General features: G+C 38.0%; 4 protein-coding genes and 1 long non-coding RNA gene across 5 annotated transcripts; 2 read left to right on the forward strand and 3 right to left on the reverse strand.

Moving 5' to 3' along the window:
* Window positions 1-14219: 14219 nt before the first annotated feature.
* LOC147277009 (squamosa promoter-binding-like protein 7) lies at window positions 14220-16273 on the forward strand. Its single transcript, XM_086255591.1, has 6 exons — window positions 14220-14341; window positions 15124-15296; window positions 15405-15631; window positions 15732-15806; window positions 15912-16019; window positions 16148-16273. Exons 1-6 carry the CDS (start codon window positions 14220-14222, stop codon window positions 16271-16273), a joined length of 831 nt encoding a protein of 276 aa, XP_086111717.1.
* Window positions 16274-19699: 3426 nt separating this feature from the next.
* Window positions 19700-22757, reverse strand: LOC147277010 (disease resistance protein Roq1-like; the record flags this gene model as incomplete). Its single annotated transcript, XM_086255592.1, has 4 exons — window positions 22107-22757; window positions 20817-21918; window positions 20380-20655; window positions 19700-20254 (listed from the first exon to the last, which is right to left on the reverse strand). Coding segments are annotated over exons 1-4 (2445 nt in total), but the record flags the coding sequence as incomplete, so codon positions are not given.
* Window positions 22758-38207: 15450 nt separating this feature from the next.
* On the reverse strand, window positions 38208-38889 carry LOC147277011 (uncharacterized). Its single transcript, XR_015123752.1, has 3 exons — window positions 38772-38889; window positions 38363-38458; window positions 38208-38280 (listed from the first exon to the last, which is right to left on the reverse strand). It is a non-coding gene; the product is annotated as an uncharacterized LOC147277011 (long non-coding RNA).
* An 8639-nt stretch (window positions 38890-47528) lies between these two features.
* On the forward strand, window positions 47529-50434 carry LOC147277012 (AAA-ATPase At3g50940-like). Its single transcript, XM_086253518.1, has 2 exons — window positions 47529-48824; window positions 49743-50434. Exons 1-2 carry the CDS (start codon window positions 47772-47774, stop codon window positions 50148-50150), a joined length of 1461 nt encoding a protein of 486 aa, XP_086109644.1. The 5' UTR covers window positions 47529-47771; the 3' UTR covers window positions 50151-50434.
* Window positions 50435-51026: 592 nt separating this feature from the next.
* Window positions 51027-56034, reverse strand: LOC147277013 (TMV resistance protein N-like). Its single transcript, XM_086255102.1, has 5 exons — window positions 55235-56034; window positions 53344-54445; window positions 52907-53182; window positions 51823-52779; window positions 51027-51745 (listed from the first exon to the last, which is right to left on the reverse strand). The coding sequence occupies exons 1-5, from the start codon at window positions 55744-55746 to the stop codon at window positions 51041-51043; spliced, it is 3552 nt and encodes a 1183-aa protein (XP_086111228.1). The 5' UTR covers window positions 55747-56034; the 3' UTR covers window positions 51027-51040.
* Window positions 56035-72089: the final 16055 nt, after the last annotated feature.

The raw sequence follows: 72089 nt of genomic DNA on the forward strand, positions 1-72089 counted from the left end.
TCTTTGTAAAAAATTAGTCAAATCGGAAATCATTTGCCTATCTAACTTTGATCAAATAAATGGACGAACCAAATATTTTCGATGAAACCGTCCATTTGTTTTATCAAAGTTAGATAGGCAAATGATTTCCGATTTGACTAATTTTTTGCAAGAATAATCTATCAATGGAGATGTAAAAAATGAACGGTTCGAATTAACACAAAACGACTCGTGTGGGCCCCAACAAGGTCATATCTCAACATAAATAAGTTGAGGTCATACCAGCCAGGTGGAACCCGCAGCTTTTAAAGAACCACCCACTACCCCTTGGGTAGGCAAAGGTAACTCGACAGACATAAGGCACAGATGGAGTCTCTGTCTCTCCATCCATTATAAGAAAAACATATTTGGGCGATGAACATATATTCGTCGCCCAAAGTAGTTTTGGGCGACGAACAAAAAAATTTGTCGCTCAATATCATGCAAATTTGGGCGACAAACACGTCCGTCGCCCAAAGGGACTTTGGGCGACGAATACCATGTTCCTCGCCTAAATTTACTTTGGGTGACGAAATGATGTTGTCGCCTAAACTGAAGCGCCAAAAAATTAATTGACAAATACATTGGGCGACGAAATTGCATGTTCCTCGCCCAAACTAACTTTGGGCGAGGAACATAGAATTTCGTCGCCCAAATTACTTGGGGCGAGGAACATGTTCGTTGCCCAAAGTATTTTGGGCGACAAAATTCTATGTTCCTCGCCCCAAGGCTCATTCCTTTTTTTTTTGGTACAATTATATGTATGCTATTCATACAATGCGATTGTGTTTCCAACGATCCGAACCGTTCAACTTTTAATTCCTCATTGAAAGATCAACATTGCAAAAAATTAGGATTATTGGAGATGTAAAAGTTATGTAACGGTGCTTGAATGTATGAACGATTAAGAATTTGCTAATACTAATCGATGGGGTAGATGAATTCCGATTTGGGCGATTTTTTGTATGAATGATCTTTGAGTATAAACGAATAAAATGAACGGCTCCGATCATTGAAATTACATTGTAGTCTTCACAATTGTTGAATCGACAAAGTTTCAACAAAAAAGCTATAGAATTATACTCTTCAAGTGTATTTGTATGTAGAATATCACTTTTCTATTGTGTTTTTAACGATCCGAACCGATCTTTCTTAGTGCCCCACTCAAAGATCATCTTTGCAAAAAATTATCTCAATTGGAGATGTAGAAGTTAGATTTGGCATTTAGGGTGTATGAACGATCTTGATTCTTATAATAATAATCGAACGTGTAGATGAACTCCGATTAAGCCGATTTTTTGCAGGGTTGATCTTTGAGTATGAACATATATGATGAATGGCTCTGATCGTGATAATCACGTTGTGGTATTCACAATTATTGAAGCTACAAGGTTTTAACGAAAAAGTTAATAGAATTTTATTCTTCAAGTGTAAAAATCGTTCATTTATATGTACAACCTTATATGTCGATCGTGTTTTCAATGATCCGAACCATTCATTTTTTAATTCCCCACTCAAGGATCATCCCTGCAAAAAATTAGCTCAATCAGAGATGTAGAAGTTAGGTAACAGTGGTTGACTTATGAATGATCGTGAATTTTCTAATACTAATCGAAGGAGGAGATGAATTCCGATTTAGCCGATTTTTTGCAGGGATGATCTTCTAGTATAAACGAATAAAATGAATGGTTCTGATCTTAGAAATTACATTGTATTCTTCACAAATTGTTGAATCGCCAAAATTTCTACGAAAAAGTTAATATAATTATACTCTTCAAGTGTATTTATATGTAGAAGCTCAGATTTCTGTTATGTTTTTAACGATCCGAACCGATCATTGGCTAGTCCCCCACTCAAAGATCACCCATACAAAAAATTATCTCAATCGGAGAAGTAGAAGTTAGGTTTAGCATTTAATGTGTACGAAAGATCATGGTTTTTATAATCATAATCGAACGGCTAGATGAACTCTGATTGAGCCGATTTTTTGCAGGAATGAACTTTGCGTATGAACATAGATGATGAACGATTATAATTGTTGTAATGACATTATTGTCTTCACAATTATTGAATCGACAAGGTTTGAACGAAATAGTTAATAAAATTTTATTATTCAAGTGTAAAATCCACTGATTTATATGTAGAACTTTATATGTCGATTGTGTTTTTAATGATCCGAACCGTTCATTTATTAGTTTCCTACTCAAAGATCATTCCTCCAAAAAATTAAGTCAATTGGAGATCTAGAAGTTTGGTATTGAAGCTCGAACGTATGAACGATCATGGTTCATACCAAAAATTAACTTTGGGTGACGAACTATTCGTCGCCCAAAGTCTGAAATTATGGCTTGATAAAACGGTGCCCTAAAGTCAAGGACTTTGGGCGACGAAGATGGTTCCGTCGCCCAAAGTTTCTTTGGGCGACGAAATCATGAATTCCTCGCTTAAAGATGCTTTGGGCGACGGAATCATGTTCGTCGCCCAAAGTCGTTCAATTTAACCCATTTATGGGTTCAATTCAGCATTTCACTCACTCACTCTCACTCCCTCTCAGCTCGCACCTCCTCATCCCTCTCAGCTGCGCCTCCTCCTTGCTCTCGGCTGTCGCCTCCTCCCTGCTCTCGGCTGCCGCCTCCTCCCTCCTCCTCCTCCTCCTCCCTCCTCCTTCCCCCGAAACCCAAAACCCCCCCTCCTCCTCCCTGCTCTCGAAACCCACCCCCCCATCGGCAACTCCCACCCCCCCGAAACCCACCCCCTCCACCCGAAAACACACCCCTCCTCCCTCCTCCCGAAAACCCACCCCCCCCCCCACCGAAACCCACCCCCCCATCGGAGACCCACCCCCTCGAAACCCACCCCCGAAACCCATAACCCACCCCTCCCGAAATCCACCTTCCCCCGAAAACCACCCTCCCACCGAAACCCACCCCTCCCCCCCGAAACCCACCCTCCCCCGAAAACCCACCCCCACCGAAACCCAATCCCCCCCCACCCGAAACCAGCTCACTGAAACACAAGGTAATTTTTTTTTTTTTCAATTTCTGTTATTTTAATTAAGTTTTGTTATTTTCTGTTTTTTATGTTTTCTAATATTGTGGATTTTGCATTTGTAGGATTGGACAATTTGCACTTGTTGTGAATTTTGCATAAATTGGTTGTGAAATTTCTGATTTTAGTGGTAATTAGTTAATGTTGTGGTTTTTTTTAATTTAGTGGTTTGGTTGTGAAATCTGAATTTAGATTGATGTTGGGTTAATATTTGACAATGATTTATTTTTTTTTTGTGAAAGAAGGATAATGTTGCATTTGTTGTGAAGGATAATTGCATTTTTGGTGAGGTATGTGTTTAATTTATCTTTTAGTTAAGTTTTTGTATGATTTAGTATTTAATGTTTCATATATAATTGTATTAAACTTTTTTAGTGAATTAGTTTGTATGTTAAAATTAATTATAAAATTGATTAGTTAGTTTGTATGTTCTTAAATGCTAAAATTTAATAGTTTGTTTGTATGTATGTATATTGTTAGATTAATTATAGTTTAGTTTGTATGTTATATTTAATTTAGTTGTAATTGCAAAATTCTTGATGACATAGTCCAGCACTCCTCGAGTACTGGGTTAGGTCATGTGGCACGAAGCGCCTGTGCGAAGTTATCAGTCGATAACTTTGTACATTCAACTCGTCGTGCGAAGTTATCAGAGGATAACTTTGTACACTAAACTTAAATTCACCTTAGACCCGTTCGAGAGTCTGTTGGATGCGCGTATGGACGCTGGGCGTGACTGCGCTCCAATATGATTCTTGAATTGTCCAAATTACCAATAGACAGTTTGGGAGTGCACAATTATGTGTTGTGGTTAGCGGTTCATGTAACGTGGTTTTGATCTGAGAAAATTTCGGCAACATCTCCCTATGTGTTCTTCGAGTGCATACTAGATATTTGTTTTAAATATCTACGTCGTGCACTTGGAGAACCATAGGGAGATGCTGTCGAAATTTTCCCAGATCGAAACTACGTCATGTGAGCCAACAACCACGACACATATGTGCATTCTCGAATGGGATAGGGCCTTTACCGGAGGCATAAGGAGACACAGAAGGGTGACGAATCTTTTTCTAATTGTCGTGTAATATGGAAACAGGCATCATGGACTGACAGTGGATACGTAATACGAATCGTGTTAGTGATGAATATTTATATGGGATCGAGTCATTTATCCAAGTTGCATAGGAACATGTCAATGCTCAAAATAATATAAGATGTCCGTGCCAGAATTATAATAACAGTTTATGGAAGACAGTGCGTGAAGTCAAAATTCATTTTGTGAAATATGGGATGTCACACAACTATACGACCCTTATCATGGTGAATCGAGAGTTTATGCTTCGACTTCCTCGGATGCTCGAACAATTCTGAAAACAACTAAATCTGTTGGTGATAATAATGACCAAGTGATGAGCATAATAAACGATGCTTATCCATATCCATCGCTTGATCACGAAGTCAATCAGGATGATACAGAGAACGATAATATGGATGAAAATGATGGGTTACCCGAAGTCCAAAGAGAAGAGTATGATTAGTATGAGAGATTGTTGAAACAAGCTCAGCGGGAATTGTACTCTGATTGTGAAGAGTTCTCAGTGCTAACTGCTGTTGTGGAGTTAATGCATTGGAAAGTACTTAATCAATATTCGAATCGAAGTTATGATCAGTTGATGAGGATTTTGAAACGAATGCTTCCAAAGAACAATCATATACCTGAAACCCATTATCTTGCGAATAAGGTGTTGAAAGATTTCGGTTTGGGATATGAAAAGATTCATGCATGCAAGAATGATTGTGTATTATTTTACAAAGAACACCAAGGGAAGGATAAATGCCCTGTGTGCAATGAGCCGAGATATAAGAACAAGTCTGTAGAGAGAAAGAAGCAGATTCCTCAAAAGATGTTGCGTTATTTCCCACTTAAGCCAAGATTGCAACGATTGTACATGTCGACACATACTGTAAGTGACATGAGATGACACAAAGATAAGCGGGTTGAGGATGATGTGATGAGACATCCTGCAGACGGAAGCGCATGGAAAGAATTTGACAATATATATTCGGATTTTGCAGCAGATCCACGAAATGTCAGATTAGGACTTGCTACTGATGGATTTAATCCATTCGGAAATATGAGCACATCTCACAGCACTTGGCCAGTGGTCGTGGTTCCTTATAATTTGCCTCCCTGGAAATGCATGAAAAAAGAATTCACAATTATGACGCTATTAAATCCGGGACCGCAATCCCCTGGCAAGGAGATCGATGTATATTTGCGGCCGTTGATTGATGAGCTGAAAGAATTGTGGCAAAATGGTGTGCTGACATATGATAAGTCCACCGGAACAATGTTTTCCTTGTGTACGGCAGTCATGTGGACAATAAATGATTTCCCAGCTTATGAGAATCTATCAGGCTGGAGCACCAAGGGTTATATGGCATGTCCTACTTGTAATAAGGATATAACTTCCGCTTGGCACAGTGGTAAAGTATGTTATATGGGCCACCGAAGATGGTTGCCGAGGGATCATAAATGGCATCACAGTAAGGAGGCCTTTGACGGAAAAAAAGAGATGGGCGTGAAACCTAAAGAATTATCTAGTGATGACATCTTGAGGCAGTTGAATAACTTAGAATTTAGCCGGATTGGTAAATATCCCTCTAACAAAGAACGAAATATGTCAAGGTCACCTGCACATCTAAATTGGACGAACAAGTCGATATTCTTCGAGTTGGAGTATTGGTCCAAGTTGAAAATCAGGCACAATCTCAATATAATGCATATTGAGAAAAACGTGTGCGAAAGTTTGGTGGGGACAATTTTGGTCATTGAGGGAAAATTAAAGGACACAATTAAGGCTCGATAAGATTTGCAAGAAATGGGCATCAGGAAACATTTGTGGTTAACAAAGAAGGGTGATAAAATGATAAAGAAACATCCATTTTATACCGTGAAGTCTGGGGATAAGAAAGAATTTTTAAAGTTTCTTGCATTGGTCAAATTTCCAGATGGATAAGCGGCCAATATCTCACGAAATGTGAAAATCGACTCTGGAAAAATTTTGGGCTTGAAAAGTCATGATTGTCATGTTTGTCATGTTTTATTGCAACGTCTATTTCTGATGGGTATTTGAAAATTTTTGCCCGAAGATGCGGTTGAACCGATTGTTGGGTTGTCGAGGTTCTTTCAGCATATATGCGCTAAGACGTTGCGTGTGTCAGACATGTCAAAATTGAAAGATGAGATTGTGTACATCCTATGCAAATTTGAACAAATATTTCCACCGGCCTTTTTTGATATAATGATTCACTTGATGATACATTTACCGCAAGAGGCAAGTCTTGCTGGGACGGTTAGTTATCGGTGGATGTACCTAATAGAAAGGTAACAATTCCTAAACTTTTTTGTTACTATTCTTCAAGTTTAGCTCTATGTTACTCATAAAAGTTTTCTCACTATGTACTTACATTTGCAGAATGTTGGGTAATTACAAAAGGTACGTTCGAAATAGGGCACGCCCCGAAGGCTCCATAGCGGAGGCATACATTGCAAATGAATCCATCACCTATTGTGCAATGTATCTCAGCAGTGTTGAGACGTCATTCAATCGGCCCCAACGCAACGACGACGGTGGTGAAAAAAATGAGACACTTTCTGTCTTTTCTCAAATTACACGACCATTTGGCGAAGCCCCTAAACCAGCTGTTGAATTCTCGAAACACGATATGAGGTGGCTCATTGGTTCACACTCAATAATTGTGAAGAAGTTGACTCCTTACGCATTGAGCATGAGGAACTAATGAATTGCAACTATCCAAGATGGGACAGGGAACGTGTACAGAAAAAGCATCGGGAATTGTTTCCTAAATGGTTTAAGGAACATGTAAGTGATTACTGGCAATAATGATCAGTTCGTTCATGTGTTTGTATGTTTTTTGTAATATATTAATTCCATTGTCTTTTAACAGATGGAAAAGCTGACTGATGATAATTCGCCGTTATACAAGGAGTTAATGAGTTTGGCGAGTAGCATTCAATGGGTTGAAACGTTTTCCGGATGTAATGTGAATGGAGTTAAGTTTTTAACTGTAAAACGAGATGCCATCTTGAGCACTCAAAATAGCGGGGTTTGTGTAGAGAACTTGGAGACTGGCACGGTAGATTTCTACGGCAAGCTGACGAGTGTACATCAAGTCTTGTACTCGCATCGCTTTCAAGTTGTGTTATTTAAGTGTCATTGGTTTAATACAGACCTGAATAGGAACAACAGTATTAAACTCGATTATGAATTAATATTTGTGAACACAAACACTCGATGGTATGAGAATGATCCATTTATTCTTGCCACAATGGCAAAACCAGTATGTTATCTGGGTGATCCTAAGGCGGGTGTGGGTTGGAAAGTAGCTCAGATGATTCAGAATCGAAATATATGGGATATTCCGAAAAAAGAAAATCAGGATGACGTGGCCTATCAAGAGGATTCATCTTCGACCATACCCAATCCATACAACAATGATGTTATCATACAACAAGTCGAGATACATGACGTTCCTCCAATTGAGATCGATGCCTTATCAATTGATCTTGGGCCACTTCCTCGAATTGATGTTAATGATTTCATCGACGATGATGATGATGAAGATGATGAAGATAAAGATGAAGATGAAGATGAAGATGAAGATGAAGATGATGATGTTGATGGTATCGATGATGATGATGATGATGATGATGATGATGAAATGAGTATTTCTAGTGGTGATTCAGATTAGTAATTGATAATGGTGATTCATATTAGTAAGTGATAATGATGATTCAGATTAATAAGTCATTACTTTAGTTTTCTTTTTGACTAACATAAATATTTATTGAATTGTGCAGATGCGTTTGATCTCGAACATGGGTGGATCTCGGAAGTCCAGTTCAGCATCCATGTCCGCCCCTGCAGCCCAGCCCGCCCCTGCAACACAGCCCGCCCCTGCAGTACAGCCCGACCTTATAGTCCAGGGCGAATCAACCCTGGCGATAGCCCCAGATCTCTCATCTAGTATTGGGTCTGCGATTCAGTCGGCACGGAGGGCCCGACGTGGTCACCGTTATGGCGCATATGATAATGTTGCATCATCCACTCGTACTGCCTCATCATCAGAGAGTAAGAAAAATGTTTTCACAGCACTTGTGTTTATGTTTAATTTTATTTAGATGTTATAAGATTACTGTGAAATTAATATGTTATATTAATTTGCTTTTCTAGGTACCAAAACCACGAGGGGGATAAGTAAATGGTTGAAGGCGTCTCGACTCACGCGCACGACGAACGAGAGGATTCGCATCGTTGTTCAGCAAGATCACCTACGACCGAGTAAGAAGGTGCATAGTACTTTCGCTTCCTTTGTCGGGGCGATTATTCGTGCCGACTGCCCCATGCTTTTCCCTAGTTAGGAAAAGGTTGATGATGCCATCAAGAGGAGCATTATGGGCTCCATTTCTGTGAGTATATTTCGATTAATACAAAATGATTAATTTGATCATTCATAACAATTTGATAATTGCATTTTTTTCAGATAAACTATGACATTCGGATGGAGGATCCGGATGTAGCTAGGTATATGGAGAAGTTATTGAGAACAGTTTACACACAATGGAAGCACGAGCTGCACAGGGAATATAACATTTTTGGATTGGCAGCTGAGGCATTGGCCAGCCCTCCTCCGGAGATGGCATCTCAGGTTGATCAGTGGCAGTGGTTGTGCACTCATTTTTCAGAGTCCGAAATTTTTGGTATGTTATATCATTTTAAGACTTCAAAAATCTTTTTTCTTATGTTATTCCTTTATTGTGTATGCACTAATGCATTTATAATTTGCTTAATATTTAACAAAGGAAGTCGAATGCCAATCTTAAGAACCGGAAAACGCCTGCAAGGATTGATCATCATGGTGGTTCCATGCCCTTCTCATGCCGGGTGGAGTCGTATCGTCAGGTGCGCCATTATTTAATTTAATATATATATTCCTTAGTATTGTTTGAGTTTTTGTCAACATTACATTCTTTTTCAGGCTGGTTCGCAATTTCCGGAGCTCGACAACTACGGGGATGTTTATGGCCGACTCGGCAACGACAAGGGCAAGGCGAAGCACGATAGTTTTTTATATTTTAGTTTTATTTCACAATTTTTAATATTTGTATTTGATTTCCTAATTTCAAACTTGTGTATAACATTTTGAAGGCTGAGATGCTCGCCAAGAAGGCGAGTTATTTGGAGGAGGTGGCCAGCCAGTATCCTCCGGACATTCCATTGGAGTCGATCCCAGTCCCCGATCGCGATGCCGGTCTTCGTATTATGACGGAGACACTGAGTGTTAGGCGTGGTAGAGAGATACGCGGGATGGGAGCGGGTCGGGTTCGTGATCTCAGCACCGGGTTTTCGTCTCAGCCATCTGCAGAATTAGTCAACCTGTCCACTGAAGTGCAGCTGTTGAAGGGTCAGCTAGAAAAATCGAGAGCGGCATATGCGGAGCAGACGAGTAAGGTGCAACAGATGCAGCATGTTTGACCAGTTGGCCAGGATTGTACCTGGATTTGTGCTGCCACCGAACATTGACCAGTGCATGCCAGACTCCTTCACCGATGCTGATGATGCTACTGACCTAGGGGCCATTAGTGATGTACCGATTATATTTGCATACAGTATTAAATTGTTTCTACTTTGTATGAATATTTGGATATATAAAATTTCTTAATTTTGTTTTATATAGTTTTTGAATAAAGATTTTTTTTTATATTAAATTCAAATATATAATTTAAATTAAAATTTTAAAATTTTTTTAAAAAAAAAAATATGTTTAGGCGACGAATTTAATCATTCCTCGCCCAAATTATACTTGGGCCACGAACAATTTCGTCGCTTAAAGTAGGTTCGGGTGAGGAAATCAATTTTTCCTCTCCCAAAACGTGTTTAGGCGCGGATAATTTCGTCGCCCAAGAACAATTTGGGCGACAAACATCCTTATTCCTCGCCCAAAACGGCTTTGGGCGACGGACAATTTCGTCGCCCAAACATCCTTTGAGCGACGAAACTGCTTATTCCTCGCCTAAAAGATGATTTGGGCGACGAACAATTTCGTCGCCCAAAGCCGTTTTGGGCGAGGAATCGTGTGCTTTAGGAGACAAAAAAAACCGTTGCCCCAGGTGTCTTTGGGCGACGAAATTTACTGGTTCGTCGCCCAAACTCTTGGGTGTCATCGATTGGGCGGCCAAATTGTCGACGAACTCAGTTCGTCGCCCAAACTTTTGGGCGACGAAATCTGACTTTGGGAGAGGAACTATGTTCGTCGCCCAAAGCTTTTTTTCTTGTAGTGATCCAGCTTCGACTTGAAGTCAATAGGTAATGGAATATACTTTAGCAACACATGAGGTGTAGACTCATCCGACCGAAAACAAAAAGGCACATAAGAATATTTCACTCGACCTATGGAAAGTGTATTGATCGTAATATCGTACCAAAATCTAGGAAGACCATCAAACTCTTGTGTCATTTCAAAAACAACACATAAAGAAAATCCAGTGTTCTCCCAGTAATTGAAATTTTGAGGGATTTCCATAACTACTTCCTAAAACTTATCCTTGACTTCCTTATTAATATATAAATCTTTCTCAATGTGTTCATCCACTTCACAGAACTCATAGTCATAGTCGGCTTCATTAATTAGCACACATACATCTTCACGGCGATTGAACCACTTGGGCACTTCATTTCCTGGAAATAAAACTTCAAAGCAAGAGTCCTTTTCCGCTACCTGTGAATTTACACAGTAATTAATCATGTTATTAGCTTATTATCTCTCTCTCTCTCTGTGTATATATATATATACACACACAGAGAGAGAGAGAGAGAGAGAGAGAGAGAGAGAGAGTGACCTGATTCAGTAATATGTTTGCCATCTTTGCCACGTCCAAGCTCAGATTATCACATAGTCTATGGCAATTAGACAAGTCCATATGTTCAATGCCCTGTGTGTCATTATCTTCCAACATGTTGGACAATGCTGGAAATATATGTTTTCAAAGATATGCAATCAACCAATGATATTATTCCTATATTTGGTGGAAGAAGTTCAGGAATTGCCCAATTATTATGTTTTCAAACATTTTCCAAAAACAACTACCATCAAACTTCAATTAAATTAAAAACTGCTTTAGCAATTGTTATCTTGGCTATGCCAGAAGTTCCCCATATCCCAACTATGCGACGATCATTTTTCCCAACACCTAAAAGTTTATTCATATCTTGTAGACGAGACTTTATTCCAACTGGGTACTTGGCCACCTCCAGATTTGTGTAGTTTAGTAGTTGGACTGAGATCCATTCAACGATTTTGTTGATAAATTTAAATTCATACCTACAAGTTTAAAAGCATATGTAACATTTAAGGAATAATCAACATTGTTATCTGCTAAAGGAATAATCAAAATTGGCATTCTAGACATGATTTAGGTCTATGGTTACATACCCTGCAACTGCAATGAATATCTTTTGCTAAAACGAATTGAGTAATGTGTTTATTCTTGGCAAGCAATGTGTTGTCTATGGGTAGATACTAAAATCAATCAATTCCTTCTAGATTGCCAACTCTTTTGGTGAGGAATAATTTTGTGGTACGTACACATCTAAGACAAATACCACCTACTCAATCCAAATGATGAGAAACCCAACAAGCTACCCTTCCATCACTGAAACATATAAGTTTGAGCATTATGGTTGTTTTTAATGTATTTCATCCCGGGATGAATAGAAAGATCCAGGAATTGTGGCCGTAAGGAAAAGGCAGAGATTTAAGAATTTAGAGCAAAAGGGAAGGTATACATCTGAGACACTAGCAAATCCACATAGGCTTCCACATATTGAATTTTTTTCAATATTTTCTAGTTTCTTTCTAAATTCTTTGTATAAATAAACAAGGTTTTCTTTCATTTTATAAATTCTAAAGAAATATAGATGCAAAATAAAATGAAGTTAGACAATTGACAAATGAAGGCACTACAAGAATATTGTCAATAGATATCACCCATTTTATATCAGATTTGAATGTGACTGATATTATAAAAATTATAATATCAGATAATTTTTTAACTGATTTCTAAACTTTATTAGATATCACATGGTTTTTTTCAACTGATATATAATATTGTCATTTTTCTAAGAACTTATAAAGACATCAGTATAAATTGTTAACTGATATCTTAAAACAACACTTATAATTTTTTATCCTAACACTGATATGTAATGTGTTTTTTCTGACTTAAATTTTTTTGTCCTACTCCCAAGTCCCAACACTTAGACATATACAGATATACTAAAAATTAAAAACCTAGGTCGATCTATCTCTCAGCTCACTTCGATCTCTGTCTCTCGATCTCTCTCTTCACTGATTTTAAACTCGTCTCATTGTCTCTCCTCTTCGACCCCCTGATTCTATCTTCTCTCTCATCTCTCTCCCTTACGTCGTGAGTTTTCTCCGACCACTCTTTCTCCGTCCGACGACTGATGATCATCTTCATCCTCCTTTCCCCATACCCGTGAATCACCCAGAAATCCGCCGCACTCAAAAACCCAACCCAGAACCCGATTGGAGATTTGCAGGGGCGAATCGTCATTCCCAACCGCAACGAGGTGCGGGACCTGCCAAGTTATGCTCGCCATTTCTTTCTGAGCGCAGGGGTGCCATCGGATTTCTCATCCGATAAACGGCGGAGGAAAATCAAGGTTTTGCCGATTTTCCCTCGCCGAAGTTGCCTTTGATTCCGGCGGCGTTTGGATCATCCACCACCCCACTCAGCTTCCTCTTGACTTCATGAACTCGATGGTGGTCTCCAATTGTTCATCGGACCACCACAACGGCCGAATCGAAACCCTAAAGGCCGGCGGCTCCTCCTCTTCTGTCCGGCGAATCCAGTGGTGATTTTGGGCAATTAAGGGTATAAATTTCAATCCTCTTAACCTCCTCTTGCTTTTGGGTGGATTGAATTTGGTTAATTTTGCAGGAATTGAAAATCACCTCGAACCCAAATATTTCGTCTTCTGTTTAATTCTCTGATTGCATGTTGTCCGATTTCTGAGTTAATCCATCTCAGACCTATACAACACAGTCACTCGGCCTCAGGTTAAGAAAAATAATTTATTTTCCTTTGTTTTGTTTAGGTTTGATTTTTGTTTGATATTTTACTGGTGTTTTGTCATTGTCTACATCTTGGGTTTTCTCTTTGTTTGCAAGTTGTATTTGGATTTTTCTTTGGGTCGGCATCCTTCTCTACAAAAGATAGTGATTTGTTTTAATTCTTCATGTCATTTAAGTGTTCTCTGTTTTGGTTAATTTGTAGTTTAATTTATTCTTGCTTTCAATTTTTGTTTCTGATTTTCACCTTATGGACTCCTCTCTCTGTAGAAAAGCCTCGTTCTCTTTTCTGGTAGTAGTTGTGGTAATGTGAATTGGGTATTATTGCTACAATTTGGGTGTTGATTTCCTAGTAGTGTTGTGATAATGGGTATCATTACAACCATGTGTAAATAGGTTTGGCAGAAACTTTAGCATTGTATAGATATATATACTCTTGAGAAATGGGTGAATAAGGAGGAAGAATTGTTTAATTTGTTCTTTACTTTGCAACCTGTCTAAGTAGCTACGTTGAGTGTATCTTGATTATCTAAGTTTAAGTGGATTTACAGATGAGACAATTCTTTTCATTTTCTCTATATATAAAAAAAACAATGGAAAAGGTGGTATCATGCTCTTTGCATTGTGTTAGGGAATTCTCCTCTCTCAATGTTGTGGCTTTACCTTTTTTTGTTAAGTCAATGAATCTATGAAGATCTATGAAAAAAATCTAAACCTTGAGAGTGCTTTTAAAAAGTATAAAATAAGTTAATTATTGATGATCACAAATAAGTTAACTATATTGTTCTTGTTTCAGACATGTGGGTGGTGATTGGTGAATTAGATTATACAATTGGAATACTCTGAAGTTTCTTTGTGTTCATGAACTAACACAGTAGAGAGATTTTGTCTCTTAACTGGGATGTAATTGTAAATTTTTGGGTAGAATTGGTCATGAGAAATGTTTCCATAGCTTAATTGCTTTTGGGTGATGGATGGCAGAGGAGTTTCCCTACGACTGTGACAAGTGTCAGAAGGGGTTATGCCATCTAAGGTTTCTTAAGAAATACTGGCAGCATCGTGGAACTTTCACTAGATTGCTATTCAGATGTTGGAGGTTAGGATATAAATAAAAAAATAGATAAAAAAAAAACGGTTAGGAGACGCTCTAATATCAAGTTGGGGGGCAGAAAGTAACGGGATAGACACACGTAACCTTCTTTGTGTGGATGACACATTTATTTTCTTGTGGTCAGAGGTTACTTAACTTAGATATTAATCATTAAGGCATCAGCTGCTTTGTTTTGAGACTTTTTTATGCATAAAGAATTAAAGATAAATGTTGAGAAAAGTGAGACAACCCCTATTAGCACATTGGGGATGTTGAAGGGCTCTGAGCTGTGTTTGGTTGTGGAGTAAGTTCATTGCCTATGTTGGCACTTCTTTAAGTTCTTCATAAGCCATAGGTATTTTGGATTCCATACTGCTTGTTTTTGTCAGAAGACTGGCAGGTTAAAAAGCAATACTTTCGAGGGGCTGTTTAGATTGGCAATAATTATTCATGTTTTGAGTCATATTTTAGAGTTGTAATACTGTCACATTTCTGCATTATTTGTTGAAATGTACCGAAATAGTTTTATTTTTTATTTTTTTTATATTGCTTTTGTAATTTCATTTCATGTGTGCCTATTCTTTGGCCAGTTCCATGTCTTATTTAAAAAGCAATATTTACGAGAGGCGGTTTAGATTGGCAATAATTATTTATGTTTTGAGTAATTTTATTATCAGAGTTGTAATACTGTAGGAACTGCATGCATTATTCTTGTTGAAATGTACGGGAATATATATATTTTTAATTGCTTTTGTAATTTCATTTCTTGTGTGCCTATTCTTTGCCAGGTTCCATGTCTTACCAGATTTCGATGAAGGTAAGCGGAGCTGTCGAAGAAAATTAGAGCGTCATAATAACAGACGGCGAAGAAAACCTATTGATTCTAAAGGATCGAGTGGAAAGGAATCTCAAAGGGAAATTCAAACTGAAGATGCCAGTTGTGATGGTGAAGCAGGAGAAGGTATTTAGTGTTTGTTTTGATGCAACCAGCTTGTAAAAGGAGCAGTAAAGTTGTTTTTCCTTACTGTAAGAGATGTCTACTAGTCTAATTTATATATATAACGTACAGACAATATACAGTTAAGCAGTCAGATAAACGAGAAGGAAGAATTGCCAGAGTCTGAAGGTGGACGTATTCCTACCCTCTGTTCAGAGCCAGATTCCCAGAATGTCCATAGTGATGGTGTTGTATCTTTTTTGGCTTCTGGTGAAACGCAAATGGATGGAAGAAAACATGATTCCAAGAACTCTCTTTCTCCGCCACAATGCGACAACAAAAGCGTCTACTCATCTATGGTGGGTCTTTGCTGAATGCTGTGTTTGCTGCATGACTATAACATTGATGTTTATATGAGGAGATATTATTGAGATATACTGATTTGATACAACCTTGTAGTGTCCGACAGGTCGTATCTCATTCAAGCTCTATGATTGGAATCCAGCTGAATTCCCAAGAAGACTTCGGCACCAAGTATTATTAAAAGATTGTTGTTACAGTTTAGTATATACAAAGAAAAATTTATTTTTGTGGCATGTTATCAGGAATTGATTAACATGTGGGTAGATGTATTAACAGATATTCCAGTGGTTGGCCAGTATGCCGGTTGAGTTGGAAGGGTATATCCGCCCTGGATGTACTATCTTGACTGTTTTTATTGCAATGCCAAAGTTTATGTGGATGAAGGTAATGATGTTGGTAGTCTTAGTTTACAAGATTGATATTGAGTTTTTTTGTCACAGTTTTCCTCTCACCTTGACCTCATAAATTTTGTTCAACAACTTTGGTTTTGATCATTTGATGATATTGTTCAGTTACTTGAAGATCCAGTATCATATGTACACGACTTTGTTGTTCTACCTGGTAGGATGCTATCCGGGAGAGGCAATATACTTGTTTATCTGAATGACATGATTTTCCCTGTAGTTGTCTGCAATTGAATAATCTGATCTGCCTTTTATCCTTTAAGTGGTTCAATAAACAATGTAGAAACTGCATGCATGCATACCCAAATTTTTGACTAAGTTCAACTTGGAGAAACTGCATCTTTGATGTTTGAGAGAGAGGTATTTGAAATTAATGTGAAAGTTAGAGTGGAGAACCTCTGAGAACCTCTGCTGCTTTGTGTCATATTGTTACTATATATTATTAATTTGAAACAGGGTTGCAACTACAGGGAGAAGGAATATTTGGTGCTTTTCTTATAGTGTGGTCTCTTTTCAAGGATAAGCAATTTTCTTAAAAGCACACATATGCATGAAGCAAGGAAATGGGAGGGTTGTTAGGCAGCAACTCATTTTCTAGTGCTGCTATTGTCCATTCAACTACTCTGACTTAATTGCTTTTATTCTTTATGCATATGCATGTTTAGTTGAAAATTGAGATTAATAAGGCATGCATGTATTCAGTATATAGAACTTATGAGATCAATGAATTTGTGATTAAATTAAAGAATATATGTTCCTTTGATGTTTTCAGTGGTCCAATATGAAGACCAAGCGAAGCGGATACACACAAGATCAAATAGATGAGTTGCGTGTGGAATGGGGAGATTTTCTGAACAATTATCTTTAGACCGACAAGTTAATTGGTAGGTGGTGTGCATTTTGCCTTTTTTGTGGATAGAAGAAAGCTGTCGTGCATGCTCATTTTTTGTAAAGCATGGAAGAAGATTGAAGATTTGGTGCTTTTAATTAGATCATACATGCTGCCATGACTATTTTGTAAAGGATGGCAGAATTGAAGATAGAACTAGCTAGCTAGCTAGACATAGTGCTGATTTGCAGATTAATTAGGCTAGGTGCTGTCATGTTATTTTGTACATGTGGGCAGCGTTTGGTACATTGTTTTGGTTTTGTAAAGGTCTTAACAAGCAGGGTTTAGGCAATATTGCCTTAGTTATTAGGCTGGTGGCATGGTATGTTTAGACCTCTACAAAACAAAAAATATAGTGATTAATACCATTTTGCTCCCCAGACTATTACACTTGTATCAGTTTGCTCCTCAGACTTCTAATTTGGAAAATTAAGGACTCTGACTTTTTCAATTTTGCCAATTGAGGTTCTTTTGTCAATTTACACATTTTTTATCCAAATCTTTGAGGGCAAAATGGTCCCTTCCAATTAGATCTTATCATTTTTTCCTCATGCATCATTTTTCCTCTTTTATTTCTTGCTAAATTTTGCTTGATCATCTCGAAATTTTAGATGAAAAATGTATAAATTGACGGAATAACCTTAATTGGCAAAATTGAAAAAGTCAGGGTCCTTAATTTTCCAAATTAGAAGTCTGGGGAGCAAACTGATACATGTGTAATAGTCTGGGGAGCAAAATGACATTAATCCCAAAAATATATATATGGTTATCTTGTTGGATATTTGTATTGTTATCGGTGATTATGTACATGTAGGCAGCTTTGAATATTGTTATTGGTGATTATTGAAATATATGGAATGAGAATGCATGGAAGATTTTATGGCTGCACAAATTTATGTACAGGCTCAAATTTATGTATTCATATCATTTTTTAGGTGAAAAAAAACTGATATAGCAAGTTGTATTCCAATTTTCTTTTGTGAAATCGACATACTAAACGATATCAGTTTTAGACTAATAATTGATATTTTATAACGCTTTGATATCAGGTTCTTTCTCAGATCTGATATAAAAACAATATTTAGATATCAGAACCTATTCCATACCTGATATTGATATCAAGATTATATATATCAGATTCTACTATAGACCTGATATTGATACTATAGTTTTATATCATATTCTACCTCAAACCTGATATTGATATCGAGTTATATGTCAGTATTAGTATCCAATACGATATCTATTGACCAATCCTGTTGGTACTTGGATTTTATAGATATCAGAAATAATATCAAATTGGATATCCATTTTGTATTTAGGATATCAGGTTGAAAAAGAAAAATGATATAATAAACAATGTTTACATATCAGTTTAAAACTGATATCTAAAATACCATACATTAGATATCACGACGCGCTATATCAGACGGCTACCCAAATAGATATCAGTCCACGACTGATATCTATCGACATTTTTCTTGTAGTGAGGGTGCATTCAAAAATTTCATGGAAAGTCCAAAACACAAATAAAGCCCAGCAACAACAACAACAACAACAACAGAGAACGGAACACGAACCGAATCAGGGCAGGCCCATGAAATTATAGAAGGAGGTTCTTTGCTTCTTTAGACAAGGTTGTTCATCACCATCATCATCGCTTTCATGCTCACCATCTTCATCTTCCTGATGATGGTGATCATCATCATCATCTCCGTCATCTCCGCCGTCTCCGTCATCACCCAGGAAATTATGAGAGACCGAGGTTCTTTGCTTCTTAAGACAAGGTGGCCAAAAAAAACGACAATGTTGTTCATGGCCTCCATCATCACCTTCATTATCGTTTTCATGATCATCATCATCTCCGTCGTCTTTGTTTTCATCTTCATTACCATCCTGTGGCATACCAGCCAGGTGGACCCCGCAGCTTTTAAAGAACCACCCACTACCGCCTGGGTAGCCAAAGGTAACTCGACAGAGATAAGGCACAGATGGAGTCTCTGTTTCTGTCTCTGTTTTTCCATCCAACTCCGACTTGAAGTCAATAGGTAATGGAATATACATTAGCCACACATGCATGATCATGAGGTGTCAACTCATTCGAACAAAAAACAAAAGGCTCCTGAGAATATTTCCTTCGATGTATGGAAAGTCCATTGATCGAAAAATCGTACCAAAAACCAGGACGACCAACAAACTCTTCCGTCATTTCAAAAACAACACATACAGCCACTCCTGTGTTCTCCCAGTATTTGAAATTTTGAGGGATTTCCATAACTACTTCAAAGAACTTATCCTTGACTTCCTTATTAATATATATATCTTCCCACTTGACTTCATGCCATTCCCCCACTTCACCAGACTCATGGTCGACACCATTAATTTGCACACATACATCTTCACGGCACTTGAACCACTTTGGCACTTCATTTCCTGGAAATACAACTTCAAAGTAAGAGTTCTCTACCTGTGAATTTACACAGTAATTAATCTTGTTATTAACTTATTAACATTCATATATATATATACAGAGAGAGAGAGAGATAGAGATAGAGAAAGAGAAAGAGAAAGAGAGTGACCTGATTCAGTAATATGTTTGTCATCTTTGCCACGTCCAAGCCCAGATTATCACATAGTCTATGGCAATTAGACAAGTCCATCTTTTCAATGCCCTGTGTGTCATTATGTTCCAACATGTTGGACAATGCTGGAAATGTTTCCAAAGATATGCAATCAACCACTGATATATGTTTTATATTTGGTGGAAGTTCAGGAACTGCTCGAAGCCTCTTGCAATAATTCAAATAAAGCCCCGACAAGTTCACAAATTTGTCAATGCATGGTGGAAGACTAACACAACTGCTTTCTGATAAATTGAGAATTTCTAATGTGGACAGCCGATCAAGATTCTCAAGGAAATCAAAGTCTGATAAATTGCATCCATTGAAAATAAATACCCGAATCCCAGTAAGATTTCCAATCGATGATGGCAATTCTTTTATGCCACTATTCAATAACCACAAATCACATGACGATTCCATCTTGTCCACAATTTCTGGAAAACTCTCAAGCCTTTTGCATCCATTAAGATTAAACATTTTTAGAGATTTCAAGCAAACTCTTGTTGGAAACATTGTGAGGTTATAGCATCCCCTAAGATCCAATGCAACAAGTCTTTCAAGGAAGCCAACAGAAGGATGAACCTCCTCTAAACTAGTACAGTCACGTAACAACAACCTCTCTATGTTTGACATTCCGGATAAGTCTGGGATTCTTTGTAAGAATTTACAGCCGTGAAAATTTAGAGATTTCAGGTTTGTCGAGTGCTATGAGAAGAAAAAAATAAAAATAAAAATAAAAATAAGATCAAATGATATGCTTTGAAAAATTTACAACATAATTAAAATAAAAAATCTTCAAAATAATAATGGATGAAAATAATTTAAAGTACCTTAAATCTCTCTCCCAGTTGTGTGATGGGACTATGAGGCATATTGAGCACAAGAAGTTCTTTTAGATGAAAATTGGCTGGAAAATATTTTAACTCACATCTATCCCAATCAATCAACTTCAAGCTGTTGGGGAGATAATCGACGCATCCAGAAAGGCGTGCATTACAATTTATAAAATATCTAAGATTTGTCATTCCTGAGAAGCTTTTAGCATTCAACCGTATCTCATCTGGTTCAGGAAGCTTTAACTTAATACCTTTAATTTTATCTGTTCCCTAATATGAAAAAATATATGCTATTAGTAAAGCAAGTCCTTTATAAAAAAATTTAAATTCTTTAAAATTCTAGTTAAATTTCTAATATTTTAATAAGACAATAATATATTAGATATAATCTTTCTTTTCTAATTGAATAAAACAATATATATTCTACTTACTTTATTTTTCATTAGAACATTGCACACATCTTCGTGAAACCACAATCTACTTCGTTCTTGCTTACGAGGTGATTCCTGCCGAACTATATCTTTACCCATTTGTTCTAGCAAACCATGCATAGAAATCCTTTTGTCTCCATCAAGAGTTATGATGGCATTTTGTATGAGTGCTTCAAAATAATCTCCATGAAAATCGAGGTCATCATCTTCTAGTATTTTTCTCAAATAGTCTTTTTCTTCACCGTTGAAAAAACATGCAATGTCAAGGAAAACTTCTCTCTCAATATCTGTCAATGATTCATAACTTATTCGGAGTGTATTTTGAATAGAACTAGGAGCAATTTTGTAGGTATCTAATGTAGCTTCCCAACAATCTTTGCCTTCAGCATAACGCAAATGAGAGCCTAGAAGTTTTAGAGCCAATGGAAGGCATTCAGCATTCCATATTGCACGTTGTGCAAGTTCAACAAACCCTTCTGGAGGTTCATTTCTTTCAAAGGCATGCCAACTAAAAAGCTCAAGAGCTTGTTGTTCATCTAATTTCTTGACCTCGTATATTTTCTTGATTCCATGATGAATTAGCAAACTCTTATTTTTTGTGGTTATAATAATTCTACTGCCCTCACCAAACAAACCTGTATGATGAGCTAAATTGCTTAACCAATCCAATTCATTCACGTCATCAAGAATTAAGAGAAGCCTTTTATGGCTCAACCTTTCCTTTATAACTTTGATTCCTTTACTAAAACTGATCTCCTTCAAGTTTGGGTCTCCTAGAATCTCATAAAGAAGAGTCCTTTGTAGTTGGGCGATCCCTTCATGTGACTTTGACTTTTCTCCAACATTTTCCAAAATACATCTACCTTCAAACTTATGGCCAATTAAATTAAAAACAGCTTTAGCAATTGTTGTCTTGCCTATTCCAGGAGTTCCCCATATCCCAACTATGCGACGATCATTTTTCCCAACACCTAAAAGTTTATCCATATCTTGTAGACGAGACTCTATTCCAACCGGGTACTTGGCCACCTCCAGGTTTGTGTAGTTTAGTAGTTGGACCCAGATCCATTCAACGATTTTGTTGATAAAGTTAAATTCATACCTACAAGTTTAAAAGCATATGGTCTAACATTTAGGGAATCAACATTGTTCTATATCTGCTAAAAAAGAAAAGAATCTTATACTAGGAAAAAAAAAGCTTAAAAAGGAAGATATATATATATATATAGCCCTCAAATATAGAATAAAACAGCAGTAAGTCAATACTATATTTAGTGGTTAGAAATATACTCCCCCTCCTTGAAAGGCCATCCAGACAACTTTGATGCTTGTTGAAGAGCTTCTGTCCATCCACGCACCTTCTCTTCGTTATCCTTGAATTTGATTTTATGGTCAGCAAGTGCTTTTCCGAAACTACCTCTGTGATGTCCTATATCTGATGGTTCCAACTTGTAGAAAATTGGTACAACTATTTGTTGCTTTGATTCTCTACAACGAAGAATCTCAACGAGTTCATCCAAGCACCACTTTGAGGACGCATAGTTTTTGGAGAATATGATAATGGAAATTCTGGACTCTTGAATTGCTTTTGGGAGCGTCCTAGATATTTCTTTTCCTCTTGGAAGGTCAATATCTATGAAGGTTTTAATTCCTTTCTTATCCAAAGCATCGTAAAGATATCCCGTAAAGCCATAGCGAGTATCCTCACCTCGAAAACTTAGAAAAACATCGTATGTGCATGAATGTTGGACTTGGAGGGAAGCAGAAGAAGAGGAGGCTCCTTGATTGTTGATGGAAGCCATGTATAGTTTGTGTTCAAAGAGTTTGGAATATTGGTAGTGATTGCGTCAAATTAAGAGTTTTCATTGTTAATATATGAAATTATGAAGGCTGCTTATGCCTTCAGCCTTTTCCTACTACCTACAATGTGAATGTGAGGAACTTTCGGTGCAACTCATGCAAGTCTTGTAAGATGATATTTTTTAATTAATTTGTTCTTCTTTTTCTCATATATATTGTTATCTCATGGAGGAACTTTCGGTGCAACTCTCTCACCTCCGGTCCCCTATCTCTTGGTTTAATATTTTAAATTATGATAGGTTTGGTATTAATAACTTATTTCTATTAGAGGTGAAGGGTTATGATGGGTTATGGTCCCACTTGACTTGCAATGAATCCATGAAGCACGATCGGTCGGTGGGTCTTGGCATCTTGCTATATTTCTAAATCTTGAGCAGCCCATTCTGACTACTCTTTTGTTTGTTTATGCATTTTGATTTTGCAGTGGGTAGTTAGTTGTTTGGTTGTAAAATGACTCAATTTTTTAAATTTTAAAAAGTAAGTCAGTCTTCTAATGAACTCATGAAAACTTGTTAATTTATGACCATCCTCGAAAAAGCAGTGAACTCCATTTGCAGGAAATCAAATTAACAACCATATATGCCAAGAATGGTTCACAAAAGTGTACAACCATATATGTAACTAAAAACCATTTGCAGTGAACGTCGAGTTGGCTTTCTCCATTTGCAGGAAATCAAATTAACAACCATATATGTCAAGTTTTCCTCTCATATGCTTTTCACTCCAAAGTGCACAGCACACTCGATCACACTAACACTTTGTAACTAAAAACATATGGTCAAGAATGGATTTGTGTGCCTTTGTGCACAAAGAGTTCGTGCCTAAGTCATCACTCAAAGTAACACCACCTGTCGTATCAATAGCATACATCACCCAACCTAACCATGGTGGCAAGTGTTTCTGTAAGCCTTCCCTCTTCTTCATTACTTTGGCTAATAAAGTGGTAAGCACCTAATACTATTACTACTTGAAGCCCATATATTCCTCCATTTGAAAGCAACACCCCCTCCCCCCCTCAGCCCCACCCAACAAAAGGAGGGATGGTGAATATAAGAAGAAGGCAATTAAACTTGTATGAGAACTTGAGCAAAAACTTGAGGAAAATAATCCACCAAACCACGCCAAGAGAAATCATGTGATCCAACTCCGTTTTCTTATGACAAACAGTACACTACATATGGTATTTGTGGTCATTTAAAAATAGTAAAGTGCTGGGGCCTGTGCCCATATGACAAAGTGCAACAAAAAGCAGGAAAGAGAAAATACCAAGTATCCTAAATCACCTTAGAACCACCAACCATATGTGGAACTAAAGGATTCCCAATTACTACAAATGCTAAATTTGAAGTATATCCAACTAGCAGTCTTTCATTTGTATTGAACTCTACATCATCATGAACCTCCAAATCATGCGCCTGAAACACGACAATAAAGCTTCAGTCACACACTAATTTGAGGAATAAAAAAATTTAACTTGTACAAATTAAGTTAGTTCCAACTTTGCTGATCATTTAATTAGCACTCCTTTTTATCAATCATGTTACACAGATGGCTCAATAGAGATTATTGTTTATTTACCTTCATATTTGTCACCTTCATTATTTTCATAGTTATCCATTTCATCTTTTATGATAATCTAGGTATTTATCTAGAATTTTAGTGTACATCTTAGGTTAAGTTTTATAATTATCACATAGTTTTTGCCTCTATAAATTGGGCCCTTCGTAATTTGTTTGAGGTAGACTTGATTATTGATTATAAATTGGAATTTCTCTTTAAATCCCTTCCCAGTATTCTTCCCTCTTTTTACTGTTTCTCTCTTATCTCCTTAATCTAATCTCTTCTCTGTCAAAACCCTACTGGTACTACATCAGGGCTACCCTTTTCTACTTCCCATTTTTCGGTTTGTTTATGAAACTAGAATTGGGTTTTGACAAAATTGATGGATGTTAGCACCGCATCCGCTGTAGCTCTCGCTGCAATTGCCCAACTTTGACACGGACTTCATTCAAGAATTGGGCTTCGTGTATGACCAAACCACCAAGCCTTTCCAGAAGAAAACAGACAACGTTCTCAGCCATTTCACTTCGCTCAAAGGATAGTACCTAGTGTCTCACTGTTTAACAATTTTTAAAAGGCTAGGAGCGGTGTAAATATTGTTTAAAGGACACAAGTCAATTTTGTTAAACCATGAGTACCTAGAACTCATAATTTCTCTAGTACAAGCTGGTGGTGTAGGACTCATGCACGTTGATTGACTTTTCTTTAATTCATTCATCTTCTTTTTATATTTTTGTTTTGGCACCACCAGTTGTATAGAAAGCTGAGGTAACTTTTTTTGTGGACTGAATGATCAAACAAAGTCTTTGTGGACATTCTTTCCACAAAGACTTTACTCACGTTGATTGGACTTCTCTTTGAGAACAAACAAATTGGCTGTGGGAGCTTTCTATACAACTGGTGGTGCCAGTTGGGTTTCATTATATTATCAACCAAAACATACATAAACAGAGAAAAAAACTTAGCTATCCCGGGGACGGACACAGAGAGAGAGAGAGAGAGAGAGAGAGAGGGGGGGGAGGATGGGGACATGCAAGTCCTTCTCATAAACAGAAGATGTTCGTACACCAATGGGATCCATCTAAAATCCCAACCTCCATGGCTTGCAAATCATACAACCCACTCTATAACATGTATGAAAATTTTAAATTTTTCGTACTTGGAAAAAGAGAGACCCAAAAAGAAGATGGAGAAACAGCAGAGAATAATGGGAAACAAAATTTTTTTAGAAATATAAAAACTTGAAAAAAGTCTGAAACTGGGCTTTGTTTCACTGATGATATAAGTGGCTTTCACAACCTAATTCTCAAATTGTTTTTTTTTTCTATGATTATCAGATCGAGTTGGATGTTGCCATGTTGGTGGGCGGCCCACTTCCTTTGTCGGTAGGAGGAAACCAAGCAATTATAAGTGATGAAGATCAGCCCACGATTTCCCATTTAAACCCAATTTAAATGATGAAAAAAAAAAAAATTTATAAACAATTCTCTCCACTTTGTTCACTCCTCTTATGCTCTTATGTGGATCTCTGAGGTTGATCATGGTATTGCTTTTTCTAGTAGTGTACATGAATATTAGTACTTATGGCTCATTTGGTTTGAGAAAATTTGTGCAGAATCCAAAAGGTTTAGTAACAAAATCAGGAGAGGGAGTGAACAAAGGGAACATGCATATAGCCAAGACTAACCCCCCTGTTGTGTATAAGGAATACTTTGAGCAATTCAAAAGAGACTTCACAGTGTTTTTGAACTTTTCGGATTGAAACTCAAAGATATGGTTTTAGAGGTAAGTGTACGTATGATATTAGAATATTCAAGTAGTAACAAAATTATTTGTATCACATATTCTTGTTTTTTTTTTAAGACCGCGTACGTTTATAAATCACATGACAGACTACATTTCACATAAAAGTATGAGAATCACAAAACAACTTTTAATTTGGAGAAGCTAAGCACATATAAACCAGCTTAATCAAAAAAAAAAAAAAAAAGCACATATAAACCAGTACGTACAACTGTACTCTATCTTGCAATTGGGATTCTGTGCAGTTGGTGAGTGTTGATGCAAATTTCCGTAAGATAGATGCAACAACTTAAGAAGGATGATTTGGCTGATTGGAAGCCCTGCTGGATGATGAAGTGGATGTTGACTCGAGATCTTCCTGCACGAACACAAGATCAAAGGAGAAGGAGAAGGACCGGTGTGGTACCAGCCAAATAAGCTCCGATGATGAAGTCAGTGATGTGTATTTGGAGATTTTTGTGTAAGAACAAGGAAGAACAGGTGATGAACTTGGGAGAATGAGGAAGAACAAGGTAAGATCTTCTGGGTTTATTCTCAACAAGTGGTGTATATTTTGATAGGCTTTTTGTGAATGAAGTTATGTATCTGTTTTGTGCATATAAGGCAGCTTATATAGACAAGGGAAACGGTGAAGGGTAACTTACCTGCATGATGGTGAATGGTTGAGAAGAGGCCACGCGTTCGGCCATGAATAGTAGCATGCACAGCTACCCACCTCCTTTACATTCAATGCAAGGATGGAAGATCAAGTGGGATGCCTTAATAGTCATGGCTGTAAGCTAGGATGTCCCATCTGTCAGAGAGCCATGTCAGAGATATTCGAGTAAGGCGATTCGTCCTGACTCCGATCTTCTAGAATGAGAGTGGGATCCGAGCTGAGCCGATCAGAGACATCGTATACGCAGGTATGAAACATATCCACGTTCGGATCGGACATGCATGGATGAACTGGTCCAGACGGGTCCGACGTATGACGTGACAGTCGTTACTTGATGGTAGTCCGTTGTCTGAGAAGATGATCACCAAGAGCCGAACCGAACCGAACTGGGATAACCAAGAAAAGATGAACACTTAATTTCTTGGAGGATCCTCAGATCGGGTCGGATCGGATGTGGGGGTCCGCTGAGATGGGCTGATCCGAAGTGGCAATGAAAGTGTTACCGAGCTGATATGTTGACGTGGAGGTCCAAGTTTGACCGTTGAAAAGTCAAAGCCTGAAGTTGGATCTGACTAGTCACATGTCGATTTATGATTGGTTGTTAAATCCATGTGGATTTATATACAAACAATGAGGCGGCATTCTCCTGCTCGAATCTCTACTCCAACAAATTTTCATTGCTTTTGTGTTTTTATTTTCACCATTGCAAATGTGATGGGCTGGGCCTAATAATTTAAACTCAGGCCATTTTAAAAGTTAGACGAGCCTAGTAGATATGAACTCAGGTCACTTTTAATATGGGCCCTACATATATAAGTTTTTTGAATTTTTTATATTCTGATTAGATTTTATTTTATATTCTAATTAACATGAACATGAATGTGAATTGTAATAACTTGAATGAATATATATATATATTTTTTATATTCTGATTAATGAGGGCAGCTTTTATGTGTTTTTTTTAAATTTTTTGATGATTCATTTTTGTTGTAAATTAAATTATGTGTTTACAAAAGGGGATCATTTTAAATTTTAGCCCCAAGCCTCTAAAACTTAGTGCCGGCCCTACAGACTACCCATCGAATAGAGACATGACATGCATCTGGAGACCCACTTGTAGATCGAATATTATGTAAACATGTAGTCAAAATTTTATTCTTAGTAATAAATGATGTTTAGAGCAAGAAATAAAATTTCGGGTTTCGAGGAAATTTCGATGGAAATTTCGACGGAAATTTCGAAGATTTTTAAATTTCGACAGAAATTAGACAGAAACGACAGAAATTGCTATCAAAATACAGAAATTTTGAATGAAACTTTACTATATGTTTATTTAACATATTATCTACTACATTGATAAAAAACATTGAAAAAACCAAATTATATAGTAGGTTTCATGTGATATAAGATGAATATAATGCGTGCTGGAGGCAAATACTGTTAAAAAAATAGTTCACTAATTAATAATTACATAAATTTGATTGAACAAACACCTCAGAGTTTGTGTAATTTATTTTCCAGTTTTTCATAAATGAAAAGAACTTTTCAGAGCTTTAGATTGTTGTTGTTTGTGCTTATTTGAAGTTGTTCCATTATTACTTTCATTGGAAATTTCAAAGACGAAATTCTTTGAAGGGGGATAGATTGTGAGACCCAGTATTTTTCCAAGTTTTATTTTGAAAAATATTTGAAATATTTTAAAAATTTATTTGAGAAATATAATATTTTAGATTAATTTTATAATTTTTGTTTTAAATTAGTTTAACCCGTTTTTTAACTTTTTGAACTATTGGGCTTTTGACTTCAATTTGTGGCTTGTTGGAAAAGTCTCGAACACACAAACATGTGAGCGCAAACTGTGCATCAATTGGAACTACAATTTGAGAGATATGAGCATTTAAAATGATGGACATTTTTGTAAATTTATAAACATAAATTTTAAAAACCCAAAATCAAATTTTTTATGTTAGTTTCTCTCTCCACATTATTATTCACGCACACTACCCACCGTATTGACAATTAAAGGGAAAGTCCCAACTTTTACAACAAATGAACAGATAAGTAAGAAAAATCGGATGCAGCCTACCCACTACCCACCACCTGATCTTATTCTCTCTTCTCTCTCCTCCCTTTCTCCTTCTTTTTTTTTTCCTTCTTCTTTTTCTTTCTTTTTTTTTCTTCTTCCTTTCTCTCATTCCTTCCTTCAGTAACTCCATGTCTGCGACTCTGCGCTGACCACCAGCCCACCCTCTCTCTCTCTCTCTCTCTCTCTCTCTCTCAGTATCGCCATCCCCTCACCTGTGCCGACCCGTCATCTCTTTCTCCCTGCTCTCGCCCCCTGCCGTCGCCCCCTGCCACCGAAACCCACCAAAACTCAGCCCATCCTCTCTTCCTCCACATCTTCAGCTCCTGCCAAATCGCAGCCTCCCCAAAACCCAGAAATCCCACCCAACCGAAAACTTCGCAGAAATTTTGAGAATTTCGGCGAAATTATCGAAATTTTCGGCGAAATCATCGAAATTCAGACGAAATTTTGTTGGTTTAGTGTTAAAATTTTCATACCTCAAAAAATCGAAAATTTCGGCGAAATTTTCGAAATTTAAATCCTTGGTTTTTTTAGAGTTGGCACAAATTAAAATGAATGAACAGGCAACATTTAGTAAATAAAATTTGTTGCGAGTAATTATGTTCAAATTGTATCTATGCAAGTATAAGTGGAGGACAATTCTCCTTCTTTAGCTAACTAGTTTAGTTGGATGAATATGTTCAGTGTTTGATTGAAGAGGAAAAACTGGACACATTCAATTTGCCATTTTATACACCAACAATGAAGGAGGTAAAAGAAGTGATCGAGGCTGAAGGATCTTTTACTTTGCAAAACTTGCAAGTATTCAAAAGCGACTGTGCCTCACATATAAAGCAAGCTGACAGGAAAGCAAGGGCAGCAATACTGACCACAGAACTAAAGGTCGTGCTAGAGCCCATTCTGGCTCGTCAGTTCGGAGAAGAAGCTATGGACGATTTGTTTCGACGATTCGAAGAAGATGTGCTTGATCACATTGAAAGAGACAACTGCCAGGACATTGACTTGGTAGGGTTCCATTTATTAAATTATAAATTAACACTATTTATTTCTCACAAATAAAGGGCTCACATATTATTTATTTCCCACCTTCTATTGTGAGGGTTACATCACAATTAGCCCCAAGCCCTGTGTTGTAGACGTTAAGTGTGGATACGAAGAGGGAGTCAAGTTGGAATTTCGGGGATTCTGGAACTAAAGACAAGGACGTCGTAAATATGCATACAAATGTGAGGGTTCCTAATGTAAGTAACATAATTAATGTGATGGAGAAGTATTAATTTGACAATGCTTCGTGATCGAAGCAATTAATAGACTGTGATAAGTAGGGCTTGAAAAGGTTGTCTGAAACTAGGAGTAGTGGCATAGTTGCTAAGTGGTGAATTTTTCATTATTTTCCATGGTTATTAAGTGAGATGGGCATGACAGAATGAGTGAAAGAAAAAGTTGATTTAAAGGAGAAGCTAAAAACCTGTTGGGGCTAGAATAAAAAATGCCACGCGGCATTAACAGCTAATGCAAGTCTCAACGAGCTAGTTAGAGAAAGTCAAACAAACAGAGTTTTCTCGGCCGAGACTATTGCCTCTCGGCCGAGAATACTTATAACCTAGAATAACATGTTGCACTAAGTATTAATCCCACAAGAAACCCTCAGCAACAAGAAGAATAATGTGATGTCACGCCAAAGACAGATTCTGAAAAGCAACCCTGCCAACATCCACATTTAAGAGGAGAAAGGACATGCGTGGCATAAAAGACAGTTGTCATAGTACAAGATTAAGTGAGAGTTGAAAAGGAAAAGTGAGATTTTATAAACCTTACACGTGGAGCCCATCTGATTACTAAAATTCAATTATACATATTACAACAAATCATTTACCCAAGTTGTGGAGATTTTAATAATTAAAGCATTTGAATGAGCATTTATCAGCTCATATCAAAACTCAATTTTTTTGCAAAGCAAAGGAACTCGATTTTTTAAAATTCAAAAATTTAAAATGCAAAACTCGATTTGCATTTGAAAAGATTAAAATGCCCTCACTTAAGAATTGAATGCCTCATCAGTCTCTCATGCATGCCTCTTAAGGTCCCCCCACACCATACACTACAAGAAAAAAAGGTTTGGGCAACGAACGTAGTTCCTCTCCCAAAGTCGAATTTCGTCGCCCAAACTTTTAGGCGACGAACTGAGTTCGTCGACAGTTTGGCCGCCCAATCCATGACGCCCAAGAGTTTGGGCGACGAACCAGTAAATTTCGTCGCCCAAAGACACCTGGGGCAACGGATTTTTTTCGTCTCCTAAATCATATGATTCCTCGCCCAAAGCATGTTTGGGCGACGAAATTCTTCGTCGTTCAAAGCATGTTTTGGGTGAGGAATAAGGTGGTTCGTCGCCCAAAGCATGTTTTGGGCAAGGAATAAGGCAATTCGTCGCCCAAAGCATGTTTGGGCGAGGAAATTGTCCGTCGCCTAAACACGCTTTGGGAGAGGAATAATTAATTTCCTCGCCCGAACGTGCTTTGGGCGACGAACTTAATTATTCCTTGCCCAAAGCGTGTTTAGGCGACGAACAATTTTGTCGCCTAAACATATTTTTTTAAAAAAAAAAATTTATTATTTAAATTATATATTTGAATTTAATATTTAAAAGTAAAATCTTTATTCAAAAACTATATAAAATAAAATTAATAAATTTATATATCCAAATATCCATACAAAGTAGGAACAATTTAATACTGTATGCAAATATAATCGGTACATACAATCACTAATGGCCCTCTAGGTCAGTAGCATCATCGGCACCGTTGGAGGAGTCTGGCATGCACTGGTCAATGTTCGGTGGTAACACAAACCCAGGTACAATCCGGGCCAACTGACCAAACATCTGCTGCATCTGATGCACCTTACTCGTCTGCTCCGCATATGCCGCTCTCGATTCTTCTAGCTAACCCTTCAACAGCTGCACTTCAGTGGACAGGTTGACTAATTCTGCAGATGGCTGAGACGAAGACTCAGCGCTGAGATCACGAACCCGACCCGCTCATATTCCGCGTATCTCCCTACCACGCCTAACACCCAGTGCCTCCATCATAATACGAAGACCGGCATCGCGATCGGGGACTGAGATCGACGCCAACAGAGTGTCAGGAGGGTACTGGCTGGCCACCTCCTCCAAATAACTCGCCTTCTTGGCGAGCATCTCAGCCTTTAAAATGTTATACACAAGTTAGAAATTAGGAAATCAAATACAAATATTAAAAATTGTGAAATAAAACTAAAATATAAAAAACTAACGTGCTTCGCCTTGCCCTTGTCGTTGCCGGGTCGGTCATAAACATCCTTGTAGTTGTCGAGCTCCGGAAATTGCGAACCAGCCTGAAAAAGAATGTAATGTTGACAAAAACTCAAACAATACTAAGGAATATATATTAAATTAAATAATGGCGCACCTGACGATACAACTCCACCCGGTATGAGAAGGGCATGGAACCACCATGATGATCAATCCTTGCGGGCGCTTTCCAGTTCTTAAGATTGGCATTCGACTTCCTCTGTTAAATATTAAACAAATTGTAAATGCATTAGTGCATACACAATAAAGGAATAACATAAGAAAAAAGATTTTTGAAGTCTTAAAATGATATAACATACCAAAAATTCCGGACTCTGAAAATGAGTGCACAACCACTGCCACTAATCAAGCCGAGATGCCATCTCCGGAGGAGGGCTGGCCAATGCCCCAGCTGCCGATCCAAACATGTTATATTCCCTGTGCAGCTCGTGCTTCCATTGTGTGTAAACTTTTCTCAATAACTTCTCCATATACCTAGCTACATCCGGATCCTCCATCCGAATGTCATAGTTTACCTGAACAAAAAAATTATTAAATTGTTAGGAATGATAAAATTAATCATTTTGTATTAATCCAAATATACTCACAGAAATGAAGCTCATAATGCTACTCTTGATGGCGTCATCAACCTTTTCCCAACTGGGGAAAAGCATGGGGCAGTCGGCACGGATAATCGCCCCGACAAAGAAAGCGAAAGTACTATGGACCTCCTTGCTCGGTCGTAGGTGATCTTGCTGAAGAACGATTCGAATCCTCTCATTCGTCATGCGCGTGATTCGGGACGCCTTCAACCCTCTACTTATCCTCCTCGTGGTTTTGGTACCTAGAAAAGCAAATATAACATATTAATTTCACAGTAATCTTATAACATCTAAATAAAATTAAACATAAACACAAGTGCTGTGAAAACATTTTTCTTACTCTCTAATGATGAGGCAGTACGAGTGGATGACGCAACATTATCATATACACCATAACGGTGACCACGTCGAGTCCTCCGTGCCGACTGAATCGCAGACCCGTACAGGATGAGAGTTCTGGGGCTATCGCCGGGGTCAATTCGCCCTGGACTATTAGGTCGGGCTGTACTGCAGGGGCGGGCTGGGCGCAGGGGCGGACATAAAATGGATGTTTCTTTATCCCCAGACTTCACGGTATAAAATTGATGTTTCTTTATCATTTTATCACCCTTCTTCGTTAACCACAAATGTTTCCTAATGCCCATTTCTTGCAAATCTTGTCGAGCCTTAATTGTATCCTTTGATTTTCCCTCAATGCCCAAAATTGTCCCCACCAAACTTTCGCACACGTTCTTCTCAATATGCATTATATCGAGATTGTGCCTAATTTTCAACTTGGACCAATACTCCAACTCGAAGAATAGATTAAACATTAAATACAATTATATATGAAACATTAAATACTAAATCATATATGAAACATTAAATACTAAATCATACAAAAACTTAACTAAAAGATAGATTAAACACATACCTCACCAAAAATGCAATTATCCTTCACAACAAATGCAACACTATCCTTCCTTCACCAAAAAAATAAATCAGTGTCAAATATTAGCCCAACATCAATCTAAATTCAGATTTCACAACCAAACCACTAAATCAAAAAAAACCACAACATTAACTAATTACCACTAAAATCAGAAATTCCACAACCAATTTATGCAAAATCCACAATATTAGAAAACATAACAAACAGAAAATAACAAAACTTAATTAAAATAACAGAAATTGAAAAAAAAAAAAAAATTACCCTATGTGGGGGGGGGGGGGGGGGGTTTCGGTGACCTGGTTTCGGGTGGGGGGGATGGGTTTCGGTGGGGGTGGGTTTTCGGGGGAGGGTGGGTTTCGGTGAGCTAGGGGGTGGGTTTCGGTGGGGAGTGGGTTTTCGGGAGGAAGGAGGAGGAGGGGGTGGGTTTTCGGGTGGAGGGGTTGGGTTTCAGGGGGGTGGGTTTTCGGGAGCAAGGAGGGGGGTTTTGGGTTTCGGGGGAAAGAGGAGGGAGGAGGAGGGAAGGAGGAGGGAGAAGCCGGCGCTGAGAGGGAGGAGCGAGAGCTGAGAGGGAGTGAAGCTGAGATCGAGGGAGTGAAGAGTGAAGTGTGAAGTGAACCCAGAACTGGGTTAAGCAAATTGAAAGACTTTGGGCGACGAACATGATTCCGTCGCCCAAAGCACCTTTAGGCGAGGAATTCATTATTTCGTCGCCCAAAGTCGTTGACTTTAGGGCACCGTTTCATCCCGCCATAATTTCAGACCCTGTTCGTCGCCCAAAGATATATTTCGTCGCCCAAAGTTGATTTTTGGTATGAACCATGATCGTTCATACGTTCGAGCTCTAATACCAAACTTCTAGATCTCCAATTGACCTAATTTTTTAGAGGAATGATCTTTGAGTGAGAAACTAATAAATGAACGGTTCGGATCGTTAAAAACACAATCGACATATAAGGTTCTACATATAAATCAGTGGATTTTACACTTAAATAATAAAATTCTATTAACTATTTCGTTCAAACCTTGTCGATTCAATAATTGTGAAGACAATAACGTCATTACAACAATCACAGTCGTTCATCATCTATGTTCATACGCAAATATCATCCCTACAAAAAATCGGCTCAATCAGAGTTCATCTAGCCGTTCGATTATGATTATAAAAACCATGATCTTAAAAACCATGATCTTTCATACATACTAAATGCTAAACCTAACTTCTACTTCTCCGATTGAGATAATTTTTTGTATAGATGATCTTTGAGTGGGGGACTAGCCAATGATTGGTTCAGATCGTTAAAAACATAATAGAAATTTGAGCTTCTACATATAAATACACTTGAAGAGTATAATTATATTAACTTTTTAGTAGAAATTTTGGCGATTCAACAGTTTATGAAGACTACAATGTGATTTCAACGATCGGAACCGTTCATTTTATTCATTTATACTGGAAGATCATCCCTGCAAAAAATCGGCTAAATCGGAATTCATCTGCTCCTTCGATTAGTATTAGAAAATTCATGATCGTTCATAAATTCAACTACCGATACCAAACTTCTACATCTCCAATTGACCTAATTTTCTGCAAGAATAATCTTTGAGTGAGAAACTAATAAATGAACGGTTCGGATCATTGAAAACACGATTGACATATGAGGTTGTACATATAAATGAACGGTTTTTACACTTGAAGAATAAAATTCTGTTAACTCTTTCGTTAAAACCTTATAGCTTCAATAATTGTGAAGACCACAACATGATTATCACGATCAGAGCCATTCATCATATACGTTCATACTCAAAGATCAACCCTGCAAAAAATCGGCTCAATCGGAGTTCATCTACCCGTTCGATTATTATTATAAGAATCAAGATCGTCTATACACTCTAAATGCCAAACCTAACTTCTACATCTTCAATTGAGATAATTTTTTGCATGGATAATTTTTGAGTGGGGCACTAAGAAATGATCGGTTCGGATCGTTAAAAACACAATACAAAAGTAATCTTCTACATACAAATACACTTGAATAGTATAATTCTATAGTTTTTTCGTTGAAACTTTGTCGATTCAACAATTGTGAAGACTACAATGTAATTTCAACGATCGGAGCCGTTCATTTTATTCGTTTATACTCAAACATCATTCCTGCAAAAAATCGCCCAAATCGGAATTCATCTACTCCATCGATTAGTATCAGCAAATTCTTGATCGTTCATACATTTGAGCACCGTTACATAACTTTTACATCTCCAATAATCCTAATTTTTTGCAACTCTGATCTTTCAATGAGGAATTAAAAATTAAACGGTTCGGATTGTTGAAAACACGATCGCATTGTATGAATAACATACATATAATTGTACCCAAAAAAAAAAAAAAGGAATGACCCTTTAGGCGAGGAATATACACATTCCTCGCCCAAAGTACTTTGGGCAACGAACATTTTCCTCGCCCAAAGTAGGTTTGGGCGACGAATTTAAGTTTTCCTCACCCAAAGTTACTTTGGGCGAGGAATGTGTATATCATCGCCCAAAATCCCTTTGGGCGACGAAATTTGTTGTCTCCCAAAGTAGGTTTGGGCGACGAATTTAAGTTTTCCTCGCCCAAAGTTACTTTGGGCGAGGAACATGTATATTCCTCGCCTGACAAATACTTTGGGCGAGGAACATGTATATTCCTCGCCTAATGCATTTGTCAATTAATATTTTGACACGTGAGTTGAGGCGACGAAATCATTTCGTCGCCCAAAGTAACTTTAGGCGAGGAACATGGTATTCGTCGCCCAAATCTGTATAACATTGAGCAACAAATGTTCTTGTTCGTCGCCCAAAATTACTTTAGGTGACGAATATAGGTTCTTATATTCGTCGCCCAAATATGTTTTTCTTGTAGTGATACCCTCCCCTGCTCCCCAATCACCATCACCATACACCATTCACCAGTCACCGACATCCCTTCTTATTCAAATATCCCCAATCAATTCCCATCTTCTACAACCACAAATCCATAATGTCTAAACCTCTTTTACAAGTCAGCAACAAGATGAGGATTTTTTCTATGTGCATCTTTTCTTTTCTTTTTTTTCCTCTTTTTCTAATGGGTATTAGAAAGAATCTTTGGGAACTTATTATAGGTCAAGAATGGCTGGAATGTTACCGAGTTCTTTTATGATAAGTTTATAACTAAAAAACATATGCATTTGTGTACCTTTTCACAGTCCCAAAGGCAAAACAAAACTTAAGCTGGCACAAGGCGAAGCCTAGCCACCCAATGCATTTGTGTGCCTTTGTGTACAAAGAGTTTGTGCCTAAATCATAACTCAAACCCTACCTCTAGTATCAATAGCATACATAGCATACTATTGCTACTTTGAACTTTGAAGCCCATATATTCCTCCATTTGAAACCAACACCCCAACCTGCCCCTACAACAAATACGGGCAATACTCACCATTTTTTTCCTACATCCATTGCTCCATTAGCAACTAAATTGAGTTGGCTAGACCAATTGCCACTATACAGTCACTAAAATGCTGATGGTTGTACAGAATGGGGTGGCTATTGGTCTTCAGCACCCCCAAAAATAGTATAGTTGGCTAACTTCATCAAACCTGACATTGATGTAGACAGCTAGCAAGCCAACTAATGTGGCAGTCCAATGCTAAGTGAATCAAACCATTACTGTTTTGTGGAAGCATTAGTGGCTGAATCGAGTCACCTTAGAGAATGGTTTCTGAAGTAGTTGCACAATTCATTACTGAAGTGGCTTAGGAACTGCATTTTGCAATGGATCTAGCTACTAATATTTGCAAGCCTCACCCTCATTTTATAGTTTCATAAAAGCTGCCTTTTGCAATGGATTCAACCACTAATATATAAGAGCCTTACTTTCATTTTATAGTTGCATGAAAACATAGATTGGAATAGAAATTAATTTGAAATTTATGAATTTGTAAATTAAGCACGTTCTGCAGTACATGATGTAGAGCATTTCTTTTATGCTATTCTTGGAAAATACAGTATTTACTGCATGATTTTCAACCTGTATCATGTGCATTTCCAAAGGATTGGAAAATGCATATATACTAAGAACACTTGACACACAAGCGAGTTTACAAACAAAATTGGAAATTAAAATGGAACCAATTGTACCAGATAACCAAATTGAAGCCAACTGCATATTTATATATTGTAAGTCAACCATTACATACCATAAAATACTTTTAAGTGTTCCAAACTTGTTGACCAAAACATACTAGACCTACCAGCCTGCCATCTCCATTACATCACATATTAAAAATCATTCCCCTAAACAAAAGGTCCAAACGGAACCAAGTAGACAGATCAAAACATTGAACACATCATCTTTAACCAAACTTGCTGTTATATACCAAGACCATCACCTAAGTATAAAGCAGCAAGTTCACTCAATTTCACCTCAAGGGGACTATGTTCACTGAACTAAAATACCAATCAAAAAACTAGAAATAGCTTTCTTACTATGATCATATCACCCTGCTCATGGATTAGCTGACATCTCTTCTCCATTGTCAAAAGTGGCCCTCATTTCAAATGTAAATTAACTGTATACAAGCTGCTGTGATAATGAGCATATAACAAATACAGAAATCTGCAAGAGAACCAAAAAATCATATTTCAGAGTTAGAAACATGCCATTATCGAAGTAATAATTAATAGAAGTGAAAACATACCTTTTGATCATTACCATAAAAAATGGATGGAAAATCATCAACAGACTCTCATGCTAGTCCTAGATCTTCAACCTTATTTCATAGTTTTGATTCAATCTATATGAATAAGGAAAACATTCAATCTAAAAACAGAAAAGTAATAGAGCATAGCAGGGTTAACATGCAAAGTAGACCTTGTAAGTACATTAAAACATATATAGAATCAATTATAACACCTAAATTCTCAAATTACTTACACAATAATAAAGAAAATCATTGGACACCTAGAATTAATTATAAAGGACTAGTTAACTACGTCAACATTCCAACTAATTGGACACATTAGATGAAAATTGATAAGATAATAGAGGAAGAAGACAAACATACAAAATACAAAAGCATGAAGCATGTAAACAGAAAATTAAACTACCTGGGAGGTCCCAAGCCTCACACTTTCTGAGATAAACAACTGCTACAACTTTTGACATGAAACTAACCAGAAACCCTTCAACATAGATAACACTTTCTTCATATGTAGGATGAAATTTGAACTCAGGAGGAAGATTCTCCTGCATTGAATTTTTATTAGTTTGATCGATTAGAATCCCAAACCAAGTACTGAATCGTTAAATAAATTGAGCAAAGCAGCACCTCCAGATCAAAAAATAAATAACCAAATAATCAATTTATAATCAAAGAACAAGAAGCATCAGCCTGAAAGTATACCTACAAAAGTCAACCAGAACAAGTGAGAAATACAGTTGAAAACTTGAAAAAGCATACCCCACAAGATAAAGTCCCAACATTTATCCTTATTAACATGCTGTTGAGTAAAAGAATTTTATTATACTTCTAATTTGCACGCAGAATATAATGGTTTTTTCCTAACAGTATACATACAGACCATATATAATGATGGTATATATGCATATCACACAACTCTTGTTATGATTTCCCCTAGCCTAGCAACTGCCCTTGCATACATGTGCATTCCAGCCTATGTGAACAAGAAAGAGTAGTTAGAAAAAGGAAATTAATCACATTAGTGCAGACCAATGGCGTACTCTATCATAATATTGAAGGTTCAAAGCTAAACACATGACAACCTATGAGTGGAAAAACTGAAATCAAGCGGACCTACTAAATGTCTGAATTGCAGGAACATGTAAGATTTCAACGTAGAAAACTAATCAGAGATACTAAGATTGCACAAGGAATAAAATCAGTGGGCAGAATAATGAAAGTATTCACCTCACAAGGAAAATCACATAAACACATTTAATTGTATAATGACTATGAGTCCTTCACCATGTGAAGATGTAGCAAAGCCCAACAAGGTTTTATGCGAGTATAATAAAGTGTTGAGTGCATCTGAACTTAAAATCATATCTTCAGGCATTGCATAGATACATCAAGAATCATGAAGCATTGAACTGAAAATTAACTTACTGTATTTGAGCCAACAAGCTATACAGCTTTTTTATCATCATCATCATCATCATCATCATCATCATCACAGATATAGTTAACAATGTCCTGCTAACATTGATTTCAAGAAAAAAAAAATGTCAGTGATAAAGGTATTATAGAAAATGTACCACAGATTTCTTAGCGAGCTACCCCATATCTTAAAACTTTCATTAAACATTTAAGTCAGTATAAAAACTATAAGATTCTGAAGTGGTTATGGGTTAGAAAGGAAAAGGAAAAAACTAAGATAATGTCTCTCAATCAAGAAAGTATCCACCCATAAAACATGGGCCAATCTGGGGAAGAGTGGGAAAATTAGCAGCTAACATAGCACCATCAGAATCTACAACAGGTGTCACTACACATCACCTGTACTTATACAAAAATAATAATAAAAAAGATTAGAGATTTGCCAAGAAGAAATTAACTTGTAACATGAAAATATACACTTTTTCAGAAAACAAAACATCGCATCAGAAATCTAACATCCAGGCATTAAGCGAAAAAAAAACTGCAAAGAACAAAAGTTACCTTTTCCTGCGTTTGGGCATTAGGGCTTCCAGGGCATCTTCGATTCTTTGGGAGAGGGAAATCCAGAGGTAGGGACGACAGAGGGAGCTGAGCGAGTGGCTGCTTGTTTTTGAAGTATTTGGGTCTGGGCTTTAGGGTTTTGAAAAGGTCGAGAGGAGAGAGCGAATAAGGGATTGTGCTCTTGGGTTTCGATGTAGAGGGCCATTGAGGCAGAGAAAAAGAGAGAGACAGAGACAGAGAGAGCGAGCTAGCGAAGGAGTTCGAGTGTTAAATATTGGCTCAATTATTAATTTGGGCTGCAGACCTTTGGGCTTCCTATCTCAGCATGTTTTGGACAACTAGCTTATCTCTAATTATGAAGACCTTTACTATTCCAACGTGGTTTTGGGGAATAGATATAAGAGCATACTTTAAGAAGTCTAGAAGCTTCTGCTGGTGTGAGTTTATTTTCATCTTGTGAGAGAAGCTGTTTTGTTTTTGTGTGAGAGCCATTCATAGAGAAAGCTTGAGAGCTTAATTTGTACTCTGTAATCTCTATCATTTAGTGAATTGTTCCAGCTGCTCCGTGGATGTAGGCACATTGCCGAACCACGTTATATCGTGTGTTTGTGTGTTTGTTCTCTTTTTCTATTCTTGCATCTGTGTTGTGATTGTTTTTGGTGCTTTAAGCACAACAATTGGTATCAGAGCTTGGGTCTAGATCTGATTCACACAGATGGCTGAGGATGTTGGTGCGAATCCTTCGTCGAATTCTCAGACTTCGCAGATGGCAAGAACAACGGTTCAAAATGCGAAATTTGAGATTGAAAAATTTGATGGAACAAACAACTTTGGAATGTGGCAGTGTGAGGTCAGAGATATGTTGGCTCAACAAGAGCTGGATATTGCCTTGGAAGAAAAACCTGAGGCTATGACAGAAGTTGAATGGCAGAAATTAAATCGGTTGGCATGCTCTACGATTCGTTTGTGTCTAGCTAAGGCGCAGAAGTACTTTGTGATGCGAGAAACTTTGGCTAAGACCTTATGGCAGAAGTTGGAAGACAAGTACATGACGAAAAGCATAGAGAATCGTCTGTATTTGAAGAAGCAGCTATACCGTTTTCAGTATAAAGAAGGTACGAAGATGATCAAACATCTTGATGCTTTTAACAAGTTAATTGCTGATTTGTTGAATTTAGATGAGGATATTAAGGATGAGGATAAAGCCTTGATATTATTGAATTCATTGCCGGATTCGTATGATCATTTGGCTACTACTTTAATCTATGGAAAAGACACTATAAAATTTGAAGAAGTGTCAAATGCCTTGATGAACAATGAAGTTAGGCATAAAGATAAACAAGCCCAAAGTGGTCCAGCTGATGCCTTTTTTGTTAGAGGTAGATCAAGTGAAAGAAAAAATTATAACAGCCAAAAAACCTCTCACTCTAGATCGAGAGGGAATTCTAAAAATAGAAGGAATTTGGACAAAGATGAATGTGCATTTTGTCATAATAAAGGTCACTGGAAAAAGGATTGTCCTAAGTTGAAGAAGAAGGACAAGGACAAAGACACTAACGCTAATATTGCATTTAGTGATGATGAATCTGATTTTGCCCTGGTTGTTTCTCCTGCTTGTGATTCTAATATGTGGATTTTGGACTCTGGCTGCTCTAATCATATGTGCCCAAATCGTGACTGGTTTACCAATTTTGAGCATGAAAATAAAGGAACAGTTTTATTGGGTGATGACTATGCATGTGATAGAAAGGGAGTTGGAACAATTAAGTTGAAGCTCCATGATGGCATAGTTAGAGAATTATCCAATGTTTGGTATGTTCCAGATTTGAAGAAAAATTTAATTTCTTTGGGTGCTTTGGAAGCTAATGGGTTCAATATAAATTTGTCAAATGGTGGTTTGAAAGTAACTAAAGGAGCTTTGGTTGTGATGAAAGGAATTAGACAGCAGAACTTATATTTTTTGCAGGGGAAAATAGTTGTAGGTGGAGCAGCCACCATCTCAGAAAGTGCAGACTCTGACAATACTAGATTGTGGCATATGAGGCTCGGACATGCTGGTGAAAAAGCTCTTCAAGGGCTTGTGAAACAAGGGCTATTGAAAGGTGCTAAAATCTGCAAGCTTGATTTTTGTGAGCATTGCATTTTGGGAAAGCAGACAAGGGTCAAATTTGGTACTGCTGTACATCAGACCAAGGGTATTCTTGATTATGTGCATTCTGATGTCTGGGGGCCTACAAGAACGGCTTCTATGAGTGGTAAACACTGGTTCGTAACCTTTGTTGATGATTATTCTAGAAGAGTGTGGGTTTACACGATGAAGCACAAAGATGAGGTGTTGAATATTTTTTTGAATTGGAAGAAAATGGTTGAAAACCAAACTGGGAAGAAAATTAAAATTTTGAGGTCAGACAATGGTGGAGAATACACTTCTGATCCTTTCTTTAAAGTTTGCAAAGAAGAAGGCATAATTAGACACTTTACTGTACGAGGAACTCCACAACAAAATGGAGTTGCTGAGAGGATGAATCGAACATTGCTTGAAAAGGTGAGATGTATGTTGGCACAATCTGGTTTAAGTAAAGCTTTTTGGGCAGAGGCAATCAACTATGCTGCTCATATCATCAACCGTTTGCCTTCAGCTGCAATTCAAGGGAAGACACCCATTGAGGTATGGACCGGAAAACCTGCCTTTGATTATAATTTTTTGCATATTTTTGGCTGCCCTGTTTACTTTCATGTGACTGAAACAAAACTTGATCCTAGAGCCAAAAAGGCTATTTTTGTTGGTTTCAGCAGTGGCATTAAAGGTTACAGGTTGTGGTGTCCGGAGTTGAAGAAACTTGTAATCAGCAGGGATGTGAAATTTGATGAAATCAGTATGTTAAAGAAGAATGAAAGAAATGTTCAGCAGGTGGAGCTTGAAAAACTTGCCTCTGTCACTCCCAGATATGTCCAAACTGATGGTGAAACTAGTACAAGTGAAGAAGAGGAGGTCTCTACAGAAGAAGAAGAATATGACCATGTTCTAGAGCATCAACCTCAATTGGAACAGTCCATTGCTAAGGGCAGACCAAAAGGAGAGATTAAAAAGTCAGCAAAGCCTCAATTCCAAGAGTCTATTGCTACCGGCAGACCAAAAAGAGAAGTTAAGAAACCAGCAAAGTTGAATGATTATGTTGCTTTTGCTTTTCCCATTATAAATGCAGAAATTCCAATTAATTTCAAGGAAGCCATGAGAAGCTCAGAAAAGGAAGAATGGAAGATGGCTATGGGTGAAGAGATGAACTCACTTTTGAAGAACAATACATGGGAATTAGTTCAATTGCCTAAGGGGAAAAGAGCTATTGGCTGCAAGTGGGTGTACACCAAAAAGGAGGATCTACATAGCAAAGGTGGAGTGAGATTTAAAGCAAGGTTGGTTGCAAAAGGCTATGCCCAGCAAGAAGGTATTGATTATAATGAAGTTTTTTCTCCTGTTGTTAAACATCCCTCCATTCGTGTTATGCTTGCTGTTGTTGCACAATTTGATCTTGAATTGGTGCAGCTTGATGTTAAGACAGCCTTTTTGCATGGGAATTTAGATGAAGAGATTTACATGTCTCCACCAGAGGGATACAAGGTGAATGGAAAAGAAAATTTGGTCTGCAAATTGAAGAGATCACTTTATGGGTTGAAGCAATCACCAAGGCAATGGTATTTGAGATTTGATGAATTTATGAAAGGCCAAAAGTATAAGAGAAGTCAGTATGATCATTGTGTGTATTTCAAGAAGTTGCAGGATGGGTTTTTCATTTATTTGCTATTGTATGTTGATGATATGTTAATTGCTGCAAAGAATATCAAGGAGATTGAGAAATTGAAAGCACAATTGAAAAATGAGTTTGAAATGAAAGATCTTGGTGAAGCAAAAAAGATCCTTGGTATGGAAATTACTCGGAATAGAAAAAAGGGTCTGGTATATTTGACTCAAAAGCAATATTTGGAGAAATTGTTGCAGCGTTTTGGAATCAATGACACTACCAAATCTGTGAGTACTCCCTTGGCTGATCATTTTAAACTTAGTGCATTATTATCTCCTAAAACTGAAAAGGAGAAGAAATACATGGCTAATGTTCCATACTCTAATTTGGTTGGTGGTTTAATGTATGCTATGGTTTGTTCGCGACCGGATATTGCTCATGCTGTTGGTTTGGTAAGTCGTTATATGCATGATCCGGGTATAGAACATTGGAAAGCAGCTAAGTGGATATTGAGGTATCTAAATGGGACTAGAGATGTCGGCTTATGTTTTGAGAAGGATAATTCCAGTTTTGGAAATTTTGTGGTTGGATATGTTGATTCTGACCATGCAGGTGATTTAGACAAAAGAAGGTCTACTACTGGATACTTGTTTACTATGGCCAAGGGTCCAGTTGGTTGGAGATCAATTTTGCAGCCCACTGTAGCTTTGTCAACCACTGAAGCTGAGTATATGGCTATTACAGAAGCTATAAAGGAGGCTATTTGGTTACGTGGACTGATAAATGATTTGGGGATTTATCAAAAACAGGTGGAGGTTTATTGTGACAGCCAAAGTGCTATTCACTTGGCTAAAAATCAAGTCCATCACTCAAGAACTAAGCACATTGATATCCGCTTTCATTTTGTGCGTGATATTGTGTCTAAAGGAAACATCCATCTACAGAAGGTTGCATCTGTAGATAACCCTGCTGATATGTTAACTAAAGTGGTTGGGAGTGCCAAGTTTGAACATTGTTTGAACTTGGCTCACATTTTGAATGTTGATTAAGTTGTTAGATGAGCAGCTGGAACTTGGCTTCTTGGCTTGGCATGAGTTCTCTTGTCAAGGTGGAGGATGGTGATGATTACTTGTTGATTTGTTAGCTCTCTTGTGAGTTCTCTCTCTGTTGTGAAGTCTGCAGTCTCGCCAAGGTGGAGATTGTTAAATATTGGCTCAATTATTAATTTGGGCTGCAGACCTTTGGGCTTCCTATCTCAGCATGTTTTGGACAACTAGCTTATCTCTAATTATGAAGACCTTTACTATTCCAACGTGGTTTTGGGGAATAGATATAAGAGCATACTTTAAGAAGTCTAGAAGCTTCTGCTGGTGTGAGTTTATTTTCATCTTGTGAGAGAAGCTGTTTTGTTTTTGTGTGAGAGCCATTCATAGAGAAAGCTTGAGAGCTTAATTTGCACTCTGTAATCTCTATCATTTAGTGAATTGTTCCAGCTGCTCCGTGGATGTAGGCACATTGCCGAACCACGTTATATCGTGTGTTTGTGTGTTTGTTCTCTTTTTCTATTCTTGCATCTGTGTTGTGATTGTTTTTGGTGCTTTAAGCACAACATTCGAGAGGGAGAATTTTAGGGCAAACTGATTTGTCAAAGTGAAGCGAAGAGGGTGAAGAGGGTGAAGAGAGGGATTGGGAAGGATATTGGCAAACTAACAATGAAGTAGACAGATTAGACCAACTAATTGACACTCTCAATTGCAGAGAGGGTGGTTTAGCACCTCCAGTGTCAATTAGGCGTCTCCCATTTCCTCTCTCGCATCTGTCTGATTATTAGGGTCATATAATATGTTAAGCTACTCACATTAATTAGAAGGTTTATGGGTTGGATGAGAGAGTGTGCCTCAGCAACTATTAATTATTGCTTAACCCTCCAACTGTTATGCAATTAGTGATTTCACAATAGTGTAAATTCCTCTTATTTCATTTCCCACTGTTTAAGCAGCTGATGCTCATTAGTTGCACCAAGTACCATTTTTAATAATGGTTGGTTAGAATAATTAGTCACCCCATAAGCCATACCCATATACATTACTACATTAGTTAGTTTTCACAAACTAAAAAGGGGGGTGCCATATGGGTCAAAGGCAAAACAGTGTATATTGACCAAATTTTTTAGCAATTACAATCTGCAGCAAATTTGGTTTAAAAAAAGGTGAGCATTGCTCACTTTTCTTGTAGCGTACGTGTGCTTAAAATCATAATGTTACCATATAGATGCTGACCTCCTTGTTGACCCAAATTTTTGCTAAAACGTACTGTTTCTCGGCTATCATGCAGATGAGTATTTTGGGTTCCTATAGGTCCATGTAATTCAGAAAATTCTTTTCCTTGTAGTTTAGACATTTTCCACATTGGATCGATCATTGCACAATTCAGATAAAATTCCTTATTTGCCCTTGATTGAATAAACCACACAAACATGATAAACTCCCTAGTCCCTACCGAAGTTTTTCTCTAGCCGTTAAAACCACAAAGACCAAAATAGAAAGTAATCCAAACTATAAGGGGAAAAATCATAATTTAGCCTAAAAATGGATGTATAGCAAAAAGAACGCAAAGTATAAACAGCGAGTCTTCCACGCTCCAGTGACCAGTCAACAAGTCAATCCGACTTTTGAACTCCTCTATGACCCTGCAATAATGCAGAAAATGGAGCGCCTAAAGAAGATATAATATAGGCAGAAGAAAGAGGGAAAGGTACGTGGAAATGAGAAAGCAGGTGGTGGGAAAAACTGATGAATACAAAATAAAAGTGTACATGGGCCGGTGCCCATGTGACAAATTAAGCATAAAACAACCTCAAAAAGCAGGGGAAGAAAAAATATACCAAGTATCCAGAAATAAATTACCTTAATTATAATTAGAACCATATATGTAAAACAAACTAAATGATTCCCAATTACTGCAAATGCAAAGCTTCAAGTATACATATCCCACGTAATAGCAGTTTTTCATTTGGATTGAATTCGATCTACATCAATTATCAACATGAACTTCCAAATCCTGCGCCTCAGACATGACATATATATATATATATATATATATAAAGCTTCTGTGTCACAGAATTTGTCTAATTTGAGGAATAAATGAAAAAATTTACTAGTTTCTAGTTTCTGATCATTTATGAACATTTTCAATATTTTTTAGTTTCTTTCTAAATTCTTAGTGAAAGTAAGTAAACAAGGTTTCCTTTCATTTTTTCACTAGTAATCTAAAGAAAGTAATTAAACAAGAATATTAGTAGACTCTGGATGGAGTCTCTGCCTCTGTATCCAGCTTCAAAATGTAGTCTGGAATTTGGATGTAGCCCAAACTATAAGAGGCAAAAAATGGAACAGCAAAAAGAGCACCAAGTATTTCCGAGCTGGACAGTGTAGTCACGCTCTAGACTTATAAACAGCAAGTCTTCCACTATCAAGTCAACAAGTCAATCTACCTTTTGATCTTCAAAACGACACCGTCTGAATCCTCTAACGACCCTGCAATGCTCTTCCTCGCAGGCAGAGAAGGCAGAAAGCACAGAAACTTCCACCACCATCTTCAACCTCAGAACTTCCCCCACATTCCACAACCAAAACCCACCTCACAATTCCTCAAACCAACCCCAAAATCCCCATCAAAACCAACCCCAGATGATCACCATGTTCACCAAAAACATGGAAATGCCCTCCGCCAAAACGTTGATCTCCACCACAGCCTCCGTCGCCGCCACCGCCATGCTCGTCCGTTCGATCGCCCGCGACTGGGTCCCCAGCGAGCTCCAACTCTACGTTTCAAAGAAGCTCAGAAGTTTACTCACCACCTTCTCTTCCCAACTCACCCTCGTCATCGACGAGTTCGAGGGTCTCAACCACAACCACCTCTTCAATGCCGCCCAAGTCTACTTGAGACCTACAATCTCACCGAAAATCCAGAGGTTCAGGGTCACAATGCCCGCCAAAGAAAACAAAATTATGGTCTCCATGGAAAGGAATGAAGAGGTGGTTGACTTTTTCAATGGGGTCCAACTCAAATGGAAGTTGGTCTCCAAGCAAATCCCATCCAAGTACATAGCAACCCCGGACTCCGGCGGAGGGCTATACGGGGGCTCCACCGTGAAATCCGAACTCCGGTACTTGGAGTTGAGCTTCCACAAGAAGCACAAGGACTTGGTTCTTGGGTCTTACCTTCCTTATGTATTGGAAAAGGCCAAGGAAGTCAAGGATGAGATCAAGACTTTGAAGCTTTTCACTTTGAAGTATGATCGAATGATGGGAAGAAGGAGAGGGGACATGTGGCAGTCTGTGAACCTTGATCATCCTGCAACATTTGAATCACTAGCAATGGAGTCTGAGGTCCAGAGGAGGATGGTAATAGAGGACCTTGAGAGGTTTGTGAAGAGGAAGGAGTACTATAGGAAAGTTGGGAAGGCTTGGAAACGTGGGTACTTGTTGTTTGGGCCTCCTGGTACTGGGAAGTCGAGTTTGATTGCTGCCATGGCTAACTACCTCAATTTTGATGTGTATGACTTGGAGTTGACTGATATTAGGCGTAATTCTGAGCTGAGAAAGCTGCTGATTTCCACGGCAAACCGATCGATTCTTGTGGTGGAGGATATTGATTGCTCCATTGAACTGCAGGATAGGCTTGCACAAGCCAGGGCTTCCAACCCTCGTCCTCGGGCATCAACTGCTCCAAGAACTGAGGTAAATCATATGTGGTTTCACTTTGTGCTTAATGATTATTGCTTGGGTTGTTTTTGCCTTATTCAAACTATCGTTTACAAGTTTTTGTTGCTAATTGCCGTGGGTTGGATTTTAAAACACCAGGGTCCAGATAGAAAAACCACCTCCTCCCCTGAAACTTTGAGAGGTTGCTAGAAACAAGGGTCATGGCTATTGTGTCTTTGCTTTTGCTAACAATAACTGCAACTTGAGAACTTTGAGGAAATAGGACCCTCTTCATATGATTTGTGCGCTCATTCTGTGGTTATATTCAAGTTATCGTCTTAGGATTTAAGGTTGAGTGTAGAAGCCTAAACGATGTAGTTTAGGATTTAAACACCAAATCAGCACACAAAACATAAGCAGGGTATCTAAACTCACCTTTGAGAGGTTTTTGATGATTAGTGATTGTCGACAAGGAGAGGATAAATGGAAAACGAGATTAAAAAGCTTGCCTGAAATTGAAATGCACATATTGGATGACTTTGTTGTGTACTGATTAGAACAAATAACTATTGTAGGTTGTTACTTTAGCTCGATGTGGCATTCTAGAATTGATTTAGGTAGATGGTTACATACACTGCATCAGCAATGAATTTCTTCTGCTAAAACAAACTGAGTAATGTGTTTATCCTTGGCGAGGAATGTGTTTGCTTTGGATAGATAGTAAAATGAATTCCTCGAAGACTGTCAACTCTGATAGGTAAGCAATGTCCATCTAAAGCAAATACCAGCTAATCCATCAAAATGATGAGAGGCAGAACAAGCTAAAACATCATTGACATGTAATTGCCTCCTATCACGTACTGGAGCATACTATTTGAGCATTATGGTAGTCCTTAATGCATTTCATCCAAAAGATAAGACTCAATTAATTCATTTACATTCCATGCTTTTTAGGTGACTCTGTCAGGATTGCTCAACTTCATAGATGGATTGTGGTCAAGCTGTGGGGATGAGCGGATCATAGTGTTCACTACGAATCACAAAGAGCGGCTGGACCCTGCCTTGTTGCGCCCGGGTCGTATGGATGTGCACATCCACATGTCCTTTTGCACCCCATCTGGGTTCAAAATGCTGGCCTCCAATTACCTTGGAATTACAGACCACACACTTTTCTTGGGCATAGAGCAGTTGATAGCCACTGTGAAGGTGACTCCTGCAGAAGTAGGAGAGCAGTTGCTGAAGAATGAGGAACCTGAAAGTGCACTGAGAGACCTCATTGGGTTCCTTGAGAGGAAAAAGAGAGCAATTGAGGAAGCTGCAAGTAAAGCAGAAAATGGAGGACCTAAAGCAGATATAAAATAGGCAAAAGATAAGAGGGACAGGTGGAAATGAGAATTGAGAAAGACCCAAGAACTGTGGCTGTAAGGAAGAGGTAGAGGTTTAAGACCAAAAGGGAAGGTATAGATTTGAGAGACTAGAAAATCGACTTAGGCTGGTGGTTATATTCTATATCTCTTTTTTTTATTCTATATCAGCAGCTTCTTTCTGTCCATGAGCTACTGGACAATAAGATTGCTTTTCCTTTTTTATTGTAAACAAAAACTAGTATTGGCTATTCTATTATGTAAAGGGAGAAGTTTAGTGTTTGGTGAAATTTTTGAAGATACTAAAATGCCCTTTGCTAAGAGAATTGTTCGGACGTACCAAATTCATTTAAACAATATTGGTAAAAAAAAAAAATCATCCACAAGAAAAAAAATAATTGGCCATGTAACCAGTCCGTTAGATTCTTTGAAAGAATAAATCCAAGTTGATTAGTTGAGACTTGAGACTTGAGACACAAGAAGTAAAGTGAGACAAATAAAGTTTACGGAATAATGACAAGGTGAGACAAATAAAGTTTACCCGTCTAGTATCTTGCATTTTGTGCATATTTTGATTTTCTTAAAAAAAAAAAAAAAGTTGGGTTAAGCAGATTTCCAACTATAAGATCGATGTATTTAGAAAATCGTCTCTCTCTTGTTTGGTTATAGTTTGTTGTTTGTTTTTTAGTTCTATGGAGAAAAATATGGTCTGGGTTTATATATTCCCAGATATGCTGTTATGAATATTTTTCAATATTTTCTAGTTTCTTTCTAAATTCTTAGTATAAATAAACAAGGTTTTCTTTCATTTTATAAATTCTAAAGAAATATAGATGCAAAATAAAATGAAGTTAGACAACTGACAAATGAAGGGTGCATTCAAAAATTTCATTGAAAGTCCAAAACACAAATAAAGCCCAGCAACAACAACAACAAAGAATAGAAAGATTCGAAATAGGAAGTTCTTTGCTTCTTAAGACAAGGTTGTTCTTGTTCATCACCATGATCATCGTTTTGATGGTCACCATCTTCATCTTCCTGATGATGGTGGTCAGCATCTCCGTCGTCTTTATTTTCATCTTCATTACCATCCTGTGGCTTACCAGCCAGGTGGACCCCGCAGCTTTCAAAGAGCCACCCAGACCCAGTTTCCCGTAAGGGTGAGGACGTTCGAAAGGTAACTCGACCCACATAAGGCCCAGATGAAGTCTCTGTCTCTGTCTCTATATCTATCTGTCCATCAAACTTGAAGTCAACAGATGGAATGTACTTTAGCCACACCTGAGGTGTCCACTCTTCCCCTACTGAGTCACTAAAATGTGCATCCCCTACAGGTACGAATTGTCCATTGATCGTAAAATTATAACCAATAGAGCCAATCCTGTTGTAATCTTTAAAAACAACACATAAAGCCAATCCTGTGTCCTCCCAGTATTTGAAATTGTGAGGGATTTCCATAACTACTTCACAGATGCCATGTTCTTCCTCACAGGACTCATACACTTTGACTACCACACCTACATCCTCACGACAATTGAACCACTTGGGAACCTCATTTCCTGGAAATACAACCTCAAAGCAAGACTTCTCTTCCTGTGAATTTACACACTAATTAATCATGTTATTGACGATACATACATATATATACAGAGACAGAGAGAGAGAGTGACCTGATTCAGTAATCTGTTTGCCATCTTTTCCACGTCCAAGCCCAGTTTATCACATAGTCTGTGGCAATTAGACAAGTCCATCCTTGCAATGTGCTGTGTGTCATTATGTTCCAATATCTTTGACAACGATGAAAATGTTTCCAACGATGTGCAATCAACCACTGATATCTGTCTTATACTTGGTGGAAGTTCAGGAATAACTCGAAGCCTCTTGCAGTAATTCAAGTCAAGCTTCCACAAGTTCACAAATTTGACAATGCATACTGGAAGACTAACTGCACAACTGTTTCCTGATAAATCGAGAATTTTTAATGTGGAAAAGCAATCAAGATTCTCCAGGAAATCAAAGTCTGATAAATTGCATCCACTGAAATTTAATTCATATAGCTTGGGAAGTGCTAATAATCCAAAATTGCCATGTGGAATGTTTGAGTTAATTGGAAGCCCTGAAACTTCAGACTTCAACTTATAATTTGGATCTCCAACAAGTTTTGGGCACCCACTGAGATTAAGATACCATAGATGTTGCAACTCATAAATACTCGGTGGCAGATTTGTGAGGTTTTCACATCCCTCTGCATATAAAATTTCAAGCCCAGTGACATTCCCAATCGATGAAGGCAATTCTTTTATGCCACTGTATTTTAAATCCAAACAACTTAAGAATTCCATCTTGTCCACAATTTCTGGAAAACTCTCAAGACTTTTGCAACTCCGAAGACTAAATTGTTTTAGAAATTTCGAGCAAACTCTTGTGGGAAACATTCTGAGGTTAGAGCATCCCTCAAGATCCAATGTAACAAGTCTTTCAAGGAAGCCAACAGAGCTATCAACCTCCTCTAAACTTGTACAGAAAGGTAGACGCAACTCCTCCATGTTTCGCATTCCGGACAAGTCGGGAATTTTTGTAAGGAAATTACAGCCTCGGAAATTTAGAGAATTCAGCTTTGTGCAAAGCTATGAGACAAAAAATAAAAAATAAAAAAAGGATCATATGATAGGCTTCGAAAAAACTTTACAACGTAATCAAAACAAAAACAAAAAATCACAATAATAATATATGGATGAAAATAATTTAAAGTACCTCAAATCTCTTCCCCAGATGTGTGATACGACTATTAGGCATATTGAGCACAACAAGTTCCTTTGGATGAAAATTGGCTGGAAAATATTTTAACTCACATATATACCAATCAATCAACTTCAAGCTGTTGGGGAGATAATCAACGCATCCAGAAAGGCGTGCATTACAATTTATAAAATATCTAAGATTTGTCATTCCTGAGAAGCTTTTAGCATTCAACCGTATCTCATCTGGTTCAGGAAGCTTTAACTTAATACCTTTAATTTTATCTGTTCCCTAATATGAAAAAATATATGTTATTAGTAAAGCAAGTCCTTTATAAAAATATTTAAATTCTTTAAAATTATAGTTAAATTTCTAATATGTTAATAAGACAATAATATATTAGATATAATCTTTCTTTTCTAATTGAATAAAACAATATATATTCTACTTACTTTATTTTTCATTAGAACATTGCACACATCTTTGTGAAACCACAATCTACTTCGTTCTTGCTTACGAGGTGATTCCTGCCGAACTATATCTTTACCCATTTGTTCTAGCAAACCATGCATAGAAATCCTATTGTTTTCATCAAGAGTTATGATGGCATTTTGTATGAGTGCTTCAAAATAATCTCCATGAAAATCAAGGTCATCATCTTCTAGTATTTTTCTCAAATAGTCTTTTTCTTCACCGTTGAAAAAACATGCAATGTCAAGGAAAACTTCTCTCTCAATATCTGTCAATGATTCATAACTTATTCGGAGTGTATTTTGAATAGAACTAGGAGCAATTTTGTAGGTATCTAATGTAGCTTCCCAACAATCTTTGCCTTCAGCATAACGCAAATGAGAGCCTAGAAGTTTTAGAGCCAATGGAAGGCATTCAGCATTCCATATTGCACATTGTGCAAGTTCAACAAACCCTTCTGGAGGTTCATTTCTTTCAAAGGCATGCCAACTGAAAAGCTCAAGAGCTTGTTGTTCATCTAATTTCTTGACCTCGTATATTTTCTTGATTCCATGATGAATTAGCAAACTCTTATTTTTTGTGGTTATAATAATTCTACTGCCCTCACCAAACAAACCTGTATGATGAGCTAAATCGCGTAACCAATCCAATTCATTCACGTCATCAAGAATTAAGAGAAGCCTTTTATGGCTCAACCTTTCCTTTATAACTGTAAATCCTCTATTAAAATTGATCTCCTTCAAGTTTGGGTCTCCTAGAATCTCATAAAGAATAGTCCCTTGTAGTTGGGCGATCCCTTCATGTGACTTTGACTTTTCTCCAACATTTTCCAAAATACATCTACCTTCGAACTTATGGCCATTTAAATTAAAAACAGCTTTAGCAATTGTTGTCTTGCCTATTCCAGGAGTTCCCCATATCCCAACTATGCGACGATCATTTTCCCCAACACCTAAAAGTTTATTCATATCTTGTAGACGAGACTCTATTCCAACTGGGTACTTGGCCACCTCCAGGTTTGTGTAGTTTAGTAGTTGGACTGAGATCCATTCAACAATTTTGTTGATAAATTCAAATTCATACCTACAAGTTTAAAAGCATATGTAACATTTAAGGAATCAACATTGTTCTATATCTGCTAAAAAGAAAAGAATATAAAAATAAAAGATGGATAAAGAATATGCAGGCCCATCAGCAACAAGGTTTTGCTCCCTAAAAATATGCCTAATAGGGCAGCTCCATTCTCTCCGGACGAATTATTTTTATTATTATTATTAAAAATGCAAAAGGCTTGAGATTTTATTAAGTAGGAAAGGGAAAGAAACACTACTTCCATAAAACCGAAGGAACAAGGATAAAATATTATTGTACGTCTAAAGGATTTAGTGATTGGTTAGGTCAGGTGATACAGTAATTGGGGTTAACTAGTCATTTTGTGGAAATTAAAGTAAAAATGCTACTGTGGTAGGCAGTGAACGTAGACCAAGGAGCCAATTAAACCACTTTCAATCTTGGTGTTGATTATATATGTGAATGATTTTATGTGATTGAAATATTTATTTATGTCCTGGCCAAAAAAAAAAATTTATTTATTTATGTATTTAGATATTTATTTATGTTTTTTTATTATGTTAATTTGAAGATTTTTGGTAAATTGATATGGGTTATGGGTATTATTATTTTGTATCATATTACTACGTCTGTCCTTCGGAGTGATTAACTTTCGAATCTTATACTAGGAAAACAAAGATTTTTTTTTTTTTTTTTTTTTTTGAGGAAAACAAAGCTTAAAAAGGAAGATATATCATATATAGCCCTCAAATATAGAATATGTAAAACAGTAAATACTATATTTAGTGGTTAGAAACATACTCCCCCTCCTTGAAAGGCCATCCAGATAACTTTGATGCCTGTTGAAGAGCTCTTGTCCATCCACGCACCTTCTCTTCGTTATCCTTGAATTTGATTTTATGGTCAGCAAGTGCTTTTCCGAAACTACCTCTGAGATGTCCTATATCTGAGGGTTCCATCTTGTAGAAAATTGGTAAAACTATTTGTTGCTTTGATTCTCTACAACGAAGAATCTCAAGGAGTTCATCCAAGCACCACTTTGAGGACGCATAGTTTTCGGAGAATATGATAACGGAAATCATGGACTCTTGAATTGCTTTGGGAAGCGTCCTTGATATTTCTTCTCCTCTTGTAAGGTCAATATCTATGAAGGTTTTAATTCCTTTCTTATCCAAAGCATTGTAAAGATTTCCTGTAAAGCCATAGCGAGTATCCTCACCTCGAAAACTCAGAAAGACATCGTATGTGCATGAATGTTGGACTTGGAGGGAAGCAGAAGAAAAGGAGGCTCCTTGATTGTTGATGGAAGCCATATAGCTAGTTTGTGTTTGTGTGGGTATAGCAGATAAGAAAACAAATACCTCAAAGAGTTTATATCAGGAATTGTGCCTTCAGCCTTGCAAAGACAATAAATGTGAGTACATGAAGTTAGGTGGGATCAGTTCATGATCAGGAACTTTCGGTGCACCTTCCAGTCTTGTGCGACGATATTAATTTCATTACTATAGCAGTTTTTTGTGGTAATTAAAGTAACCTTAAATTAATATTGTGGCATGACAAGAACTATTTGCCGACAGACCCAGAAATTTTTTTTTTTAGCAAAAAACAGACCCATCCATATAATATATACATGTTGTATTTAGAAATTTGTTATGGGTTTCCTTCAAAAAAACAGCCTCTACCATTATTTCTACATCTTATAACGAATCCATGAGGCACGATTAGTAGGTGGGTCTCTTGCTCCAGAGCTATATTATCTACATCTCGTGGGTGGTAGAAATAACGAATCCATTATTTCTACACTTATGCTATTTTAATTTTTAAGTGGGTGGTTAGTTGTTTTCGGTTGTAAAAAGAATCAATGTTTTAAATTTGAAAAAGTAAGGCACCAACAGTTTGTGCATTGATGACATGACCAAGCCATGTCATTTGTATTTAATTATTTTTTGATTTAAGTTATCCGCATTATTAATTATAAGTTAAATAGACTCCTTCTATTGAGGTATACCTCAACTTATTTATGTTAAGGTATACCCTATTAGTGCCCACATGAGTCGTTTTGTATCGATCCGAACCGTTCATTTTTTACATCTCCATTAATAGATCATCTTTGTAAAAAATTAGCCAAATCGGAAATCATTTGCCTATCTAACTTTGATCAAATAAATGGACGAACCAAATATTTTCGATGAAACCGTCCATTTGTTTTATCAAAGTTAGATAGGCAAATGATTTCCGATTTGACTAATTTTTTGCAAGAATAATCTATCAATGGAGATGTAAAAAATGAACGGTTCGAATTAACACAAAACGACTCGTGTGGGCCCCAACAAGGTCATATCTCAACATAAATAAGTTGAGGTCATACCAGCCAGGTGGAACCCGCAGCTTTTAAAGAACCACCCACTACCCCTTGGGTAGGCATAGGTAACTCGACAGACATAAGGCACAGATGGAGTCTCTGTCTCTCCATCCATTATAAGAAAAACATATTTGGGCGATGAACATATATTCGTCGCCCAAAGTAGTTTTGGGCGACGAACAAAAAAATTTGTCGCTCAACATCATGCAAATTTGGGCGACAAACACGTCCGTCGCCCAAAGGGACTTTGGGCGACGAATACCATGTTCCTCGCCTAAATTTACTTTGGGTGACGAAATGATGTTGTCGCCTAAACTGAAGCGCCAAAAAATTAATTGACAAATACATTGGGCGACGAAATTGCATATTCCTCGCCCAAACTAACTTTGGGCGAGGAACATAGAATTTCGTCGCCCAAACATATTTTGGGCGACAACAAATTTCGTCGCCCAAACGAACTTTGGGCGAAGAACATACAGTTTCGTCGCCCAAAGTACTTTAGGCGACGGAACATATTTCGTCGCCCAAATTACTTGGGGCGAGGAACATGTTCGTTGCCCAAAGTATTTTGGGCGACGAAATTCTATGTTCCTCGCCCCAAGGCTCATTCCTTTTTTTTTTTTTTTGTACAATTATATGTATGCTATTCATACAATGCGATTGTGTTTCCAGCGATCCGAACCGTTCAACTTTTAATTCCTCATTGAAAGATCAACATTGCAAAAAATTAGGATTATTGGAGATGTAAAAGTTATGTAACAGTGCTTGAATGTATGAACGATTAAGAATTTGCTAATACTAATCGATGGAGTAGATGAATTCCGATTTGGGCGATTTTTTGCATGAATGATCTTTGAGTATAAACGAATAAAATGAACGGCTCCGATCATTGAAATTACATTGTAGTCTTCACAATTGTTGAATCGACAAAGTTTCAACAAAAAAGCTATAGAATTATACTCTTCAAGTGTATTTGTATGTAGAATATCACTTTTCTATTGTGTTTTTAACGATCCGAACCGATCTTTCTTAGTGCCCCACTCAAAGATCATCTTTGCAAAAAATTATCTCAATTGGAGATGTAGAAGTTAGATTTGGCATTTAGGGTGTATGAACGATCTTGATTCTTATAATAATAATCGAACGTGTAGATGAACTCCGATTGAGCCGATTTTTTGCAGGGTTGATCTTTGAGTATGAACATATATGATGAATGGCTCTGATCGTGATAATCACGTTGTGGTATTCACAATTATTGAAGCTACAAGGTTTTAACGAAAAAGTTAATAGAATTTTATTCTTCAAGTGTAAAAATCGTTCATTTATATGTACAACCTTATATGTCGATCGTGTTTTCAATAATCTGAACCATTCATTTTTTAATTCCCCACTCAAGGATCATCCCTGCAAAAAATTAGCTCAATCGGAGATGTAGAAGTTAGGTAACAGTGGTTGACTTATGAATGATCGTGAATTTTCTAATACTAATCGAAGGAGGAGATGAATTCCGATTTAGCCGATTTTTTGCAGGGATGATCTTCTAGTATAAACGAATAAAATGAATGGTTCTGATCTTAGAAATTACATTGTATTCTTCACAAATTGTTGAATCGCCAAAATTTCTACGAAAAAGTTAATATAATTATACTCTTCAAGTGTATTTATATGTAGAAGCTCAGATTTCTGTTATGTTTTTAACGATCCGAACCGATCATTGGCTAGTCCCCCACTCAAAGATCACCCATACAAAAAATTATCTCAATCGGAGAAGTAGAAGTTAGGTTTAGCATTTAATGTGTATGAAAGATCATGGTTTTTATAATCATAATCGAACGGCTAGATGAACTCTGATTGAGCCGATTTTTTGCAGGGATGAACTTTGCGTATGAACATAGATGATGAACGATTATAATTGTTGTAATGACATTATTGTCTTCACAATTATTGAATCGACAAGGTTTGAACGAAATAGTTAATAAAATTTTATTATTTAAGTGTAAAATCCACTGATTTATATGTAGAACTTTATATGTCGATTGTGTTTTTAATGATCCGAACCGTTCATTTATTAGTTTCCTACTCAAAGATCATTCCTCCAAAAAATTAAGTCAATTGGAGATCTAGAAGTTTGGTATTGGAGCTCGAACGTATGAACGATCATGGTTCATACCAAAAATTAACTTTGGGTGACGAACTATTCGTCGCCCAAAGTCTGAAATTATGGCTTGATAAAACGGTGCCCTAAAGTCAAGGACTTTGGGCGACGAAGATGGTTCCGTCGCCCAAAGTTTCTTTGGGCGACGAAATCATGAATTCCTCGCTTAAAGATGCTTTGGGCGACGGAATCATGTTCGTCGCCCAAAGTCGTTCAATTTAACCCATTTATGGGTTCAATTCAGCATTTCACTCACTCACTCTCACTCCCTCTCAGCTCGCACCTCCTCATCCCTCTCAGCTGCGCCTCATCCTTGCTCTCGGTTGTCGCCTCCTCCCTGCTCTCGGCTGCCGCCTCCTCCCTCCTCCTCCTCCTCCTCCCTCCTCCTTCCCCCGAAACCCAAAACCCCCCCTCCTCCTCCCTACTCTCGAAACCCACCCCCCCATCGGCAACTCCCACCCCCCCGAAACCCACCCCCTCCACCCGAAAACCCACCCCATCCTCCCTTCTCCCGAAAACCCACCCCCCCCACCGAAACCCACTCCCCCATCGGAGACCCACCCCCTCGAAACCCACCCCCGAAACCCATAACCCACCCCTCCCGAAATCCACCCTCCCCCGAAAACCACCCTCCCACCGAAACCCACCCCTCCCCCCCGAAACCCACCCTCCCCCGAAAACCCACCCCCACCGAAACCCAATCCCCCCCCACCCGAAACCAGCTCACCGAAACACAAGGTAATTTTTTTTTTTTTTCAATTTCTGTTATTTTAATTAAGTTTTGTTATTTTCTGTTTTTTATGTTTTCTAATATTGTGGATTTTGCATTTGTAGGATTGGACAATTTGCACTTGTTGTGAATTTTGCATAAATTGGTTGTGAAATTTCTGATTTTAGTGGTAATTAGTTAATGTTGTGGTTTTTTTTAATTTAGTGGTTTGGTTGTGAAATCTGAATTTAGATTGATGTTGGGTTAATATTTGACAATGATTTTTTTTTTTTTTGTGAAAGAAGGATAATGTTGCATTTGTTGTGAAGGATAATTGCATTTTTGGTGAGGTATGTGTTTAATTTATCTTTTAGTTAAGTTTTTGTATGATTTAGTATTTAATGTTTCATATATAATTGTATTAAACTTTTTTAGTGAATTAGTTTGTATGTTAAAATTAATTATAAAATTGATTAGTTAGTTTGTATGTTCTTAAATGCTAAAATTTAATAGTTTGTTTGTATGTATGTATATTGTTAGATTAATTATAGTTTAGTTTGTATGTTATATTTAATTTAGTTGTAATTGCAAAATTCTTGATGACATAGTCCAGCACTCCTCGAGTACTGGGTTAGGTGATGTGGCACGAAGCGCCTGTGCGAAGTTATCAGTCGATAACTTTGTACATTCAACTCGTCGTGCGAAGTTATCAGTGGATAACTTTGTACACTAAACTTAAATTCACCTTAGACTCGTTCGAGAGTCTGTTGGATGCGCGCATGAACGCTGGGCGTGACTGCGCTCCAATATGATTCTTGAATTGTCCAAATTACCAATAGACAGTTTGGGAGTGCACAATTATGTGTTGTGGTTAGCGGTTCATGTAACGTGGTTTTGATCTGAGAAAATTTCGGCAACATCTCCCTATGTGTTCTTCGAGTGCATACTAGACATTTGTTTTAAATATCTACGTCGTGCACTTGGAGAACCATAGGGAGATGCTGTCGAAATTTTCCCAGATCGAAACTACGTCATGTGAGCCAACAACCACGACACATATGTGCATTCTCGAATGGGATAGGGTCTTTACCGGAGGCATAAGGAGACACAGAAGGGTGACGAATCTTTTTCTAATTGTCGTGTAATATGGAAATAGGCATCATGGACTGACAGTGGATACGTAATACGAATCGTGTTAGTGATGAATATTTATATGGGATCGAGTCATTTATCCAAGTTGCACAGGAACATGTCAATGCTCAAAATAATATAAGATGTCCGTGCCAGAATTATAACAACAGTTTATGGAAGACAGTGCGTGAAGTCAAAATTCATTTTGTGAAATATGGGATGTCACACAACTATACGACATGGTATTATCATGGTGAATCGAGAGTTTATGCTTCGACTTCCTCGGATGCTCGAACAATTCTGAAAACAACTAAATCTGTTGGTGATAATAATGACCAAGTGATGAGCATAATAAACGATGTTTATCCATATCCATCGCTTGATCACGAAGTCAATCAGGATGATACAGAGAACGATAATATGGATGAAAATGATGGGTTACCCGAAGTCCAAAGAGAAGAGTATGATTAGTATGAGAGATTGTTGAAACAAGCTCAGCGGGAATTGTACTCTGATTGTGAAGAGTTCTCAGTGCTAACTGCTGTTGTGGAGTTAATGCATTGGAAAGTACTTAATCAATATTCGAATCGAAGTTATGATCAGTTGATGAGGATTTTGAAACGAATGCTTCCAAAGAACAATCATATACCTGAAATCCATTATCTTGCGAATAAGGTGTTGAAAGATTTCGGTTTGGGATATGAAAAGATTCATGCATGCAAGAATGATTGTGTATTATTTTACAAAGAACACCAAGGGAAGGATAAATGCCCTGTGTGCAATGAGTCGAGATATAAGAACAAGTCTGTAGAGAGAAAGAAGCAGATTTCTCAAAAGGTGTTGCATTATTTCCCACTTAAGCCAAGATTGCAACGATTATACATGTCGACACATACTGTAAGTGACATGAGATGACACAAAGATAAGCGGGTTGAGGATGATGTGATGAGACATCCTGCAGACGGAAGCGCATGGAAAGAATTTGACAAGATATATTCGGATTTTGCAGCAGATCCACGAAATGTCATATTAGGACTTGCTACTGATGGATTTAATCCATTCGGAAATATGAGCAGATCTCACAGCACTTGGCCAGTGGTCGTGGTTCCTTATAATTTGCCTCCCTGGAAATGCATGAAAAAAGAATTCACAATTATGACGCTATTAAATCCGGGACCGCAATCCCCTGACAAGGAGATCGATGTATATTTGCGGCCGTTGATTGATGAGCTGAAAGAATTGTGGCAAAATGGTGTGCTGACATATGATAAGTCCACCGGAACAATGTTTTCCTTGTGTACGGCAGTCATGTGGACAATAAATGATTTCCCAGCTTATGAGAATCTATCAAGCTGGAGCACCAAGGGTTATATGGCATGTCCTACTTGTAATAAGGATATAACTTCCGCTTGGCACAGTGGTAAAGTATGTTATATGGGCCACCGAAGATGGTTGCCGAGGGATCATAAATGACATCACAGTAAGGAGGCCTTTGACGGAAAAAAAGAGATGGGCGTGAAACCTAAAGAATTATCTAGTGATGACATCTTGAGGCAGTTGAATAACTTAGAATTTGGCCGGATTGGTAAACATCCCTCTAACAAAGAACGAAATATATCAAGGTCACCTGCACATCTAAATTGGACGAACAAGTCGATATTCTTCGAGTTGGCGTATTGGTCCAAGTTGAAAATCAGGCACGATCTCAATATAATGCATATTGAGAAGAACGTGTGCGAAAGTTTGGTGGGGACAATTTTGGTCATTGAGGGAAAATTAAAGGACACAATTAAGGCTCGATAAGATTTGCAAGAAATGGGCATCATGAAACATTTGTGGTTAACAAATAAGGGTAATAAAATGATAAAGAAACATCCATTTTATACCGTGAAGTCTGGGGATAAGAAAGAATTTTTAAAGTTTCTTGCATTGGTCAAATTTCCAGATGGATAAGCGGCCAATATCTCACGAAATGTGAAAATCGACTCTGGAAAAATTTTGGGCTTGAAAAGTCATGATTGTCATGTTTTATTGCAATGTCTATTTCTGATGGGTATTTGAAAATTTTTGCCCAAAGATGCGGTTGAACCGATTGTTGGGTTGTCGAGGTTCTTTCAGCATATATGCGCTAAGACGTTGCGTGTGTCAGACATGTCAAAATTGAAAGATGAGATTGTGTACATCCTATGCAAATTTGAACAAATATTTCCACCGGCCTTTTTTGATATAATGATTCACTTGATGATACATTTACCGCAAGAGGCAAGTCTTGCTGGGCCGGTTAGTTATCGGTGGATGTACCTAATAGAAAGGTAACAATTCCTAAACTTTTTTGTTACTATTCTTCAAGTTTAGCTCTATGTTACTCTTAAAAGTTTTCTCACTATGTACTTACATTTGCAGAATGTTGGGTAATTACAAAAGGTACGTTCGAAATAGGGCACGCCCCGAAGGCTCCATAGCGGAGGCATACATTGCAAATGAATCCATCACCTATTGTGCAATGTATCTCAGCAGTGTTGAGACGTCATTCAATCGGCCCCAACGCAACGACGACGGTGGTGAAAAAAATGAGACACTTTCTGTCTTTTCTCAAATTACACGACCATTTGGCGAAGCCCCTAAACCAGCTGTTGAATTCTCGAAACACGATATGAGGTGGCTCATTGGTTCATACTCAATAATTGCGAAGAAGTTGACTCTTTACGCATTGAGCATGAGGAACTAATGAATTGCGACTATCCAAGATGGGACAGGGAACGTGTACAGAAAAAGCATCGGGAATTGTTTCCTAAATGGTTTAAGGAACATGTAAGTGATTACTGGCAATAATGATCAGTTCGTTCATGTGTTTGTATGTTTTTTGTAATATATTAATTCCATTGTCTTTTAACATATGGAAAAGCTGACTGATGATAATTCGCCGTTATACAAGGAGTTAATGAGTTTGGCGAGTAGCATTCAATGGGTTGAAACGTTTTCCGAATGTAATGTGAATGGAGTTAAGTTTTTAACTGTAAAACGAGATGCCATCTTGAGCACTCAAAATAGCGGGGTTTGTGTAGAGAACTTGGAGACTGGCACGGTAGATTTCTACGGCAAGCTGACGAGTGTACATCAAGTCTTGTACTCGCATCACTTTCAAGTTGTGTTATTTAAGTGTCATTGGTTTAATACAGACTCGAATAGGAACAACAGTATTAAACTCGATTATGACTTAATATTTGTGAACACAAACACTCGATGGTATGAGAATGATCCATTTATTCTTGCCACAATGGCAAAACCAGTATGTTATCTGGATGATCCTAAGGCGGGTGTGGGTTGGAAAGTAGCTCAGATGATTCATAATCGAAATATATGGGATATTCCGAAAAAAGAAAATCAGGATGACGTGGCCTATCAAGAGGATTCATCTTCGACCATACCCAATCCATACAACAATGATGTTATCATACAACAAGTCGAGATACATGACGTTCCTCCAATTGAGATCGATGCCTTATCAATTGATCTTGGGCCACTTCCCCGAATTGATGTTAATGATTTCATCGATGATGATGATGATGAAGATGATGAAGATAAAGATGAAGATGAAGATGAAGATGAAGATGATGATGTTGATGGTATCGATGATGATGATGATGATGATGATGATGAAAAGAGTATTTCTAGTGGTGATTCAGATTAGTAATTGATAATGGTGATTCATATTAGTAAGTGATAATGATGATTCAGATTAATAAGTCATTACTTTAGTTTTCTTTTTGACTAACATAAATATTTATTGAATTGTGCAGATGCGTTTGATCTCGAACATGGGTGGATCTCGGAAGTCCAGTTCAGCATCCATGTCCGCCCCTGCAGCCCAGCCCGCCCCTGCAGTACAGCCCGACCTCATAGCCCAGGGCGAATCAACCCCGGCGATAGCCCCAGATCTCTCATCTAGTATTGGGTCTGCGATTCAGTCGGCACGGAGGGCCCGACGTGGTCACCGTTATGGCGCATATGATAATGTTGCATCATCCACTCGTACTGCCTCATCATCAGAAAGTAAGAAAAATGTTTTCACAGCACTTGTGTTTATGTTTAATTTTATTTAGATGTTATAAGATTACTGTGAAATTAATATGTTATATTAATTTGCTTTTCTAGGTACCAAAACCACGAAGGGGATAAGTAAATGGTTGAAGGCGTCTCGACTCACGCGCACGACGAACGAGAGGATTCGCATCGTTGTTCAGCAAGATCACCTACGACCGAGTAAGAAGGTGCATAGTACTTTCGCTTCCTTTGTCAGGGCGATTATCCGTGCCGACTGCCCCATGCTTTTCCCTAGTTAGGAAAAGGTTGATGGTGCCATCAAGAGGAGCATTATGGGCTCCATTTCTGTGAGTATATTTCGATTAATACAAAATGATTAATTTGATCATTCATAACAATTTGATAATTGCATTTTTTTCAGATAAACTATGACATTCGGATGGAGGATCCGGATGTAGCTAGGTATATGGAGAAGTTATTGAGAACAGTTTACACACAATGGAAGCACGAGCTGCACAGGGAATATAACATGTTTGGATCGGCAGCTGAGGCATTGGCCAGCCCTCCTCCGGAGATGGCATCTCAGGTTGATCAGTGGCAGTGGTTGTGCACTCATTTTTCAGAGTCCGAAATTTTTGGCATGTTATATCATTTTAAGACTTCAAAAATCTTTTTTCTTATGTTATTCCTTTATTGTGTATGCACTAATGCATTTATAATTTGCTTAATATTTAACAAAGGAAGTCGAATGCCAGTCTTAAGAACCGAAAAACGCCTGCAAGGATTGATCATATGGTGGTTCCATGCCCTTCTCATGCCGGGTGGAGTCGTATCGTCAGGTGCGCCATTATTTAATTTAATATATATATTCCTTAGTATTGTTTGAGTTTTTGTCAACATTACATTCTTTTTCAGGCTGGTTCGCAATTTCCGGAGCTCGACAACTACGGGGATGTTTATGGCCGACTCGGCAACGACAAGGGCAAGGCGAAGCACAATAGTTTTTTATATTTTAGTTTTATTTCACAATTTTTAATATTTGTATTTGATTTCCTAATTTCTAACTTGTGTATAACATTTTGAAGGCTGAGATGCTCGCCAAGAAGGCGAGTTATTTGGAGGAGGTGGCCAGCCAGTATCCTCCGGACATTCCATTGGAGTCGATCCCAGTCCCCGATCGCGATGCCGGTCTTCGTATTATGACGGAGACACTGAGTGTTAGGCGTGGTAGAGAGATACGCGGGATGGGAGCGGGTCGGGTTCGTGATCTCAGCACCGGGTTTTCGTCTCAGCCATCTGTAGAATTAGTCAACCTGTCCACTGAAGTGCAGCTGTTGAAGGGTCAGCTAGAAAAATCGAGAGCGGCATATGCGGAGCAGACGAGTAAGGTGCAACAGATACAGCATGTTTGACCAGTTGGCCAGGATTGTACCTGGATTTGTGCTGCCACCGAACATTGACCAGTGCATGCCAGACTCCTTCACCGATGCTGATGATGCTACTGACCTAGGGGCCATTAGTGATGTACCGATTATATTTGCATACAGTATTAAATTGTTTCTACTTTGTATGAATATTTGGATATATAAAATTTCTTAATTTTGTTTTATATAGTTTTTGAATAAAGATTTTTTTGTTTTATATTAAATTCAAATATATAATTTAAATTAAAATTTTAAAATTTTTTTTTTTAAAAAAATATGTTTAGGCGACGAATTTAATCATTCCTCGCCCAAATTATACTTGGGCCACGAACAATTTCGTCGCTTAAAGTAGGTTCGGGTGAGGAAATCAATTTTTCCTCTCCCAAAACGTGTTTAGGCGCGGATAATTTCGTCGCCCAAGAACAATTTGAGCGACGAACATCCTTATTCCTCGCCCAAAACGGCTTTGGGCGACGGACAATTTCGTCGCCCAAACATCCTTTGAGCGACGAAACTGCTTATTCTTCGCCTAAAAGATGATTTGGGCGACGAACAATTTCGTCGCCCAAAGCCGTTTTGGGCGAGGAATCGTGTGCTTTAGGAGACAAAAAAAACCGTTGCCCCAGGTGTCTTTGGGCGACGAAATTTACTGGTTCGTCGCCCAAACTCTTGGGTGTCATCGATTGGGCGGCCAAATTGTCGACGAACTCAGTTCGTCGCCCAAACTTTTGGGCGACGAAATCTGACTTTGGGAGCGGAACTATGTTCGTCGCCCAAAGCTTTTTTTCTTGTAGTGATCCAGCTTCGACTTGAAGTCAATAGGTAATGGAATATACTTTAGCAACACATAAGGTGTAGACTCATCCGACCGAAAACAAAAAGGCACATAAGAATATTTCACTCGACCTATGGAAAGTGTATTGATCGTAATATCGTACCAAAATCTAGGAAGACCATCAAACTCTTGTGTCATTTCAAAAACAACACATAAAGAAAATCCAGTGTTCTCCCAGTAATTGAAATTTTGAGGGATTTCCATAACTACTTCCTAAAACTTATCCTTGACTTCCTTATTAATATATAAATCTTTCTCAATGTGTTCATCCACTTCACAGAACTCATAGTCATAGTCGGCTTCATTAATTAGCACACATATATCTTCACGGCGATTGAACCACTTGGGCACTTCATTTCCTGGAAATAAAACTTCAAAGCAAGAGTCCTTTTCCGCTACCTGTGAATTTACACAGTAATTAATCATGTTATTAGCTTATTATCTCTCTCTCTCTCTCTCTCTCTCTCTGTGTATATATATATACACAGAGAGAGAGAGAGAGTGACCTGATTCAGTAATATGTTTGCCATCTTTGCCACGTCCAAGCTCAGATTATCACAGTCTATGGCAATTAGACAATGCTGGAATATGTTCAATGCCCTGTGTGTCATTATCTTCCAACATGTTGGACAATGCTGGAAATATATGTTTTCAAAGATATGCAATCAACCAATGATATTATTCCTATATTTGGTGGAAGAAGTTCAGGAATTGCCCAATTATTATGTTTTCAAACATTTTCCAAAAACAACTACCATCAAACTTCAATTAAATTAAAAACTGCTTTAGCAATTGTTATCTTGGCTATGCCAGAAGTTCCCCATATCCCAACTATGCGACGATCATTTTTCCCAACACCTAAAAGTTTATTCATATCTTGTAGACGAGACTTTATTCCAACTGGGTACTTGGCCACCTCCAGATTTGTGTAGTTTAGTAGTTGGACTGAGATCCATTCAACGATTTTGTTGATAAATTTAAATTCATACCTACAAGTTTAAAAGCATATGTAACATTTAAGGAATAATCAACATTGTTATCTGCTAAAGGAATAATCAAAATTGGCATTCTAGACATGATTTAGGTCTATGGTTACATACCCTGCAACTGCAATGAATATCTTCTGCTAAAACGAATTGAGTAATGTGTTTATTCTTGGCAAGCAATGTGTTGTCTATGGGTAGATACTAAAATCAATCAATTCCTTCTAGATTGCCAACTCTTTTGGTGAGGAATAATTTTGTGGTACGTACACATCTAAGACAAATACCACCTACTCAATCCAAATGATGAGAAACCCAACAAGCTACCCTTCCATCACTGAAACATATAAGTTTGAGCATTATGGTTGTTTTTAATGTATTTCATCCCGGGATGAATAGAAAGATCCAGGAATTGTGGCCGTAAGGAAAAGGCAGAGATTTAAGAATTTAGAGCAAAAGGGAAGGTATACATCTGAGACACTAGCAAATCCACATAGGCTTCCACATATTGAATTTTTTTCAATATTTTCTAGTTTCTTTCTAAATTCTTTGTATAAATAAACAAGGTTTTCTTTCATTTTATAAATTCTAAAGAAATATAGATGCAAAATAAAATGAAGTTAGACAATTGACAAATGAAGGGTGCATTCAAAAATTTCATTGAAAGTCCAAAACACAAATAAAGCCCAGCAACAACAACAACAACAACAACAGAGAACGGAACACGAACCGAATCAGGGCAGGCCCATGAAATTATAGAAGGAGGTTCTTTGCTTCTTTAGACAAGGTTGTTCATCACCATCATCATCGCTTTCATGCTCACCATCTTCATCTTCCTGATGATGGTGATCATCATCATCATCTCCATCATCTCCGCCGTCTTCGTCATCACCCAGGAAATTATGAGAGACCGAGGTTCTTTGCTTCTTAAGACAAGGTGGCCAAAAAAAACGACAATGTTGTTCATGGCCTCCATCATCACCTTCATTATCGTTTTCATGATCATCATCATCTCCGTCGTCTTTGTTTTCATCTTCATTACCATCCTGTGGCATACCAGCCAGGTGGACCCCGCAGCTTTTAAAGAACCACCCACTACCGCCTGGGTAGCCAAAGGTAACTCGACAGACATAAGGCACAGATGGAGTCTCTGTTTCTCCATCCAGCTCCGACTTGAAGTCAATAGATAATGGAATATACTTTAGCCACACATGATCATGAGGTGTCAACTCATCCGACCAATAAATAAAAGGCATATGAGAATATTTCCTTCGATCTATGGAAAGTCCATTGATCGAAAAATCGTACCAAAAACCAGGACGACCAACAAACTCTTCCGTCATTTCAAAAACAACACATACAGCCACTCCTGTGTTCTCCCAGTATTTGAAATTTTGAGGGATTTCCATAACTACTTCACAGAACTTATCCTTGACTTCCTTATTAATATATATATCTTCCCACTTGACTTCATGCCATTCTCCCACTTCACCAGACTCATGGTCGACACCATTAATTTGCACACATACATCTTCACGGCACTTGAACCACTTTGGCACTTCATTTCCTGGAAATACAACGCCAAAGCAAGAGTTCTCTACCTGTGAATTTACACAGTAATTAATCTTGTTATTAACTTATTAACATTCATATATATATATATATATACAAAGAGAGAGAGATAGAGAAAGAGAGAGAGAGAGAGAGTGACCTGATTCAGTAATATGTTTGCCATCTTTGCCACGTCCAAGCCCAGATTATCACATAGTCTATGGCAATTAGACAAGTCCATCTTTTCAATGCCATGCGTGTCATTATGTTCCAACATGTTGGACAATGCTGGAAATGTTTCCAAAGATATGCAATCAACCACTGATATTATTGTTATATGTGGTGGAAGTTCAGGAATTGCTCGAAGCCTCTTGCAGCACAGCCCATGAAATAAACGCCGAAGATAACTAAAGGAAGGATGACCAAGTCGGCGATGCCACAACCAGATCTTCTTCTTATTTTCTGAGGAACCATCACGAACGAGACTCACAATGCCAGTATGACCGTCTGAAGCGGAAACCCCACTATCCAGATAGTACAATCCACCACTCTTTCTACCACTGCCAATCTTCTCCTTGGTAAGAATGTCCTGGAAAACACAATGGGTAGGAAAAAATGTGGCCACACAATTATGAGTTCTGGTTAGTTGACTAACAGAAATAAGGTTACAATTTAAAGAAGGAACAAACAACACATTATGTAAAGACAAATCAGAGGAGAAGGAGACCGTGCCGCCCCCTAGAACAGGAGATGACACACCATTAGCATTAACAATAAATGGTTTAGGACAGACAGATGAAAGATGACTAAAAACATAACGATCAGAAGTTATATGATCCGTAGCACCTATATCAATTATCCATGCACCATTACTAGTACAAGCAAAAGTACTCAAAGCAGAGTTAGAGATACCTGACTTGGCAACAAAGCTGGAGGAACAAACAGAGTTCACCCTAGAACTTGAGTTATCAACCTTCGGATTAGAAGAATAAGCCTTCATTCCCTTCGGATGCCACTCTGGATAGCCATGAAGCTTAAAACATTTTTCGACCATATGGGTCGTACCCCCACAGTGAGTACACTTCCGGTCAGTTTTCTTAGCATCTTTATATGAGAATTTGCGGGCCGCCATAGCGACTGCCCCATCAGCACCCCCCATCATAGCTTTCTGCCGATTAGCCTCGGATAGGCCGCCTGTAATTTAGGCAGAGGAGACATGGCAAGAATATGGCCTCTAACTCCATCTAGATGAGAATCCAAACCAGCTAGAAACATGTATAATCTCTAAGAGTTAATCATAGTGGTATATTTTTCAACATCACTCGCATAATCCATAATGCAAGGCTCAATTGCATCAATATCCTGCCAAAGTTTTTGTAGCTTGCCAAAATAGGAAATAATAGACCCACCATTTTGACGTACAGAGATTACCTCACAATGGAGTTGATAGGCCTTAGAAGCATCTTGGCTCACTGCATAAGTTTGTTTGGTTGCGTCCTAGATGTCCTTCGCCGTCGGTAATCGAATAAAGAGATATCAGACTTCTTTAGTCATAGCATCAAGAAGCCAAGACTTGACCATGCAAATTCTCATCCTCCCATGTTTCAAACTCATCAGAAATTCACATCTTCTGGAGCTGCTTTTGTTCCTGTGATAAAACCCCACCGTTTTCGACCTCTAATTTTATTCTGCACGATGAGAGCCCAATCAATATAATTCGAGCCATCAAGTTTTCTCGGGTGAGATTAGTGATGACACATCCTGAGAACTTAACGGAGGAGAGCAGGCAACGGTGGTTTTGGGTTAACCACATCTTTGTTCTTATTCCTGTTCGAGCCTCCAGGACTAGAGGGAGGTGTCTGAGACATGATGATTGACAAAACAGAGAGAACACACACACAGACCAGCAAGCAGCCAAGCAATCACGAAGAGGGATGGGTCGGCTGCACTGCTACAGTAAGAGGCAAATAGAGAATCGGTGCACCTACAAGCGGGTGGAGGTTCGCTCAGGCAGGCGGGTCAGTGCGCACAGTCAGCCGGAGACTCGCACAGGCTGGCGGAGGCGCACCCAGGCAGACGATGTGCGCGCGCGGGTAGGCGGGTCGGCGTCGCGCACAGTCGCACAGTCAGGAGGAAGGCAGAGGCAGAGGCGCGCACAGTCGTCGGTGCATGGGGAAGGCAGAGGCGGAGGCGCGCACAGTCAGGAGGCGCGCGCAGTCGCCGGCGCACGAGGAAGGCAGAGGTGGCGTCGGCGTCGCTGGTGCACAAACAGTCACAGGCTGTCGGCGTTGCTGCTGGTCGACTTGGAGCAGCAGAGGGGGGGGTGTGCAGCGAGCGACGGTGGCAGGGGAGTTGTTCAGCAAACGAAGGTGACAGAGGGGTTGTGCAGCGGAAAGGAACAGTAGGATTTCTGAACAATAGAATTTTTATGGAAAAAATTCTTCAAAAACCAGTAGGATAGA

Source organism: Dryas octopetala, chromosome 8 (genome assembly GCF_963921425.1).
Source record: "Dryas octopetala chromosome 8, drDryOcto1.1, whole genome shotgun sequence".
NCBI classification, from domain to species: Eukaryota; Viridiplantae; Streptophyta; class Magnoliopsida; order Rosales; family Rosaceae; genus Dryas; species Dryas octopetala.

What these genes read in the sequence shown, in the direction of transcription:
- LOC147277009 (XM_086255591.1), top strand. Translation starts at nt 14,220, where the DNA reads ATGGCAGAGGAGTTTCCCTACGACTGTGACAAGTGTCAGAAGGGGTTA. An exon ending in TTGCTATTCAGATGTTGGAG is followed by an intron (nt 14,342 to 15,123) that starts GTTAGGATATAA and finishes ATTCTTTGCCAG; the next exon opens with GTTCCATGTCTTACCAGATT. An exon ending in CAAAGTTTATGTGGATGAAG is followed by an intron (nt 16,020 to 16,147) that starts GTAATGATGTTG and finishes GATATTGTTCAG; the next exon opens with TTACTTGAAGATCCAGTATC.
- LOC147277012 (XM_086253518.1), top strand. Translation starts at nt 47,772, where the DNA reads ATGATCACCATGTTCACCAAAAACATGGAAATGCCCTCCGCCAAAACG. An exon ending in CAACTGCTCCAAGAACTGAG is followed by an intron (nt 48,825 to 49,742) that starts GTAAATCATATG and finishes CATGCTTTTTAG; the next exon opens with GTGACTCTGTCAGGATTGCT.
- LOC147277013 (XM_086255102.1), bottom strand. Translation starts at nt 55,746, where the DNA reads ATGGCTTCCATCAACAATCAAGGAGCCTCCTTTTCTTCTGCTTCCCTC. An exon ending in ATGTTCTAATGAAAAATAAA is followed by an intron (nt 53,183 to 53,343) that starts GTAAGTAGAATA and finishes TTTTCATATTAG; the next exon opens with GGAACAGATAAAATTAAAGG. An exon ending in ATCTGGGGAAGAGATTTGAG is followed by an intron (nt 52,780 to 52,906) that starts GTACTTTAAATT and finishes TTTGTCTCATAG; the next exon opens with CTTTGCACAAAGCTGAATTC.